The sequence below is a fragment of the Macrotis lagotis genome, chromosome 1 (genome assembly GCF_037893015.1).
Source record: "Macrotis lagotis isolate mMagLag1 chromosome 1, bilby.v1.9.chrom.fasta, whole genome shotgun sequence".
Classification (NCBI taxonomy): domain Eukaryota; kingdom Metazoa; phylum Chordata; class Mammalia; order Peramelemorphia; family Peramelidae; genus Macrotis; species Macrotis lagotis.
The window spans coordinates 39,607,346-39,679,434 of NC_133658.1; the positions used below are offsets into that span (position 1 = coordinate 39,607,346).

A 72,089-nucleotide genomic window follows, 5' to 3' on the forward strand; every position below is an offset into this window, starting at 1 on the left:
CTCATTATATATATGTAGATATATACATAAATTTGTATATATGTATCTATGTATATAAAATATCACCAAAACCTTTTCTAGTGAAATCTAATACTAGGAGTTCCCACATACCAAGAAAAACCATTATGGTTGTTATAGCTGGGTCCAATCTTCTATTCCCAGCACCCAAGAGAAAGCAGGAAAAGAAGCATGTAATCCTGGGAAGGTACAAAGAGCAAGAGTACCTGGGCTTGTCATTTACTGATTCTTACATCCCTGAGCACCTGGACTATGACTCCCTCAGCTCTTGGAGGTTTTGTAGGCTTTTCTGGGGCTCTCTGGCTTTTTATCCAGCTGAATAATTAGGTGGTGTTCGCTTCTCACTCTGATCTCTAGAGGAAGACTCGTTCCTGGTAGTAAAAGAAACTGAGGCATCTCCTGTGTGAAGACTGTTATATTAGCATGATTCATTTCATTCATATGAGGCTTGGGAAATCCACAGGTGACTATGACTGTGAAAAATCTGTTTCCCTAATTTCCCTCAGATGGAGCGATGTATCAAGTTCTTTGGGATACATATGAAGTAGGAACCAGGGCTAGGGGTATAGCTCTCACTCTCACACACCCAAACTTCTAATAGCAACAACCTGTCCTCCCCAGGTAGAGGTTCCTAAATCCTCAAAGGTCATTCCATATCTCAAAAATCCACCAGGTTTCCCTACCCCCAGGGGACCCCTCCCCTTAGGCATTCAAGCCTCCCCATCCACTGCCTTGAACCTTTCTTTTTGGTCTGATTTCACACTATTCTCTCTCCCTCAAATATTCTAATCAAACCAGGCTTCTAGCTGTCCCCTGAACAAGTCCTGTGTTTTCATGACTCAGAGTCCTTGTTCAAGCTTGTTCTTGTCATTCTGCCCTTGTTAATGCCATCTCCTATCCCTTGACCTCCAGCTTTTTGTATTCTATACATCCTTGAAGGTCCACTTCTAGTCTCTTACTGTAAATAGCCTTCTTTAATCACTTCTCCCTTTGGACAGTGCTCTGTCCCTAATTCTCAACAACAAACATTTTAAAAGCCTATTATATGTGCAAAGTAGTGGATAGGGACTTAGGGGTGAATCAGACAAAAGTTGTAGAATAATAATTCCTAGGTTGGAAGTAACTTTAAAGGTTAGAGCAGCCGGAATTTTGAGCCTGAAATCCAGAAGACTCATTTTTCCTGAATTTAATTTTGTTCTAAGACACTCACTAACTAAATCACTTGAATCTATTTACCTCAGATGCCTCATCTGTAAAATGAGATGCAGGAAGAAATGGCAAATCACTCCAGTATCTTTGCCTATTAAATCCAAAGAGGCCATAAAGAGTCAAACACCACTGGCAACAGGGAGAATAACTTTCACCAAAAAAAAAGACTAACTTTCACTCCTCCTGTCCAGTCATTTTCCAAGTCTCATTCTGCATTCCTTCTCTAAAATCTCTCTCTTAGCTGTCCATCTCTCCTTACTTAATAATCCTTCACCACTTCTCATTGGTTCTGTTGCTCTGGGTGCCTACATAGATTCTTTGCCTCCAGTACCATCTTTCTTCATTCTATTTTTGACAAAGAAAGACAAACTGTCCTTCTGAGAGCATATCTGACCTTATTTCCTTACTTCAGAAGATTCTTTAAAATATATTTTTTAAGATTCTTGTGCTTCCAATTTTCTCTAGAATCAAATGTAAACTCTGGTTCAATATTTAAAGTCTTTCACAAATTGTGCCTGAGATGTGGCAGCAACACCAAGCAGAGGAGGCAGTAACCAGAATGGAAAGTGGAACAGGGTGGACACCATGACTTGTATCATCACTACAAAAGCAATGAAGTACAAGATTAGTTTCTGCAGCAGAAGGCATATGATTCCCAGGAGAAGGTCAGTGGCTCTGGTGGGAGTTGGAGAGGAGGAAGAAGCCCCAGCAACAGCCTGAGGCTGAAGTGGCTTCCTTGATTCATTGGATCCAGCTGGTTATGGAGGAACTAGACTGCGCTCAGGAGCACCTGGCATCCATTCTGCAGAAGCTAGAGGAGGGAGAGAAAATAACTGATGAGAGTGAGAGAGGTATGAAGGTCATTGAAAATTGGATCCTGAAGAATAAAAAGAAGCTGCAGCTGCAAGGAATCCCAGTACATTGCAGAGGAAGCAACTGGGAAGTCTGAGGAGGTGGCCCACAAGTTGGTGATCATTGAAGGGGACTTGGAGTACACAGAGGAGCAGACCAAGCTGGATGAATCCTATTATTGTGAGATGGTTGAGTAGATCAGACTAATGGAGCAGAAACTGAAGTATCTGAATTCTACTGAAGAAAAGTATTCTCAGAAAGAAGTCAAATATGATGAGGAGGTAGAGATTCTTAGCGATAAGCTCAAGGAGGCAGAGTCCCATGCTGAGTTTGCTGACAGATGGGCAGCCAAGATGGGAAAGCTAAGTGATGACTTGAACGATAAACTGAATTCCATCAAGGAAGAGCATCTCTGCACACAAAGGGAGCTGGACCAGACTCTCCTTGGCCTGAATGAGATATAGAAAGACCTTTCCCTCCAGCCCTACTAGGTAGGCTGCTCTTTCCACTGAATCTGACTTCTCTGGAGGCCAGTCTGCTTGTAGATGACCTCTCAACTGAGGGTTGATCTTAAACCTGAAGGCTGCTTTCATCTCTCTATCCTTGCTTACCCTCTCTCCATCTCAACTCCTTAAAAAATTTCACCAAACTATCTCTACAGCAAATAGACTAAAGACTCAGCACCTTGGGGAAGAATATTTAAGAGAAAATAAGTTACAAAGCAATAATTTCTTTAAAATTATATTGGATGAATGATGTATACAAGCCATTTGTAAGACAGTCAGATAATGCCCCAATTCTTTCCCTCTTCTGTGGAGAAAGGGAATTGTTTAGGTAAAAAGATTTACCATCTAAAAAGAAGAAAAGTGATTATAATCTGCCTAGGATTGGGGAAAAGACATTCCACATCTCATTCAGATCAAACAGAGTGGTCCAGCCTCCTTTGTGTGCAGAGGTGCTATTTCTTTGCTGTTCTGGCTCCTCCTTCTCTCTCCTCTTATCCTAATCCTATAACTTTTCCCCTTTGTCCTCAAGTTTATTCTCCCACTTTAACTTCTATTTATCCTCAAAATTCTTCCCAAAATATTATTCCAAATATGGTCTTCTCTCTAAGTCTCCCAATTTCTTCACCTCCTTTTGTTTTCTCTTCTCTTTGTTACCCAATTTCATCTTCTTGTGTTCCTATCTCATCTCCCTCTTAGAATCCTGATTATTCATCCATTCAATTGCAGCCAACTCACTCAATTTACCCTCCTAGCTTCTCTTTATTCTATCTGCTCTTCCTATTCTCTAATGTATTCTATTGTCCCTTTCTCATGCACTTCTACTCCAACTCCTTCCTAGGTCTCTGCTACCCTTTCTATTTCTATTTTCCCCTTGAAAGATGCTGTTTCCTAATGAGGTTTCCACAGCTCCAGATAAAAACCCAAAACCAGATCCTATTGGCATCTATCCCTTCGAAGGAGTAAATAGACTATGTTCTCTCAGGTCATTTCATCCTCAGATAGATAACAGTTTACATCAGATTAAACTTTATACTGTCTCACAGTATAAATTTAAGCCATGGGAAAGTGGTGAATTACATAATTTAAAGAAAGACTTCCCTTATCCCTGGCAAGATCCAATAGGCTTTAGTGATCAATTTAAAGTTATTCTGCAATGCTATCACCCAGAGATTGCAGACTTTGCCAGTTAATCATAGCTTTAGTTGGAAAGGGTGAAGCCAAAAATTGGGTCAGAAAAACAAAAATACAAGCAGCTCCTATCCAAAATCTGGCTGTCACTAAGAGGCTGTCTGAAAATCAAGTAACAGGAATTTGTCATTATTGTGAGAAATCAGGCCATTGGAAGAAACAATGCAAACTGTTGGAGAGCAACAAAAAGAAAGGAATTCCCCACAGCCTTTCCAAGCTTTTAGAACTTCTCTTTTTGCTACTCTTGAATAGAACCATTTTCAGCTAAAATCCTGCCTCCCTATTCTGTGTTGCCCAACTCCCCACACCCTAAAATCTCTCATTCTTCCTTCTGCTACAGTATTCACTGTGGCTGATCAGTGCAAAGTCTTATTATTTCATAACTGTTCTTAGAGCAGTTAATATATTTTTCTTTTGACATGGGAAAGATAACAACTTACATTGACAGTCTTGTTTTTAAAACTGGCTTTGAAATATGCTGAGGCTAGCACTTTTTACAACTTAACTGTTTCATTTGAAAATCAAATGTTCTCTGGAGTTTTACCTCTGGCTTGTTAAAGGTTGTCATTTTTGGTGGTGATTGTATTTGTTTTCCAGCCAGGAGATACTGGAGACTTGTTCCTAAAATGTACAGGCTTGTCTGGCACCCCACTATCTGTCTCTGTTGTGTTTTCAGGATCCTCTAGAGTGAAAGCAATGAAGTTTTTCCCTGGAGTTTGGGGACCACTCTGGTTCCAGGTGCTCTGACTCAGTTTATGAGTTTTTATGGGTGTTTGTTTTAAATTGTGTGCTCTATGTGGTATAGGCAGAGTGAAATTCTCAGCTGTCTCTGCCTGGTCCGGCTTTCTGTCATGTCTTTATGTTCTGATTCGTCAACTTTCCTCTTCAATCTCCCTTATTAAATTAGATCTTATCCTTTTCCAAAAATTCATGATTTGGCACTACAGTTTAGATTTTCCTGAAAATCTTGTTATTTTGAGGGAGAAAAGAGTTCTATTATTCTCTTTCTAATCTTTTTTAAAAGTTCTGGTCTAATTGAAAGGGTTTTGTTACTGATTGGCTATTTAAAATTTATATATGAGGTACCTAAAGAAAATTATAATTGACAGCAAAACTATTTTCTAACAGGTCTTAACATGATTTTTAAAAATAACTTTTTAAAACAGAGTTCTGTGTATGTTACTTCTCTTAGAAGCTCTTCTCTACTTTTCATGGCCCAGAGATTTGAAAAGATTTAAGGTTTCTTGAGGTTGAGTGCTATACCAGAGTCCTCAAAATCTCAACTTACAATCTTTATTCTATACAGAATATTCTATATAAATATACATGTGTTTTTTAAAAGGATATAAAAAAGAGCAACCTATGCATCGGGATTTAAAGACCCATAAGTCCAGATTTGATTATTCTGAAATTTAGTTCTGAAGGAAAAAGGAAGAGGACTACCTAAATTAAGAAATATATTAAAGCTATACAATCACCTTTTTAATTAAATAACCATATATGGTTTGATTTTCTGTACATTACTAAAAATGTATATTGTATTAACTTGAAAGGTCTTTAAATTTAGAGATCCAGTAAAGGAAGTTTAGTAAAGGTTGTTTGTCTAACGTGAAAATTGTGAATTTGTTCATTTGAATTATTGGGGCATGTAGTAGATGAAACATTTTGGAGAGGTAGATAGGTTTTATAATTAAATTATTTCTTCTGCACTGACCATGTATCTTACAGTGCTGGAAACAATATAGACCCCCCCCCCACCCTTCTCCCCAGTTTTCAAATTCTTTAGATGAGGTCAATAAAACTTTTAGCAAAGTACCTTGCCCCTCCCTGACCAGGATTTCCCCAGGCATAAGGCAAGCCCTTTTAATAAAACACTGAATCCCTGGGCTACTTTGAAAGGATTTAATCTTTGAAGTATTGCCTCTCATATACTTGAGTTTAATTACCTCACCTCTGAACTGAGTATTTCAGGTTACTTTGAGTGTTTTAAAAGGGGGTGTAATTGTGTAATTATTATTGTCAGGCTTGCTTCATCTAAAGGTTAAAGTATACAAGTCAGGGCAATTTTAAATGAACCATCTCTATATGATGATTTAACATTGTGATAAAATTTGTAAAAGTCTCTCTCTATAAAAAAAAATTTCATCTTTAAGTTAATTCATTGTAATTGATAATATTGATGGTAACAACTGTGCCCAACTTTCATTGATGAAATCATGGACAGGGAGCCTTGTATATTTTCAATGTGTTCCTGTTTTGATCCAAATTTGTTACCATTCTGTGTTCTAAGCACAAATTACATTGATATTTTGAAATTATCATATATAAGATTAAATTCCTGAAGAATCTCTTTTTCTTTTGAGAAGTATGAGTATATATGGGTAGAAGTAAATTTATAAAACTACATGCAAAGACCATAAGGTTGGAATTAAAAAAAAAAACCTCTATGCTGTTTTGACTGTTCTAGGAAATAGAATTTGAATATGAAAACATGTTTAGTGAAATAAAATAATGTTACCCTACTTGGAAATCTTTTTGTTCTTATGACTGTTTTGTTTGGAATTTGGAATTTTATTTGGAATTAGTTTCTAATTTATTTAAAAGGACTCTAAAAGCAATGTTTTGTACTGTCTATTTTTAAATGGCTAATAACTAAATATTCTACTATAAAAACATTTTTAATCTGTTTCAAGAGGCAATTGGGATTATAGATATTTTTTATTTCCACATTTATTTCATTTTTTTTCAACCATAGTCCTTTTGTGCAAGAGTTGAATGGAGTTGTGATGTTCTTCTGTAATAATATATTATTGTTGCCCCTGGAAGATTATAGTCACCATGTGGCATATTTTCGATCCTTTAGACTATAGAGTTAAGTGTCTAATTTAGGAAATTGCTATTAAAAACCTCATGAGACTGAAAATTGGCCTTCTAAATCTGAAACCCAGGTATAAGGAAATTTAGGTTGGACCAATGACTATGAAACCAGTAGGGTTCCTGCATATTTGTGGGTGACAGGCTCATTCAGAGAAGTTGGGGAAGTGATTGTTCAACAGGTTCTGAGATTGGACTTCCCTAATTCTTTTCTCAAATATGACATTTGGAAATGTCTCACCTGCCAGATTTAAAATCTGGCTCAAGGCATTTGGTCATCCACCTAGCCTTACCTGGAAACTAACATCCAAATGAAATGGGATCGTTGTCCTGTCTTATGTCTTTGGTCCCAGTGGTAAATTCCTGTTATCACATCAGGTGATTAGTATTAAGGTGAAAAGAATATATATGTCTGTATGTATATATCCATATATGTATATAGGTTTACACATGTGTGTGTACACACACACACACACACAATTGTCAGCTCATGCTTCTGTGAGAATTACTGTGCTTTAGCTTTTCAAAATGCTAAGGAGATATTTAAGCAAACCAAGTAAAATATACACAAAGAAGTATGACCTGTGGTTTGTTTTAAAACATGTTTTTCTTTCATTTTTGTTCATTTTTTTTTTACTCTCTGATTCTTTCTGATTCATGGGGAAAAAGGTTAAAACTGATTTATAAACCACCTACTGAATCAACACTTCCAAAAATGATTGTTAATGGAACATCTTCCAAAGGGGAGAAAAAGTAACGTCAAATACTTTAGAATGAGTTTTAATACTGAATTGTATATAATTTGGTTTTTAAAGTTTTCTAATTGTAAATCCAGGTCTCTGTGTGACATTTGGTAAATCAAAGAGGTTCTAAAATCATAGATTTTTGACATAAAATTTGTGTTGAGACATTTCTTTTAACAGAAGGGAAAGTACATACAAGTAACCTGAATGTACTTGGGGAAAAAAAATGCTTGGTCATTGGCAGACTCCTGGTTATACAAAAGACATCAGATATATCCAGAAGAAAAAAGTAATGACCCAGAAGTTTTTATTTGTATTTGCTTTCTCCCTCTTGTGTGACTTGATTGTTCAAGATGATTCTATCAAAGGGGACTGCCCAATTTTGATTTTTTGCAATTTTCTCTTGACTCTGTAAATGCATCAGCCCCCCCTCTCATTTTTGACCTTTTGCTTGTTGTCTGACTATTCTTCCAGCATCCCTAGAACTCCTACAGATGATAGTTTCCCCTCCAAGATGCTCTTTATGTTTTGAGTTGCTCTATAGCTGATGTTATGACATCATCTTTGATCAAAATGGAATTGTTAAAAAAAACTATTTCTGGGGGTAACTAAGTGGCATAATGAATAGAGCACTGCCCCTGGATTCAAGAGGACCTGAGTTCAAATTTGAACTCAGACACTTAATAATTACCTAGCTCTGTGACTTTGGGTAAGTCATTTAACCAACCCAAAAAAAGATCATAAAAATATTTCTGATCAGAGGTTGATGTTTCTTAGCTACTGTGATGAATGGGATGAGTCTTCCCTAGTCTTTGAAAAGAAGACTTATCCAGCCTTCTTTAATTCTTTTATAATTTGGAAGGAAATCTTTTCCTGCCCTCCTTAGACCAATAAAGAATTTGGTCTTCCTTTAAATTTCAAAAACAAGTACTCACCCTACCCTCCTGATACTTAAAATAAAAAAAAACGTTACCTTCCTCAAGGAAAATAACATTGTAGAATGACGGTTCTCTGAGAGCAAAGGCAAATTTAACATTTTGTCTCCTCTTGCTATGTATATTCTGTTCCCCTCCTCATGTTACTATACAAACTTTCTAATCTCCCTTGGTTCGAGATCATTCTTAGATAATCTGCATTAATTAATGGTGAAGGGCAATAATTTTCTCTTGACTCTGTAAATGCACAATAAACTTCATGCCTAATTTATATTTCTTTATTGTTATGGTTAACTCTATGTTTTAAGGTTCCTAATTTTAGTACAACTATATGTATATATTATATATATATAATATATGTTTGTGTGTCTGTGTTGTGTGTGTGTGTGTGTGTGTGTGTGTGTATATAAATATATTTATATTTATATTATTTTGGTACTTTATTTCTCTTAGATGATGAGCACTAGGAACACCCTTACCTCATCCCACCTAGACCCCTATCTGACAGTGAGTGCTCTCTGATTCTATTTGGGCTGGCAGTGTATGGATTTTTTTTAATTCCTTTTTTTGATGAAGTATCTGAGGTCTGTAATAGGCCTATATCATGCAGTTTATTGGGTTAAATATGCTCTCCTTTGGTGTGATCTATTTGGGAACCAATCTGAGAAAAAGAAACCAATGGTTCAAGTGTTCTTATACTGAAAATTGGCAAAATGTCTTTTTGAAATAAAGACTAGTCTCTCAAAACGATTCCAATTTATTTTTCTTAATTTATTCCATATTGCTCTGCCTCAGGTATTCTAGATTTGAGCAGAAAATGGTCCCAGCTTGTTCCTTGGACTTGATTTTCCATCTTCCACCTCTGTTCTGTTGACTTAAATATATTTCTTCCTTATTTCTCTATCTTGCAGAATCAATAGCTTCTTTCAAAATGCAGATCAGGTACCACCTTCTATTTGAGCCCTCTCTGCTTTACAGCTTCTCTCCACTCCTAAAATTACTTTGTATGAAGTCTGTATATATTTTATATTCATTTATCAACATGCAAATGTAAGCGTTAGATGAATAAGTAAATAATATTTTACACAGATACACAGATGCTCTCATTTGACAAGGAAAGTCAGAACAGCAATGGGCATACAAAAGATAGTCTACATAAATCAACTGAAGCATGTGATTATGCCTTATAAAGTAGTATAAAGCCATCAAATCAATCAGAATGAAAAATTGGAGCACCCAGAAATTTAAGGTAGAAGCTTTCCAGTTAAGGATCTGAGAAGTAATTCTTTGAGGGAACACTGCAAATATTGACTCATATTTGACCTCCTCCCTCCTCTAAGTTTCTGAGACTCCAAAGGATTTTGAGCTTCCACATATTCCCACTGCCCCAAGAAAAGTTTATGACAGTGTCTTCCTTGGGAAGCAAGGACAACCTGTTTGAGACTAGGAAAAGCACATACAAGGCTCTGCAAAGTACCACACAGAAAAGCCACAGAACAACTAAGGCAAGCATCCCCCAGGATTCCAGGAGTTGTGGGTTACCCTTTGTCACATGTGCTCACCAAAATTGAGATAGATTTCGCTGGCACTCCACTTTTGGGAGAGAGTCCTAGAGACTTTTGGCTAAAATGTTTTTGTACCAACAATACCATCCTAGTAAAAGATCCTTTTCTAAAAGCTAATTATGTCTACCTAATTGACATCAACCCAATAATCAGGGGTGGAAAACACACTGGTGGGGGCTTGTGAATTATAGACTTAGAAAAAGCAATCCCTATTCATCAGATCTAATCCTAGAACTCAAAGGGAAATAGTAACTCCACAGTGAGAGTGGGAGCTTGGATAGAAGCTACAAAGCATTGCTACAAATATAAAGACTTTTGATCTAAAAATTTCCCTTACTTCCTAATGTAAGGACCATTACGGGGTATGGACTAGCAGGAAGAAAGAGAGATAGAGACAGACAGAGAGATAGAGACAGAGACCAAGAGACCAACAGAGAAAGAGAGAAAAAATGACTTGATGCAGCTACTAAAGAGAAGTACCGTAAGGGAGGAACAAGAACAACACCTTTTCTGTCCCTGAGCCCATTTACCCTGTTTTATAATGGGCTAAACAAAACCAAAAGAAGTAAAAGAGTGTTCCCTTTCAATGCCACCAGTGACAAGCTCTCTAAGACTTAAGAAAGCACCAATCTACTTCAGTTCCAGTGTCAGTATTTATACTACTCCTAGGTTGTGCTATGAGGCAGTTAAATAACCCAACAGAAGTGAACCTGTATTCAGGAAGACCTGAGTTCAAATCCAGCCTCAGATACTTATTATTTGTAAAACCATGGAAAAGACACTTAATCTCTGTTTGCCTCAGTTTCCTCTTCTGTAAAATGAGGAGGGGGGGATAGTAACAACTACTTCCCAGAGTAGTTGTGGGGATTGAATGAGATAATTTTTGGAAAGTATTATATAAATGCTAACTAGTCATGAATCTCAGAATCTTGAATTCCTTCTGAGCCTCTGTTTCTTTTTGGTAAGTCAAGCACAAGAGGACATTTATTTGCCTGATCAAAGGGGAGAGACAATGAGAACAATGCAGACTAATACTGTACATCTCATAGTACTCTGAGATCCAGGTCAATTCAATGACTGAGGTATTTCTGGGGAATAGGAGACAAGTGAGTTTATAGTTACTCGAGTGACACTTTCAATGTTTATTATTCATTGTCTTCCATCTATTAATTATCACCATTCCTTACTAATTCTATGCTGACTATTTGCCAATAAAGATCTAAGCACAAGTCCTCTAAGATCTTTATACCAAATCAATATGATCAATCCTCTTTAAAACACAGCCAGTCAAGGTAAATCAAGAGAATGGGGAAGGGATCATAAAAAAGTGGGGAACTCCTAATATTGATGATCCTACAAGGACTATACTCAACATAGCTTTCTCTCTCCTTCCTTCCCCCAAACTACACCTCCTCCAAAATTGCATATTCTTTTAAAAGCATCCCCATCTCCCAAGGCATTTAGGTTCATCTTTGATTCTTCCCTCTCCCTCTCCCCCTCCCCTCAATAGCCAATTGATGATCAAGCCTTATCAATTTTTCTTCTAAATTAGGTCTTAAATCTTTCTCCTTTTTGCTTACAAAGTCATTGTCACCTTTTACCTGGATTATTGACTATAATAGCCCCTAATTGGTTCAAGCCCTCCTGACCTCTTGTCTGATGGGCAACCTCCTAGCTAGAAGGAGATGTTTGGTTTTTTAAAACATGATTAATAACTTAAATGGGTTAGGTTGTGGCAGCAGAGACAGGGTTGCCCCAGACAGGAGGGGCAATAATGATCCAATTTATAGCCAATGTGCTTGAATCTGTAAACAGCAGATAAGAATGCAAAATATCCTGACCCAGAAGGTCACAAGAGCCTTTAGGAACTAAGAGAAAAGAATGATGAAAATTGTTTTCTTCCAGGGTGACAGAAAGGGGAGAAGGTTTAAATGTTCAGAAAGGTTTGTTAGATACCCTTACCACTATCATGCTTTCAGAACTCTGAGGGGGGGGAGAAGATTTTGTCAGAATCCAAGACAGATAGGGTAGCCCCAGTGTCCACCAGAGCAGAGATGGGGTGGCCCTGCACTACCATGGTCACCTCTCCTAATTGAGAGATAGACAAATAGGGACTTGATCCTACAAACCTACCTCAGAGCACTCCTAAGGCTCTGGGGGAGGATTTTAATGTCTTGTTTTTATTGCTTTCTAAATCTTTGAGAAGGGTCTTACATTGTTTTTTCCAATGCCCTGCTTTCTTGCAATAATAACAAACTATTGTTACTTGATTCTCAGCCTCCTAGTGACAGGCAGATTTTGGATAGGAGCTATTAACTACTTAAATAGCATAGTGAATATTTTATATATTTTTGATTACAACTCTCTCTTCTCTTAGATATCTTTATCTGACTGAGTGGCCAATGTTAATACCCACTGAGCCACTAATTCAGCTATGAACTGCAGATATTTATTTTGTCGATCTGATTGGGTAAGTTTATATTTCACGACAAAATTGGAGATTGTTAACAAAATAAGAGAAGTTCTGAATCTGTCCTCCTTCCCTATCATGCTTTAGATCAGAATTTGATTGAAAAACCTTTGCTAAACAAAAAATTGAAATACTGTCCCATCTTACCTTTGAAAAATTTTTGATTTTTGAAAAATCCACTGGTTGGAGAAAAGCAAGTAGAAAAGCATCTCTCTATTAAAGTGTCTCCCAAAGCTTTTGCCTTTGTATAGTAACTTTGCTGATCTAGATAAGTTACCCCATCTGTTTCCTAAAGCTCCTCAAATGTGGTATGTACTTTGTCTTTCTATACCAATTCTTGGATTCCCTCTTTCCAACTAAAGCTGTGGTTAACCGGAAAATGTGTGGAATCCCAAGGGCAATAGACTTGCAGTATAACTTTAAATTGTTCACTAAAGACTATTGGATCTTGTTGGGGAACAGGGAAGTCTTTCTTTAAAGTCTGTAGCTCACCTCTTTCCCCACGGCTTGAATTTTTACTGTAGGGAGAAACTGAAGGGATTTTCATCCATTTATGAATGGTTCAATTTATAGTGTATGATTGTCATGGAATACTATTATGCTATTAGAAATGACAAGAGGGATAAATTCAGAAAAGCCTGGAAAAATTTACATAAAGTCATGCAAAGTAAGGAGAGCAATGGTATGCTGAAAGAGCAGCATTTAAATACAAATGTACATGTACAGCTTGTACCAGACTGTTGCCACCATGGGGAAGGGGAAGGGAAGGGAGGGTGGTAGAACTTATAAATTTGTTACTCATAAATTTGTATATTGATGAATGTTGAAAAACTACCATAGCATCTAATTTGAAAAATAAAATAAAATTTCAGTTAAAAAAATAGCAACATTGTGGGGTGATCAATTGTTCTTAATAGTACAATGATTGGGTGGCTAGGTGGCACAGTGGATAGAGCACCAACCCCAGAGTCAGAAGTACCTGAGTTCAAATCTGGCTTCGGACACTTAATAATTACCTAGCTGTGTGGCCTTGAGCAAGCCACTTTAACCCCATTGCCTTGCAAAAAAAAAATAGTACAATGATCCAAGACAAATCCAAAAGACTCTTGATGAAAAATGCTATGTGCTTTTAGAGAAAGACTTGATGGAATGCAGATTGAAGTCTGCTTTTTCACTTTATTTTTCTTAGTCCATATTTTAAGGCTATATACTGTTTTCCAATATAGCTAATAGGGAAATGTATAATCTCTACCAAAGTGCTTTTCTTCTCCAGGAGGGAAAAAAAGAAAGGAAGGAGGGAATTTGGAACTCAAAAATTGTAAAAAAATTAATGTGAAAAATTGGTTTTGGCAATCTGAAATAATAACATAAACCACTTTGAAAGCAAAAATGAATGAATGACATGACATGTGATGTGTTATTCACAAGGAAACCCAGAACAGGGATAAATAAAGCGTACCAATGGCCACTTGTGGAGTGGGTGGAGGGGTAGGGGTAGAAGGGAGAGAATCTTATATAAACTTGTATCAAGCAGAGAGATGGGCTCTTCAAATCTGACAAACTGTTTAATCTCTTTTGGTCTGAGAAGAAAAGAAAAGAAAAGAAAAGAAAAAAGAAAAGAAAAGAAAAGAAAAGAAAAGAAAAGAAAAGAAAAGAAAAGAAAAGAAAAGAAAAGAAAAGAAAAGAGAAAGTTATTGAACCTATGGGCAATAAGTTATCATATTCTGTTATTGAGTAAAAGAGTCCCATGATCAGACAGACCTGCCCTTTGTGGCAATCCCTTTGACCACCATGAGGAAGATGGGAGAGACTTGAGACAGGAAGACCAGTTAGAAGCCTGTTACTATACAATTTGGTGTGAGGTGATGAGCACCTGAAATAAATCATTGACTGGGAGAGTGGTGGAAAAAAACAAAGAGATGGGATAAATGATGTGGAAACAAACTTTAGGAATTCTGAATGTCCATCCAAGAAATCCAGGCAGACTTATTCTAATATAAAGTTACCTTTTCTGAGCTGATCTCCTCCCAAGTTAGGTTATTTTATATATTATCCCTATTGAAAAGGTGAGGAAAATGTGGTGGAAAGAAAGTATGACTGAACCAAGGGTTGGCCAGTGACTGTGGAGAAGGGGGGAGGTTTGAAAAGGTACTGTGGACATGGAAGATACAGGATAGGAATGACTCAAAGTGAGGCATCAGGGATAATGACCCTATTGCACTTGTGGGTGACTAGAAACATTGGGGAGTCATTTACAGAAAGAGGAAAGTTTGGGGGTGTCTAGGTGGCACAGTGGATAGAGCACCGACCCTGGAGTCAGGAGTACCTGAGTTCAGATCTGGTCTCAGACACTTAATAATGACTTAGCTGTGTGGCCTTGGGCAAGCCACTTAACCCCATTTGCCTTGCAAAAACTAAAAAATAAATAAATAAATAAGTAAAAAAGAGGGAAGTTCACAGGTGGAGTGCCTCTGATGGGGAAGATAATGAGCTCTACTCTGGACCTATGAAGTTTGAGATGCCTACAGAACATCCTGTTTGAAATGTACTTGGTAGTTGATAATATGGGTCCAGAGCTCAAGAGAAGGGATAGATCTGTACAGGTAGATCTGGTTATTATCAGCTGAGAGATGATAATCAAATAATGTAAGCTGATGGAGTTCCTGAGCAAGACTAAAGAAGTAAAGAAGAGAGGAAGAGAGCGAACTGACCTCATTGGAAGCCTTAAGGAAACTGTGAGGGCATGTTATTACTCTGTCGGTCATTCAAGAAATATTTATTAAGTTCTGTCTACAGTGCAGGTGCTGCCAAATACAAAGGGGATACAAAGAAAGGCAAAATTCAATCTCTGCTTTCTAAGGAGCTCCTGGTCTAATAGGAGAAACAATGTGCAAACCTTTGTGTACTAATAAGCTGCAGAGATCAGATAAACTGGCAATCATCAACAGAGGGAAAGCACTACATTTAAGTGGGAGGGAATCAGGAAGGCTGGCTTAAGTAGATTCAGAGATCGCTTTTAATGATGAGACTGGATGGCAGAGGAAACTTTCTACAAAGGCTACATTGCTTTCTTCATCCATGATTCCCTCCCCATAGGTCCCGGGGTCCACAGGGTCAGTACATTGACCTCTCAATGATGGAAGGAGGGAACAGGGTGCAACCAGGCTGAGTCAGAAGACTGGGCAGCTGAGACACCATTTAAACCAACCTCTCTGTTTTATAATGAGTGCTGGAAAAAAACCAACACATAACCCTAAGAGACAAACTAGTTGCAAATTTTCAGTGATGTTATTTTCACTTCATCTCTTTTTTACAAGTAATTGTTCAGTCACTTTTCAGTCTGGCTCCCCATGGTCCCAGTTTCTTGGCAAGGACATTAGAGCGGTTTGCCAATTCCTTCTCCAATATATGGGTAAATGAACAACTCATTTTCTTCATACTCATGCCTAAAATGGCAACACTAGGATGAAACAAAGACTATCCCCACTCACCTATTTTATTCCCAGCAGGTAATTCACAGGAGCCAATTCATTCAGAGTCAATTCATATGAGTCAATTATTAAATTTGTCAATGAGTATTTAAACCTTAAAAATCACAAAAAGAGGCTTGACTTATTATTATATTGATGGCATGACTTATAAAAGTGTTAATAATGTAAATAAAACTCAGAACTATGTCCTGATTACTTTAATTTAGGGAGAGGTTGTTCTTAAATATTGACAGTATACTTCACACCCTTCCTCTATCCAAGCCACCCTTCCTCTAAAATTCCCTATTTCTGTAGGCATCACCATCCTTTCAGTAGGATTTAACCTGACTTTTCTGTCCCTCATGATTTCCAACAAATGGCCAGGTCTTATCAAGTCTATCTGTAGACACTCCCTCAAATCTGACAAAGCCACTGTTCTTGGTCAGACCCTCATCATTTCTAGTCTGGATTATTCCAGGTTCCAGCTCTCATTCATCTCCCTACTTCCAGTCTCTCTTTTCTCTCCAAGCCATCCTCTGCACAAATGGCGTTGTCTTATGACGAAGGCACATCTCCATTTATGATCTAAAACCAACAGGGATCCTCCTACAGGATGAAATATTTACTCCATACCTGCATTTTAAATACCTTCTTAATCTACTTCTAAGATGCTTTTCAAATCTTCTTTTACCTTATTCCTCTTCCTCCACTCAAACTCATGCCATTCCCCAAATTTGATGTCACTCCATGTCTGTGCTCTCTTACAAGATATTCCTTTATACGGGGTACATTGCCTTTGTTAAGAGGAAAATTCTTTGTTTGGGATTTCACCCTGATTGATCAGGACAAAGATAATTAAAAGGAATTCAAATAAAATAAAAGCGAAACAAAAGCTCACAAGACTAGCAGCATGCTGACCACCATATGGCTTCAAGGGCTGGTGAACTTTTATTAGGGACTTTCATAATCAGATTGAGACAACTCAAGTAGGTTCATTCAATAACATTCACAGATAGGAGTATAAACATCACAAATGGAGTGGGTGACAAAGAGCAGGTAAAGTAAAACGATAAAGACTTGGAGTCACCTTCCCCAACACTCATTGACAATCAGACCTCAAGCATCACTGAGTCAACATAACCTTTGATGCTTTCTTCATTACTGCTTTGACCAGAAACTTTGAGGCTCTTCTTCCAGATTGATGTTTTTAGACTAAGTTAAAGAGGCCATTCTTCACTTTATTTCTTTCGTAGTTGGCCTTAATCACTGAATGGGCATGGCAAAATCAAACTGATATCTGTTAAAGTCCTTAGCATAAAAAAGGCGAATGTCTCCCACTACATCCAGGGCCATCCCTGGTAATCCTGAAACATAGTGGTCACAGGACTCAGATGACTTCAGAGGAGAAAGAGAAGTTGGTGATTTTCCATAGCCCTGCCTCACTTAAGTCTAATACAGGTGCATGTTGTGACATCGCCTCCTTGGTGTCATGGTTCAATTTGAGAACAAAAGTTAAATAAAATCAATGTGGAAATTTTTTGCAACATGTAAAACCGCTATAAAATTGTTTACCATCTTAGGGAGAGAAGAGGGAATAACTGAAGGAGGAAGGGAGATAATATATTACTCAAAATTTGCTGAAACAAATGTTTAAAATAATTTTTATCATGTAATTGGGGGAAATATATATTCACACACACACACACACATACACATACACACATATATATTAAAGGAAAAGAAAATGTCTGACTCCATCAAGCCTCCAGGAATACCAGTATAATTTCAATCTCCTTCCCAGGAAGACCCTGTCACTTGGAGAAATGGTTACTTCCTGTAGAAGACTTACACTGAAATAGGTTTTCTAAGAGAGTTTAGGAATAGAGATTCTGAAAGTCCCAGGTACTCATTATCATCATCATTATTACAATGACATATTGTGCTATGTTTGTTAGGTACTAGGGATGTGAATAAAAAAATGGAAGCAGATACAGGATTAAAGAAACTTGCTTTTCTAATTAGAGAAAATACACTTATATAGATAGAGAATATCAAACATACACAGTAAAGTCCCGCATTGGATAATGCACCAAGTATGTAGGCAGGAAGATGAGTCTTCCTGAGTTCAAATTGACTTCAGACATTTGCTAGCTGTGTGACCTTGGGCAAGTCATGTGACCCTGTTTGCCTCAGTTTCCTCATCTGTAAAATGAGATGGAGAAAGAAATGGCAAACCTCTCCAGTATCCTTCCCACTCAAACCCAAAATGGGGTCAGGAAAAAAATAGTCATGAACTAAATAATAACATTGTATTAGTCTTTTATTTATTTTGTTAAACATTTCCCAATTATATTTTCATCTGACTTGGTGGCAGTTGGTAATTTGTTAGACTCTGGACTAAATGACTTCTAAAGACTCTTCCGAATCTAAACCCATAGCTCTATAATCACTGTCAGATTCCTGAATATGAAAATATTTTAAAGCATACAGTGAGACTTGGTGACAATGAGCACTGTCGGTTGATGAGGAGAAACTCCATTGACCCCAGCAACCCCCAAGAAATTCTACTGGCACAGATGCCAAGACAGAGGACAGTGGGAGAAGATGACATTTATAATGGGAAAAATATCCCTAAAACAGCTTCTGCACATTGCAGGGAGAAATAGATATGAATCTTGGAGGGCCCTGGAGTTTTAACTGTGGGAATAGGCTTCATCTTCATGAGAGAACATGAGAGAACAAGAGAACATTCCAAGAAGACCTGGAAGGAACAAAGTATTAAAAGAGATGGGGGAGAGGCTAGGTGGTGCAGTGGATAGAGTGCTGGCCCTGGAGTCAGGAGTACCTGAGTTCAAATCCAGCCTCAGATACTTAATAATTACCTAGCTGTGTGGCCTTAGGCAAGCCACTTAACCCCATTGCCTTGCAAAAAATAAAAAATTTAAAAATTTAAAGAAGTCACCATAGCTCAGGCAACAGTCATGAGAGGAGAAAGATATAGAGGGTTTAAAGACCTATAGTCAGGGGGTGAATTGTCCTGGATCAACTCAGAACTGCTTTTTTCACCAACAAGCATTTAGTGTACACATTCCTTAGACAAATAACATACCTCACTACTCTTGGTTTTTTCATTTGTTGAAGGGAAATAATCATTTCAACCTTGCAAAAATTAACATGTGAAAGGGATTTTGGAAATGAAAAAAATGGACAAAGAGGGTAGACCTTCCCAGCCTTTAGGCTGCTCAACCAGACCAGGTTAATATGAATTCATTATAAAGAATTCTATGTTATTTCCTTCCCCCACATCCTTGGTCATCCTGACAGGCTCTCCTATCTTATTGGAGATGCATATGAACCAGCCAGGACAGGCAGCTGACTCAAGAGTAGAGGTGTTTCCAGTATTCTTGCAGTAGAAGACAAAAGGTTTCTGGGCCTTATGAGAGTGGTACAGGTCAATCATTATGTCCTTTTCCTGAAGGAGAAGAAAATGACTATTAGTGGGAATAACTGAGCATAAGGGAGAAAAGTCAATCAAAGAGAAAGGAGAGGAGACTGTTCATCCATGAAGACTTTGCTTATAGGAAGCCATGGAATAGAGTCCTTCAAATAAGGTAGGTTCAGATAACCTGTGGTCTTCACCTTACTAACAGGGAAGACCTAAGTTCATGAGATCCAAGATACTCATGGGTAACTCTCTTCCAAGGAAATGAATCTCAGCATTGAAAAAGAGAGAGAACAGAGAAGGGCTAATTTGGTAGTAATATCCAATATATGTGAGAGCCTCTGCTATCTAAGAATATTTTCTCTGCTAAAAGTAGAGTAGCTAGTAGTCCTTTAACTTGCCTCATTAGCATTGTCATTCTTCAAAAGTCGGAGGAAACAGTGAGGTGACAATCATTCTACATATAATCCTCATCAGCAAGGAATGAATGACTGTTTATAAAAACAGAATTGATGGCAAACTTATGGATTTCCCCTAAGTTTAGTTTAGTGGTCCATTTTGAAATTCAAGACAGAAAAGCTGGGCAAATATACATCCTTGCTTTGGGGCCAATAGGTTGCAAGAGGTTCAGAGAAATGGATTAAAGTACAATCCAGGAAGAATGGAATACTCCAGAATGGCATCATAATGAAAGAAAGGGAAATAATGAGAGAAATCCAAAGGACAATAAAAATAGAATATAAGTTTTATATTGAAAGTAAGTTCATATACCTCTTCTTTCTTAGCTTCTATGCCACAGGTAAAGGAAGTCTTGAAGAAACCCTGTTCCATGTCCATTTTCATGGCCAGAAATGAATCCTGGGTTTTGAGACTTTTTCTTTGGATGTTCTCTGTTTGATGTTGTCCCCTAACCCCTTGAATTTGATTACTGAATGATATACAGAGCTTTGTAACATACTCATACAAGCCTCTGATAGATGAACAAACCTTTAGTTGGGAAGAGGCCAAATTCAGGAGTTGTTAGCATTTCTGTGAAGTCAGTTGCTATACTCATGGTTAGTCATTAGATACTCTACCTGCATCTATATGCTTTAAGAGGAAACATGGGGGGGTGTAGCTAAGGTGGTGCAGTGGATAGAGCACAAGCCCTGGAGTCAGGAGTACCTGAGTTCAAATCCAGCCTCAGATGCTTAATAATTACCTAGCTATGTGGCCTTGGGCAAGTCACTTAACCCCATTGCCTTGCAAAAAAAAATTTTTAAAAGAGAAATCATAGAGTGATGGACTTGATGTTGAATAAGACATATTTTTGGAGATGTCCAATGTAACTTGTCCACACATGCAAGAAATTTATCCAGCATAATGGTGAGTGAGAGATTTCAGGGAGAAAGCACTCTCAGTGTTGGGGTTTCGGGAGCAAGATTATCTACCCCCAAAATAGGCTTAACTGAAAATGATAATTGATGTCAGATGTAGGAGGTGTCATTGGAAATTAAAAATTGATGGAGAAAAGTTTTCAGAATATATTATTAATAAAAGACTTGAGTAAAGCTTGATCTTTACCAAGGCTCATGAGGGAATTTCACATGAACTGTCTAAGGCAGCAGAAGGAGAATAATTCAAAGTCCCATTAGCAGTTCTTGTAATCAAAAAGCAGCAAGCCTCATCCACCTAAGACAGAGTTAATATTGGAAACATGCTAACTACTGTTTTGCATATACCATTCCCTTCTTTGGGCACTGGAAGCATTTAGTATACACATTTTCATATTGGAAGCCAATCATTATGAAAATATCATCAAACTATAATCATACAAAACAGGAAACAGGAAAAATATTACAATATCACAGAATAGAAAGGAGATATAGGAGGGAGAGAAAACAAATGTTTATTATTTGAAAAAAGTAATAAAAAAGAAACACCTGGTATTCAAGAAGACAAGTTAGAATTTGTCCAAGGTACAACTCCTAGGGTTTGTGAAAGACCATCAAAAGATAAGATTAAATGAAGGAAGAGTAAACTGGACTTTTTTTTCTTTTGAGGCAATCAAGGTTAAATGCCTTGCTCAGCATCACACAGTTAGTAAGTATCAATTGTCTGAAATCGGATTTGGACTCGGGTCTTCCTGAATCTAGCACCCGTGCTCTCTCCACTCTGCCAGCTTGCTGCCCCTAAACTGAACTGCTTTAATGGAGAATAAACTTAACAAGGATGCTGTAACTCTGAGTTTGTGAAGGGTTATCATATATAAAAACACAGTGAGATGTATATTTGTTGCCCAAGGAAAGAACAGAATAAGGATCCCAAAGCTTCCAGGGATCAGATGAACAATAACTTCCAAACAATTCCAAAGGTGTAAATTGTACTGAGTTGCTTCCAAGGATAGTGAGTTATCTATCATTGGAGGTCTTGATGAAAGTGCCCAAGGATGTTGAGGAAGAAATGCTTTCGTAATGCTTCAAATAAGCAATCACCAACATGGCTTCCCATTCCAATGGGAATTCTATGACTCAATGAAACTCACCTCCAGCTTTAATGTGGCAGGTTCTTTATTCTCCTCACAGAACAGACAGAGTTTATGGTCTTTTATTCCTATATAAATAGGGCTCCCTTTGTTTTTTTCAAGGGAGTCTTCATTTCTGCATGATATCATTTCCAGTATTACTAGAAAACAAGGAGACAGGAGGAATTGAAACATCAGATCTAGAAAAAGACCAGAGACTCAGACTCAGGACCTGGGATCCATTTCTAGCAGACGGAGCAGGGCTTTTTCAAGACCCCTTCTACCCAGACCACAGAGACTAAGAAGGATGGTTTGGGCATCTCGCTCTGGGTAGCCTTGACTCCGGAATTCCAGCAGCTCAACCACTAGTAGCCTGATCCCCATGTTTCCTCACTTCCTTCTTCTCCCAGTAGTAAGGGAACTTGAGTCAGAAATACCTTCTTCCACAGGTACCCTTCTTAATTCTCATCTCCACAGCTAATTTAGATGCCTCCAGGACAGAGGAGATATTGGCCTCTTCAGTACTTCCTCTTCCTCCATTTCCAATTCTCTCCACTAAGGACACTATATAAACTTGTCAGGCTTGAATTCACCAAGTTGGTTTACCTGTACCTGATGGAACAGGAAGAGCAGGAAAAGCACCCATTTCTACCACCAAGGTTGCTAAGGAAAACTAGACCCAGAATCTCATAGATTCCAAGAAATCTGCACCTGATGGCTTCACCATGGAGACAGGGAGCACCCAAATTTAACACTGGGCTGACCCTCCTCCAAGACAAGAGAACTGAGCTTCAGTCCCAGCTCAATCACCTTCTCATTTGGTGACCTTACACGTGTCCCTTAGTTCTTATAAGACTCAATTTTCGCCACTGTAAAATGATATAACAATGGTTGCCCTGTCTCCCCTAAAGGAATGTTATAAGAATCATAGGAGAAGATGCCAAAGTGCACTTTGGTGCTTTTCATTGGGATAATGCAATGAGTTCTGAAATGAAAGGGACAGGGGAATGGGGGGAGCTATGACCAAATTGTACAGTGACCCCATATCTACAGAGGGGTTGGGGAAAAGGAGAGTTGCTCCTCAATGCTTTCCTTTCTTCTTCTTCTTTCCCTCCCTTTCACCCTCCTTTTTCACCCTTCCTCCTTTGTCCTCTTCTATGACTCAATGAAACTCACCTCCACCATTAGATGGTCATTCAGTCTGGGCTTTCTCCCATCCCCCTCAAATGTTTCTTTTCCCCCTTTTCTGTTCTCCTCAAAAAAAATATTCTTTGGTTATAGCAAAGACAAACCATCATCTGTCTCTTTCTTTGTCTCTATTTCTATTTCTATCTTTCTGTTTCTATCATTCTACCTTTCTTTGTCTCTTTCTGTCTCTCTCTCTCTCTCTCTCTCTCTCTCTCTCTCTCATTCTTGCTCTCTCTTTCTCTGTGTGTATCTCCGTTTTTCTCTGTCTCTGTCTCTCTGTTTTCTCTCTTTCCCTATTTGTCTCTATCTGTATGTCTCTCTCATATTTACACACACACACACACACACACACACACACACACACACATCATTTATAGATATGGGACCTGAAAACACAATAACGATCCAAGAGATTTCTTGAATAGAAATGTTGTTGGAACCTGTTCTGATGAGCAATAACATGAAAATGAGTCACCTAAGGGGGTGTGTCACTCACCTGGGGTCATACCTTCCTTGTGAGGAGTTGATATGAGGCTCTTCCCCTGAAGAATCCACACCTGCTGATGAATGTCATGAATTTTCTTCACCTCAGCTTGTGCTACAGAGACTAAATAAAAAATAGATAAAATGCAAATGTAGCTAAGTCATGAATCTTAAAACTACCTCTAGTAACTTACTTGGACTATGAAACTAGCATTCAAAAAAACTCTTAATTTCTTTGTTTATTTGGGTTCTCCACTCCCAATGAACCATTTTGCCTATTCTTTCTAATATAAAGATCTTTCTCTTTATAGAGAAAATAAATGGGGTGGCTAGGTGGTGTAGTGGATAAAGCACCGGCCTTGGAGTCAGGAGTACCTGGGTTCAAATCCAGTCTCAGACACTTAATAATTACCTAGCTGTGTGGCCTTGGGCAAGCCACTTAACCCTATTTGCCTTGCAAAAAAAACCTAAAAAATAAAATAAACAAAATAGGAGGTGAGCATCTTTGTCTCTTATGGGTGATCATTCCATCTGCTAGTAGGCCTCTCTTTGTTTTGTCCTGTTCCCCTCAATATAATTTTTGTTTGTTTTGTTTTTTAATTCTTGCTGCTCTCCTAGAATCAGACTGCCCATGAAATCTCATACCTGGAATCCTCCATTCTCACCCCCTACTTTCTATTATCCCTGGTTTCCATCAGAACTCAGCCCCATTCAACCTTCTATGGGAAGCCTTTCCTGAGCTCCATTAGCTTTTGATGCCTTCCCTCCACCCCACTATCACCTTTTATCAAATATATAAGTTTTTGAACTCATACATATTTGTGTATAGATTTGTATGACTATATGGACTACATGCCTACATAAATTATATGTACATAGACCATATAATTATATCACATGTATTTATTATATATGTGATATAATGTTTAATGTGATATATACATATATGTATATATATACAAATATACATATATATATATATAGGTGATTGGATAGCTACATAAATAATAGATAGATGTAGATCTCAGCACCTGACAGAATGTAAGGTCCTTAAGATCAGGAACTAATTCTGTCTTTCTATCCCTAGGACAGTGAAACCCTTTAATGCAATGCCCTTGGTCTTCAATTTATACCATATTTTGTTTATACATGATCATTTGCATATCTCCCCTATTAGACCCCTTGAGGACAGAGATTCTCATTGGCCTTTCTCTGGATCCCCAAGTGTCATCATGGTTCCTGAAATAATCCCTATTCATTGACCTATAAAAGTTATTTAATAAACATTTGTTTGACTGGTTAATTATGCTACTTGTCGCTATGAGGACTAGAGAAGAGAAAGTCAGGGAGCTGGGAAAAGTCCAGACAAAGCAAGGCAAAATAGAATCCATTTGATTCCAGTTTCTTAGTATGGGGGAAGGGGGAAGTTTTGGGGAATTGCAAGTGAGTTCCATGGCAACATGTTTTATTCTAGCTTTGTATCATATATTAGAGTCGAAATGTAGATTCAAATGAAGATGAAAATGCAAGGAGTGTTGAGAAAATGTCCTCCAAAACAAACTAGTCTTCCAAAAATGACTAATAATGTCAAGAAAACAAGCAATAGTGGATGAGTAAATCCTAGGATGTCCTGAGATATCCAAGGTACAGAAGGAGGCCTCCATTAAACTGAGTAGCTGAAGCTCTTGGAAAGAAATCAAGAATCTCATAGTCCATCCAAGTGTGGAGAGGTTCTTGTCTGTACCTCTGGAGGTACCTATTAAGATCATGGATTCATCTAATGAGTGCCCAGTATCCAATACCTCTGTAAGAGGCTGCACTTTAGAAAAACATATTGACCATCCTGCAAAGAATATGAACATATATCTTTGGAAGGAAGAATTGCAAAGTATTTACAACATGGAAGATCATTCCAAATCACTAATTTAAAAAAAAAATAGAAACCAGGACAAATCTGAACTTTCTCTTCACACCCAGGAAATTACTAAAAAATGACAAAAATATATCAACTCTTTTAAAATCCTTGCTTATTCTGATTCATTGACTACCCTTATCATATGCATAATTGTAATCATCTTAATGTAAATGACCTTATGCAGAATTGCTACTATAACCCTTCATTTTCAGCAAATATGCTCATGGTAGTCATGTGTTATTATAGAGTAGTTTGTGTGCATAGTCAGGAGTAAGCTAAGGATAATGAAATGTTTTGAGTCTGTACTTGTAGTTTCATCCATCTCAGGGGTTTCCTGAAGTGGAAATTCATTCCACAGACAGAGAAAAAAGAATCTATAACTCAGTAAGGGCGCTGCTTTTGATTCAGAAGCTATATGACTCCCCCCACAACCCCACAACTAATATGTTGAAACCTGACTCTTTCTTACCTGAACGTTAGCCCTCCATCTACTCTCTTTACTGCCTCCCAAACATTTGGAAGGGATAGAAGAAAAGGAAGGGAAGGGAAGAGAAGGAAAGGAAGAAAGGAAGGAAGGAAGGAAGGAGACAAGGGAATGTGGAAACAGATACTAAATCTAGCCCTAGAATGCAACATTTAGGAACCCACCAGGCAGATTTTTAATCTCATCCCAGAAAAAACATAAATTCTCTTCTAACAAGCAAAGGATTAACTATGCCCTCCCAAGAATGGTCACTTACATGGAAAGTTAAAATGTGGAGGATGGTCCATGGCAGAGTCTCTCAGACCTGTAGAAGCAGGACAGTGGTTAGTGATATGAAGACCTTTCCTCTGAGTTTGACCTAGAAAGAAGCCCATTTAAGCAAATTCCAAACCTTTATCCTCCCACAGCTGGCAGTATTAGACTAACTGGATTTAGAGCAGACCCATCTTACCTACACATACTCAGAAGTGATGGGGATAGAACACCAGGTTTCCAGAATATGCCCATTTCCAGGAAGCTGTACAATGTTCCACACCCCCTACCACAACTATCAATGTCACCAGAGTTTTTTCCTGGGTGATTCTAGTACTAGAATTTCCCACAAAGAACCAACTAATCATTTAAATGACCATATTCTATGGACAAGCAAGACCTCTGCTACCCCATGGGTTCAACTGGATCTCACACCAAGAAACTCCATCCTTCCAACATGGCTGGTGCAGTTGGGTTCCATCCCCTACTTCTAGCACCCAAAAGACAGCAGGGAAAGAAGCATGTAATCACAGGGAGGTACAAAGAACAAGAATACCTGAGCTTGTCAATGACTGATTATTATGGCCCTGAGCACCTGGGCTGTGACTCCCCTAGTTCTTAGAAGTTCTGTAGGCTCTTCTGAGGCTCTGGCTTTTTATCCAGCTGAATAATTGGGTGGTGTTTCTTTCTACTATGATTTTTTAGAGGAAGACTTCTTCCGGGTAAGAGATGAAACTGAGGCGGCTGCTGTATGGGGACTGATGTATCAGCATGATTCATTTCATTCATATGAATCTTGGGAAATCCCCAGGCAATGAATCTGTTTTCCTAATTCTCCTGGGGTGAATGAATGGACAATTTCTCTGGGATATACATGAAGTGGGCATCAGGGCTGGGGGTGAAGCTCTCTAATACATACAACCTCCAATGGCACTAATACACCCCTCCTTTCCACCCAGGGTGGAGATTCCTAAATCCTCAGAGGTCATTCCACATCTCAAAAAATCCAGCAGGTTTCCCTACCCCCAGGGGACCCCCCTTAGGCATTCAAGCATCCCCATCAACTGCTTTGAACCTTTCTTTTTGCTCTGATTTCAACTATTCCCTCTTCCTCAAATACTCTAATCAAACCAGGCTTCTAGCTGTCCCCTAAACATGTCTTGAACTTTCATGACTGAGAGTCCTTGATCATACTTGTTCTTGTCATTCTGTCCTTGTTAAATCCATCTCCTAACCCTTGATCTCCAACTTTTAGTATTCTATACATAATTGAAGGTCCACTTCACACCTCTTGTTCTAAATAGTCTCCTTTTATCTCTGCTCCCTTTGGGCAATGCTTTGCCCCTAACTATCAATAATAAACATTTTAATAGTCTATTATATGTGCAAAGCAGTGGATAAGGACATAGGGTTGAATCAAAGATAAAGATTGTAGGATAATAATTTCTAGATTGAAAGTAACATTAAAGTTTAGAGCAGAATTCAATTCCAGTCTCAAACACTCACAGGCTGTGTGCTCTGGGCAAATCACTTGAACCTGTTTGCCTCAAATTCCCCTTCTGTAAAATGAGCTGGAGGAAGAAATGGCAAACCCCTCCAGTATCTCTGCCAAGTAAACCCCAAAGGAGACACAAACAGTCAGACACTGCTGGCAGCAAGAACATCTTTGACCCCATATGTCCAACCATTTTCCAAGTCTCATTCTGTGTTCAACCTCCAAAACTTCTCTTATCTGTCCTCCTTTCTTCACCCACCAATCCTTTATCATCTCTCATTGTTTCTGCTGTAATGGGTTCCTACATAAATTCTTTGCCTCAAATACCATCTTCCTCTATTCCATTTTTAACACAGAAAGACAAGTTGACATTCTGAAAGCATATTTGACCTTCTTATTTTCTTACTAGAGAAGATTTTTTAAAATAATTTTTTTAAAGATTCTTTTGCTCCCTATTGTCACTAGATTCAACTGTAAACTCTTTGGTGGAATATTTAAGGTCTTTCACAAGTTGGATCTAAGAGAAATGGCAGCAGCACCAAGCAGAGGAGACAATAACCAGAGCAGGAACTGGAACAGGGTGGGCACCATGCCCAGAATCACCATCATTGAAGTAATGAAGCTCAAGATTCAGGTTCCATGGAAGCAGACTGATGACTCCAAGGAGAGGGTCAAGGGTCTCTAGTGGGACATGGAGGGGAAGAAGCAGCAACTTGTTTAGGATGCTAAGTTGGCTTCCTTGATTCATGGGATCCAGAGAGTAAAGAGAAAGAAACTAGATCCTGCTCAGGAGTGCCTGGCTACCATTCTGCAGAGGCCAGAGGAAGCAGAGAAGGCAACTGATGAGAGTGAGAGAAGTATAACAGTCCTTAAAAATTGGTCCCTGAAGGATGAAAAGAAGATGCATCTCCAAGAAATCCAGGTTAAGGAGATCAAATACATCTCAGAGGACACAGATAGAAAGTCCAAGGAGATGGCCCACAAGTTGGTGATCATTGAGAGGGATTGGGAGCACACAGAGGAGTGGGCCAAGCTGACTGAATCCCATGATAAGGAGATGGTTGAGTCGATAAGACTATGGACCAGAACCTGAAATGTCTGCATGCTGTTGAAAAAAAAAATGACCTCTCAACTGAGGGCTGATTGTTAACCTGAAGGATGCTTTCTTCTCTGGATTCTTGCTTATCCTCTCCCCATCTTATCCCTATCCTCAACTCCCTCCTCCAAACTATCTCTGCAGCTCTCCCCTAGAAATCCCAGATGGACTAAGGGCTGAGCACTTTGGGAAATAATATTTAAGGAAACAAGAGCACCATGCAATAACTTCTTTAAAAGCATATTGGGGGGCAGCTAGGTGGCATAGTGGATAAAAGCACCCGCCTTGGAGTCAGGAGTACCTGGGTTCAAATCCGGTCTCAGACACTTAATAATTACCTAGCTGTGTGGCCTTGGGCAAGCCACTTAACCCCATTACCCTATAAAAACCATGAAAAAAAAGAAAAAAGAGTGTTGTTCAGGATTTCAATTTTAAGGTATCTTGGGGTATTTTTTTTTCTATTCCTTGCTTTTTAAAAAATTTGCATCATTAGCAAACAAGCAAATAATATAGATAAGCTCTCTCTGAGACCATATTATCTTCCTTCTCCTCATTCACTCACAGAATGGAACATGTGCCCCACAAGTTGGGGTGTCTACTTATATCCCTATTTCACCTTCTTTGAAAAATAACATTTTTTGCCACAGTTAAATCAAATGAAATGCATTTTATTACCCATATTGAGTCTGAAACCACTTTCTCTTAAAGTGCCATCTCATTGAGCTTGGTATCACTCAGTGCTAGAGAAATCTTGAATAGCTTATGTGCAAAACTTTTTCAAATTTTCATGTGTGTGTGTGTGTGTGTGTCTGTATAATTTTTGGTACTTTATCTCTCTTGAGTGAGGAGCACCTGGGTCACTGGTATCCCATTCCACTTCAACTCTTATCTAACTGTGAGTGCTCTCTATCTGTAGTCCATGGGCTGGCATTGTGGGGATATTTTTTAATTCCTTTTTAGGTGGGGGAGAGGTGAGTCATCTGTGTGGTGTTGTTAGATTTATATCATGCAGCTTATTGGGTTAAATATATTCTACTGTAGTCTATTTGGGAGTCAATCTGGGAAAAAGAAACCAAGTGTTTTATACTGAAATGGATAATATGGCTTTTGAAATAAAGAATCAGCTCCTCAAAAAAAAAAGACAATTTCTTAATTTATCCCACATTACTTCCCCTCAGGTACTCTGTGTTTGAGCAGAGTGTAGTCTCTGCTGATCACTGAATTTGGTTTTCCATCCTCTCCCTCTGTTGCTTTGACTTTAATTCTGTTCCTTCCTTATCTCTCCATTTTGCAGAATCTCTAGTTTCATTTAAATTGCAGTTCAGGTACCACCTTCTATTGGAGACCCTCTCTGCTTTACAGATTCTCCCCACTCCTAAAATTACTTTGAAAGAGTTCTGTATATGTTTTATATGCATTTATCAATATGCAAACGTAAAGCAACTGGACACACACAACAATAAACTTGAATTGGCTGAAGCATGTGATCTTGCCTTGTTAAGTAGTAAGAAGTCATCAAGTCAACTAGAATGAAAAATTGGAGCACCCGGAAGCTTAAGGCAGAAGCTTTCCAGGAAGACTCAGAAATAATCCTTTGAGGGAACACTACAAATAGTGACTCATATTTGACCTCCTCCCTCCTTTAAGTTTCTGAGACTCCAAAGGATTTCAAGCTTCTACATATTCCTACTTTCCTGAGAAAAGATCCAAGTACAACTTGTTTGAGACTAAGAAAAGCAGATACAAGGCTCTACAAAGAGCCAGGCAAAAAAAGTTACAGGACAGATAAGACAGGCATCTTCCAGGATTCCAGGAGTTGTGGGTTACCCTTTGTCACATGTGCTCACCAAAATTGAGATAGATTTCGCTGGCACTCCACTTTTGGGAGAGAGTCCTAGAGACTTTAGACTAAAATGTTTTTGTACCAACAATACCATCCTAGTAAAATATCCTTTTCTAAAAGCTAATTACGTCTACCTAATTGACATCAACCCAATAATCAGGGATGGAAAACACACTGGTGGGGGCTTGTGAATTATAGACTTAGAAAAAGCAATCCCTATTTATTAGATCTAATTCTAGAACTCAAAGGGAAATAGTAACCATGATTTTGGGTCCTGACTCCTCAGTGAGAGTGGAAGTTTGGATAGAAGCTACAAAGCATTGCTACAAATGTAAAGCCTTTCCATCTAAAAATTTCCCTTACTTCTTAATATAAGGCATCATAGGTTTTGGACTAGGAGGCAGAAGGAGAGATAGAGATAGACAGAGAGGTAAAGAGAGAGACCAAGAGACGAAAACCAAAAGAGAAAGCTACAGGGATAGAGGTGGAGAGACAGGCAGAGAAAGAAAGAAGAAATGACAATGCAGCTGCTAAAGAGAAGTGCCATAAGGGAGGAATAAGAACAACAATCTTTTCTGTCCCTGGGCCCATTTACCCTTTTTACAATGGGCTAGCCAAAACCAACAGAAGTTAAAGAGTGTTCCTTTCCATACCCCAGTGAAAAGATCTCTAAGACTTAAGAAAGCACCGATCTATTTTAGTTCCAGTCAGTATTGGAGCCTGAATTCTATTCCAAGGTGTGCTATGAGGCAGCTAAATAGCCCAACGGGTTGGATTCAGAAGAACCCAACCTGGGTTCAAATCCAATCTCAGACTTTTATTAACTGTGTAACCATGGGAAAAAATCACCTAAAATCTCTATTTGCCTCAGTTTCCTCTTCTGTAAAATGGGGAACATAATAGCAGCTACTTCCCAGGTTTGTTGTGGGGATCAAATGAGATAAGTTTTGCAATTATTGTTTTTGTAATTATTGTTTGTAATTTTTGTAATTATTTGTAATAATTATAATTATTTGTAATAATTTTGTAATTTTTGCTTTATAATGATTTGTAATAATTGTAGCTATATAAATACTAACTAGCCATGAATCTCAGAATCTTGAGTTCTTCCTGAACCTCCACTTCTTCATTTCGTAAGTCAAGTATAAAGAGATTTATTTGCCTGATCAAAGGCAAGTGACAGTGAGAGTAAAGCAGACTGAAACTGCACATGTCATAGAACTCTGAGATCCAGGTCAATCCAATGCCTGAGGTATATCTGGGGTAATGAGCTTGTAGCTACTTGAGTAATACTTTCAATATTTATTTTTCATTGTCTATTATTTATCTCTGTTTCTTGCTAATTCTATGTTGAATGAAGATCCAATGAAAATCCAAGTCCTCTAACACCTTTATGCCAAACCAACATAACCAACCCTCATTAAAGCACAGCCAGTCAAAGTAAAACAAGAGAATGGGCAAGAAATCACAAAAAGTGGAGGTTCCAAGGTAATTTTGATGACCCCACAAGGACTGTACTCAACATAGCTTTCCCTCTCCTTCCTCCCCCAAGCTACACTTCCTCCAAAATTCCATATTCAGTTAAAAGCACCCCCCCCATTTCCCAAGGTATCTAGGTTCATCCTTGATTCTTCCCTCTCCCTCTCCCCCAATAGCCAACCAGTGATCAAATCTTTTAATTTTTCTTCCATAGTATCTCTTAAATCTGTCTCCTTTTTGCTTACAAAATCATTGTCACCTTTTACTTGAAATATTGACTATAATAGCTGCTAATTGATTCCTGCCCTCCTGACCTCCTGCCTGAACTTATCATAGAGCTACCTGTTTCCTTCCTCTCCCTTTTTTCCTCCATCCCCTAAATAGCTACAGAAACCATTTGCTTAAGACATGGGTCTAATTATACCACTCTGCTCTAAAACAATCAATGAATCTTCATTGTCCTTAAGATAGAATATGCTCTCTCTCACCTTCCGTGGAAGGACCTTCCTAATCTGTTTTTAAGTCATTTTTTTCCAGTTTCCAGTCAAATGTGGCACTCTGAACAAACTAGTCCCTAAGCAAGCCATTCATCTCTCTTCATCTCTGTCTCTAAATCCTTGACCTCTTTATCAATTCAGCTTAGTTATCACCTCCTTCATGAAATTCCCTGATTTCCTCCCCAGTTGTGAGTGATTGTTGTCATTTTGTCTTGTGTTATACTTACTTCTGCCCATGTTGTATCCTTACCCCATCCCACTCCCACAGAAGGTAAGTTCCTTGGGATAGGAAATATTGAATATTTATTTTATACACACACATACACACACACACACACACACACACACACACACACACACACACACACACACAATACACATACATCTTGCCTTAAATCTTTGCTTTAATTTCATTACTGTAAGGAATTTCCAGTTGGTAAACTCCCTCTAAAAATGCAGGTTGGCACCTTTTCTCCAAAGTTTAGTCTTAGAAACTGGCCTTTCCCCAGGGTGAAACAACTAGAATATGTCAAAGATAGGATTTGTACCCAGGACTTCCTGATTTTGGAAGATTTCCAAATCTTTCTCCCATAGGCACCAGAAAGCACCGGTCTACTTTAGTTCCAGTCAGTATTGGAGCCTGAATTCTATTCCAAGGTGTGCTATGAGGCAGCTGATTTGCATTTAGAGAATACTTTTAAAATGTTTCTTGAAATAAATTGGAATGGGAAATTAAGCATCAAAGCCAAGGGCAGTCATTGGATCTTGCTGCATGAAGTGGGCTGGGAGGAGCTGTAGGGCTGGATAAGTGAAAGCTAAATCTTACCCATGACTGTTTGATCAAGGTTTACATGACCTCAAATGATCTGTAATGCAATGTTTCACAACCTCCTAACTCAGGGTGATAGAGTCATTCATTTCAATGATTGGAAGTCAGAAGACTTGGATTCTAGTATGAGCTGTTATTTAAGTCTGACCAGCCCTCTTCTCTTTCCTGGGCTCATTTGATCGTCCATAGTATGAGGAAGTTGAATGAGAACAGGGATTCTTCACTAGGATCCCTTTGGTAAAATCATTGGACCCTTTCTCAAAAGAGAGAAGGAAATGAAGGAAATACCAAATTTCAGTTACAGATTAACCAAGTTCTTGGACCACCTGAAATCTATTCATGGACTTTGGGTTGCCCTACAATTCACACATGAAGAAATTAAATGTATCTATAGTCATATGAAAAAATGCTCTAAATCATTTTTGAATAGATAAATGCAAAATAAAACATCTCTGAGGTACTGCCTTACACCTACCAGATTGACTAATATGACTAAAAAGGAAAATGATTAATGTTGGAGGAGCTGTGGAAAACCTAGGACACTAATGCACTGTTGGTGGAATTGTAGAATTGTGAACCTGATCCAACCTTTCTGGAAAGCAATTTGAAATTATACCCAAAGGACAATATAACTACATATCTTTTGATCCTACAATACCACTTCTAGATCTGTCTCCCAAAGAGATTCTACAACACCACTACCAGATCTATCTCCCAAAGAGATCACAAAAAGAGTAAAAAATCCATATGTACAAAATTTAGCAGCTCTTTGCATAGTAGCAAAGAATTGGAAATTGAGGGGATGCCCATAAATTCAAAAGTGGAAGAACCAATTGTAATATTAGTCGGTTGGTTTGTCAGTTGGGTTCTTGTCCTTCATTATCAAAGAAGACCAAAATGACATCTCTATGTTGGAGACAAATTACAGTGTCTCAGATTGATCAGATCAATATGAACTCAAAATGCTTTACCATAGGTTGGGTTCAAATAGTTCATGTGAACACCTGGGGTGGATACTCTAAACTAACATATATCACATTTCCTTTGAGCTCCATCAATTCCACCTTCCTCATAGAGTGCAGCATAATCACTAATGAGGGTACACCATGCTGAGTGGTTGTGTGTCAGTGTTTCCCAGGGTGTATAATCAATTCTAAAGTTCTTCAGAGTGTTCTGGTATTGATTCTCTGACCCCCCCCCCCCTTGTGAGTGTTCCCCTGTGTGATTTCTCCATTTCTCCATAAATTGGTCTTTTTGACAAGCAAACTTCTGGCATTCTAATAACATGCCCACCCCATCATAGTTGCACTCTCTGTAGTAATGTTGCAATGCTAAGTAGTTTAACTCCAGAAAGGACCTCAGTGTCTAGTATTTTCTAGGTGATTTTTCAGAATTATCCCAAGATAATTTAAATGGAAGCTATTCAGCTTCCTGGCATGGTGCTGGTAGACCATCTAGGTTTCACAGACATATAGCAATGGGATCAGCACAAAGGTTCTGTAGACATTCAATTTGGTAGTTGGTCTAATATCCCTTCTCTCCCATACTTTCTTTCAGAAACTCCTAAACACCGAGCTAGCTCTGAGCAATGTTTGTGTCTCCCTCATTGTCAATGTGTACCTCCCTGGAAAGGACACTGCCAAAGTAAGTGAACTTGTCCACAGTACTCAAAACATTTCCATTTGCTGTGATCGATGCTGATTCTATTCTAGCTGAGATCTACAAGGTGGGCAGGCCATTGCTCATCCAAAAGCTGACTGAAATTTTCCAAGTTATATGGCATGAAGAGGATAACTCCCCTGTGACAACCATAGGGGTATTTCTCTTTTAGTCATTGCTAGTAAGATTCTTGCCAGAGCCCTTCTCAATAGGCTGATCCTTCACCTGGAAGATGGTCACCTCCCTGAGAGCCAGTTGGCTTCAAAAAGGGTTGAGGAACAGTCAATAGTGTGTTTGCTGCCCAACAACTCAAAGAAAAATGCCAGGAACAGAACAGAGGTCTGTATACAATATTTTGTAGCTATGACTAAGGACATTGATACCATCAGTCATGAGGGTTCATGGAAAATTATGTCAAAATTTGGTTGCCTGGAAAAGTCCATCAATATTGTACATCAATCTCAGGTTGATGGATGCCCAGGTTCTGGATGGTGGATAATTCTCTTGAGTCATCGATAGAGTGAAACAAGAATGTGCCCTTGCTTTTTACCATAATATTTTCAGCCATGTTATCAAATGCTTTCACTGAGAATGAACACAACACCAGAGTCAGATACTACATTGATGATAAATCCTTCAACTTGAAAAGGCTACAAGCCAAGACCAAAGTGGAGGGATGATCTTGAGTTTGCAGATGATTGTACACTCAGTGTGGCCTCTGAAGCTGAGATGAACAAAGTATGAATGGATTCTCTGCTATTTGTGCTAATTATAGTCTAACAATTAATACCAAGAAAACACAGGTGCTCCATCAGCCAACTCCGCACCATTCATATGTGGAACCATTGATCAAAAACTGGTTTTTCAGTCTTTACTTAAGGATTATTAGTCTGAGTGTTCTCTCTCTCTCCTTCATAAATTTAGATGTCGCCTCTGTATATGTCAAATTTGTTTGGTCAGCCTCGTCCTTACCAATAAATTTGGCTTGCAGTTGTCCTGACAATCATAGGAAGCAGATGGTAGAAGGCAGGAAACTTGTCTGGTTATCTCTATATGAGCCACATATGTTTCTACTATTGGGACCTTCTGGCAGGACAGGAGATACTAACTCTGTCTATTTGAATTCAGCCAGGAAAAAAATGATTTTCCTAAAATATAGGGCTCATCATGTCACTTCTCTTCCCTTTCTCCCCACCCCCCACCCCCCCAGAAGGCAGTTTGTTAGTCTTTACATCATTCCCATAGTATGGATTGATCTAAGTTGAATATGATGAAAGAGAAATTATATCCTTAGGGAAGAAACATATAGTATGTGATATAGTAGAGTTACATTATAAGGCAATTTTTTTTAATTAAAGGTATATAGAAAGTCTTTGCTCTTTGCTCAAACTCCACAATTCTTTCTCTGGATACAGATGGCATTCTCCATCACAGATACCCCCCAAATTGTGCCTGTTTGTTGCCCTGTTGGTATGAGCAAGTCCATCAGGGTTGATCATCGCTCCCATGTTGCTGTTAGGGTGTACAGTGTTTTTCTGGTTCTGCTCAGCTTGCTCAGCATCAGTTCATGCAAATCCTTCCAGGCTTCCCTGAATTCCCATCCCTCCTGGTTTCTAATAAAACTTTTTTCATTGCTAATTATGACTTTGATGCCAACCTCTCCATGCAATTCCAATTGAAGGTCCCTCAGGTAGGCTGAGCTTGAGAAAGCTCAGCAACATGTACAGGAAATTGCACAGAGAAAAGGCTTAGCATAGTTCACAGAGATAATAAGAACATGCATAAGAGCTAACACTATTCTTAGCATAAACAGCTAGCTGGTGATAGCATTTATATAGTACTTTACAAATGTCAACTCATTTGATCCTAATATTAACCCTGGGAGGCAAATGCCATTATCATTCCTATTTTACAGGTGAAGAAAATGAGGTTAATAGAGGTAAAGTGATTGCCCAAGTTCACACAGCTAATACATACCTGAAGCAGTATTTGAACTCAGGTCCTCCTACTAACTACCGCAATCAAATCAGAGGGGGGGGCGCAGGAAAGGAGGGGAAAGTTGGGCAGATATGACTGTGTCTAGAACACAGTAGGTCCTTCTGAAATGCTTGCTGATTCATTGACAATAGTGTCACGGATAACTGACAAATAGCCCATTCAATGGTACCCAAAGGTCTAGAGGATGGTATAGAGAGTGGACCTTCATTTGAAAGTTATGAAGAATATTTCTAAAGCACAGATATGACTCTGCTAGACACCCATTCCCATTTAATCAAGTTCAGCGGCTCCTTCTATTTGGCTTTTAAAGCCACCCATAACTTAAGGACCTCATACCTTTCCAGTTTTTCTACACCTTACACCTGTGAAACATAAAAAATTTTGATTAAATTAAAAAAATAGCCACATAGTAAACAGGAAGTTTATTCTCTAAGATTTACAAGATTTATACAAAGAAAATCTCTAAGATTTAAAAAGAGAAAATGCTGTAATCTTTTTGGGGTTTTCTGTTCTGTGGAGGGTGGTCTCCATTCTCTTCATTTTCTAAGCCAGTTGGACTCAAAAGTTACCCCCTTTGGAGCAGGACAGGCTTAGTATATAATATACAGAACACCACCCATGCACAATGAGTGCTATCTTAGTCACTCCCCCTGGGGACTGCCTCCATGGTATATGCATTGGAGAATACCTGGAGCCAGGTGCTAAACCATTCCTCAAGTACCTACTTTTGTTCTGCACCTGGAAAGATATTTGGGGGGACTTTTACCAAGATCTTTGATCTTCCTTTTTTTTTTCTTCTGGCTCCCCCCCCACTAAGGTCAGGGTCTCTCTCTCTCTCTCTCTCTCTCTCTCTCTCTCTCTCACCCCACCTCCACCCCCACCCCCAAAAGGAATATGGTGGCCAAGTTTACACAGGGATTACTAGATGTCAAAAACCTATATGAATAGACTTGAAGATTATATCAGATGTATAGGAATGACATTTAATGATTGAGTTTTGATCATGGGAAATTGGTTCGGGGAAAAGAGGTCTTAAAAACTGGGTTCATTCTAAGTGAAAAACTCACAGACAGACCATCTGACCATGGAGTAAAGATTACTGCTCACATGTTACTACAGAAGTTCAAAAGTTACCATATAAAGTTCACTGCAAATGCTCACAGGTTAAGCTCTTTGGAAAGGTAGCAAGATAAAGGACAGGCTGATTAGTAGAAGTTGAGGTTTAAAAAAGGTCTAGAGTGTTTAAGAGAAAAAGGAAAGAGAGAAATTTAGATCAACATAGATCCAGTCACATGGAGCTGGAGTCATATTGTTAAAGAGAAGAAGCTCAGAAGAGAGAAAAGGGAAAGGGAAGAGAAGTGACATGATGAGCCCCATATTTTAGGAAAATCATTTTTTTTTCTGGCTGAATTCAAATAGACAGTTAGTATCTCCTGTCCTGCCAGAAGGTCCCAATAGTAGAAACATATGTGGCTCATATAGAGATAACCAGACAAGTTTCCTGCCTTCTACCATCTGCTTCCTATGATTGTCGGGACAACTGCAAGCCAAATTTATTGGTAAGGACGAGGCTGACCAAACAAATTTGATATATACAGAGGCAACGTCTAAATTTATGAAGGAGAGAGAACATTCAGACTAATAATCCTTAAGTAAAGACTGAAAAACCAGTTTTTAATCAGAAATATAAGATTTTAGAAACTTCATGTATACACACTCCTCCAAATATTCTTTGATGCAGTGACATCAGTCTCCTTGCTACTCCATGAATAATTCACTCTATCTCTTGACTCTGGTATATTCACTTCAGTTGTCTCCCTTCCCATTTCTGCCTCCAAGCTTTCTGTTTCCTTCAGGTCCCAGATAAAATCCCACCTTCTGAAAGAAGCTTTTCTGATATCCCTTAATGCTAGTACCTTCCCTTTGTGGTTGCTTTCCATTTATTCTGTATATATCTTGTTTGTACAGAGTTGCTTCTATGTTGTCTCTCCCATTTGATTATCAGCTCTAAGAAGGAAAGGACTGTTGGCTTTTCTATGCAACCTCATCTCTGAGTATAAACCTTGGAACATAATAGGTGTTAACCTTAAAAACAAAATCTTAAACATATAGGATTAAAATAAAAAGACAGAAAATATAGGCAAGACTTGAAATTTTATTCTCTGGGATTTCCATTAGTCCATAGGTGGAAGCCATTCTAGTAATGATCACCCCAAGTTGAGGGAGATCAGAAAACTTTTAATACTGCAAGAGAAGGGGAATAGGATATATACATAGCAAGAATAGACAAAACCCTAAACTTTCCTGGAGGCCATTCTATTATTTGATATCAAAGGGAATCCTCTTTCTTTCCTGAGGGAAGTAACATATTTTAAGGGCAGGGCAAGTACTTCTCTCCCTAAAGGAGGACACAATTCTTTCCTGTCCTAAGGAGGGCAGGACAAATCTCCCTTTCAAAATCTAAAGGAGAATGCATTCCATTCCTCACAATAACTAAGAGAATTGGCCTTTGATTAGGAATATAGTTATAAAAATTTATAGTAATTATTATTATTATTATTATTATTATTACCTTTTTGGCAAAGGACTTGAGGAAATGATTGTTGACTAACTGTCCTTATTTGAATATCTCTAGGCAACTTACTTAAAACTCTCTGAGTCTCAATTTCCTTATCAGTAAGCTGAAAATATTAGAATAATGACCTCTATATTTGCTTACCATTCTGTATTTGATGCTATGATACATTGACTTGGCCAATGACTACTTCAAGTGTCCCTTCCAGGTTAGGGTCCCTTTCCCTAGTGACTCCTCCGTTGGGGAGGAGGTAATCATTGCAAAGGAAGAAAGAATGGAGGTGAAGTGTCATGAGTGAGGAACTATAAAAAAAAAATTAGTTTGTACCATAGATTTTGGAAAGGGAGCAGCAGTATTATATTATGACTAGAAAATTGGAATGGGGTCAGGTGGTGAAATACTTAAAATTACCAAAAGAGTAGTGCACATTTTAATTAATCAGTAATCATTTATTAAGTACCTTCAGGACTAAGTCCTGAAGTCACAAAATGATGCAAAAAGCAGAACCTGGTCTCAAGGAATTTACAAGCTAATGAGAGAGAAAATATATAAACAAAAATACACAAGCAAACCATATAAAGCATAATTAAGATACAATTAATAGAGGGAAGGTGCTGGAATTGCAAAGGTTTAGGAGATGTGTGGCATCAGAACTTTGTGTTACAGTGTTGGTTCTCCTTAAACAGAATAATTAGAAGACCCCGGCTGGAAAACAAAAAGGAATTTATTTGCTTTTCTTGAGAAGAGGGCACAACCTCTATAACATGAAGTACAGCTCTAGGAGTAGTACAAAGGATGGAAGCAGTCCCTAACACAGTCCCAACTCTCTGACCCACTACCTACTGTTTAGATAGCTGGGCTCACAATCTTTCTGAGGGGATCTGGCCAATAGGTACAAAGCATTTTCAAGCCATATTTGCATAATTATTCAGATGCAGTTTTACCCTATCAGAGAAAGATCATTTGTTTTACCCTATCAGAGAGATAATTCTGTATAAGGTGGCCAATCAGCACAGTCGATCAATGTTGAGTCCCCCTGTCCACCAGGGAATTAATTCGGCTCAGGAGAGAAAAAAATCATGCATCCACTCTGGTGGGGTCCTATTAGGACAACTAGCAGTGCTGTTCATTGATAATTTCAGACAATTCTTTATAGCAAAAACCACACAAAATTAGCATACAGAATAAAACAATGGTTCTCTAACTTGAGCAGGATATAACCTAGCAGGATAACCCTGGTCAAGAAGTTCAGGTACAGGGCTGTCACCAAGTAAGGTCACGAATGACATAGTTGTGTTATCACAGCAGAGTTCCATGGAAAGCCTTCAGCCAGAGGGTCACCTAAGCATGGGCTGTTAGCCATAACTGACTTTATAACCCAACTCACCTGAGCAGCTCTCAACATTTCCCCCTTTTCTGTTTGCACAACAAAATCACAGTTGCCCAACCTGATGTTCAACCTGGCATACATGATTCTGAATTCTATTGATAGCATACATAGCTGCTTTGGTTACAGAAAAAAACACTTTGATTAAACTTAGAAAACACAAAAGTAGAAACATCAAGAGAATCAATATGAGACACAATTGTATAATACTCTGGGCCCAATGCCAGAAGAGGGTAGGATGTTGAAATCATTTAATTATCTTATCAGCTGTCTTTTCAGGAATTAGGTCTAGCTGGGAGGTTTCGTGGATGTCTTTAGTCAACTTACACAAATCATCAATACCAAAAGATATAGTAGAATTCCCTAACAATCCATTAAGTTGATTCCTACCTAACCTTTCTTTCATTCCCATTGAGTATCATAATACTCCAGGCTAGTCAGATAAATTTGCATATAGCGATAGTCACAACTAAATATTTATCTAAACTCTACTATATCGAATTCATCTCCTATAGAAACTACTGTCTTCTTCAAACCTTCTAACATTAGCAAAAATTGTTTATCAATATCAGCCTGTTTGGGGAAGGCCAAACTTACATTTTTACTAAGTTCCTCTAAATAATGTGCTTGAACTACTTCATCTTGTACATTAGATATAGACAGGGCAAGTGATACAGATGAAGCTATAAGAGATACAAGCATAAAAACTCCAACTACAAAGCAACTAATACATCTCTTAACCCTTCTAGATGGGAGGTTTCACGAAGAACATGATCAGCACTAGATTTGTACCATCCTTTGGTTTTGACTGGCATTAAGGCATAGGTAGGGATGGATGGTAATAATAAACACTATATGACCTGCTGATAAGTGAGAAATTGTGCTATTAGAAGATTGAACATACACTGATTCATTTTTACCAATCATAAAAGCATATGGCTCTTGAGTACAAGAGGTTAAATTTACTTCTTCATGCTACCACCTCTCACCCCTAGGTGCTTCCTACAAAAGACAGGGAAAAAAATCAAAACAATGAAAGAAAAAAGTGTTAGTAAACAAATGAAAGATTCGTGGGTAGGCGATGTTTTTGTTGCCATGATAATGGAAACAAATGCATTCACCTCTAAGTGGGATCACTGCATGTTGTGTTAAGTTAGGTAGCAAAGTTCCAGGAAAATCATAAGCAATGGTGGTGCTAGGGCAAGGCCAGTAAAGTTAAAATGCTTTATCAGAGTCCTTTTTGCAAGCTGCTGAAGATGCAGTACTTGAATTACATCCTTTGAGGCTTTTCCATGCCACTCTACTTCAGGAAATTTTTCTCCCCAAGTGACTACTTGAACCCAAGGAAGGTGCCCCACAAAGGCCCAATGTTGTTTTTCAGTATTTGATGATGGCCCTGCACTTACTTCTAATTGAGCTATTGCAGTGATCATTGCTAGCAACATGCCCCACCCCCACTTCTTTATTTTGTTTACTAACACTCTTTTTCTTTCCCTGTCATTGTTCTAGTTTTTTCCTGTCTTTTTTTTAGAGGCAGTCAATGTCTTCATCTTCCCCCTCAAGTAGTATAATGTTCTTTTCTGGGAGCCAGGCATATTCTCCTTCATCTGTAAAGACCCAAATACATTTCCCTTCAGTTAACATTAAATGAGGTCTTTTGCAGCATCAATCTTTTGCATCCTTCCACATTACTCTATGAATATTCTTAGGGATCTTTATTATGTTATCTATGGTATTTTTGTAACCAAAGTGTTTTTCAGCTAAGGTTTTATTTTTATCAGCCAAAGTCAAATAATTTAAGGAATATAAGGCTTTGCTCAATCTAGTGTATGTTCCCCTAGCTCCCCTTTATCTTGTTTTTGTAAAAACTGTTTCAAGGATCTATTTTTTTCTTTCAACTATGGCTTGGCCAGTGGGATTATAGGGAATACCGGTAATATGTTGTATGTGAGAAGAACAACAAAATATTTTAAATTGTTTAGCATTATATGCTGGTCCATTATCCTTTTTTAGTTTTCAGGGGATACCAATCTAAAGAAACATAGATATAAATGGTCAATAACATGTTTGACAGTCTCACCTGTCCTAACAGAGGCAATGGTAAGGTAAGAATAAATGTCCACTGTCACATGGTCATACTTCAGCCCCCCAAAGGAATTTTCATGTGTCACATTCATTTGCCATAAATCTAAAGGTTGTAATCCCTGTGGATTAATACTAACACTCTCTGGAGGATGGAAAATTACACAATGGGGACCTTGTTTAACAATTTGTCTAGCTTCTTTCTTGGTGATAGAAAATTGTCTCCTCAAAGCCTTTGCTGATTGATGAAATAGTTCATGAGAGGCTTTAGCGATAGAAATATTAGCCATAAGTAGTTGATCAGCAATTTGATTACCTTTGATAATTGCTCCTAGAAAAGAAGTGTGGGAAGGAATATGAATTATGAAGAGGGGGTATTTTCTGTTTCTAATGACATTTTAGAGTCTTATAAATTGAAAATTTCCTCCAGTTTGTCTTTTTAAACATGTTGTTTCAATTCTAACTATTCTCACTGCATACTGTGCATCAGAAATAATGTTAATAGGAATTTTATATTTTTCTATAGCAAGAATGACTGCATAGATTTCATTCTTTTGTGTGGAATCATACTCAGTATTATATAGTGTTGATGGTTGCTCAAGTGAGTTTAGATTAGAAGGTCAGTTATGACTTAAAAAACTTAAGCTCTGATGACCCTTGATCTGAAGGCTTTCCACAGAACTGTGATTTGATAACACAACTGTGTCATTTGTGGCCTCACTTGATAGCCCTGTTCCTGAACTTCTTGACCTGGGTTATATCCTGCCAGGTTACATCCTGGCCAAAATAGAGTTACATCATTGTTTTTATCCTGTATGCTAATTCTGTGGTTTTCTGCTATAAAGAACTGTTTGATACTATCATTAAATGGCTCTGCTAGTTGTCCTGCTAGCATCCCCACCCAAGTGTACGCATGTTTCTTTTCTCTCCTGAGCTGAATGAATCCCCTGGTGGACAGGGGCACTCAACAATATAGGAAAAAGCTCTGTTCATTGAGGCACAGCTACAGAGGCTTTCTTATGTTTGGTAGCATCAGTAAATACATTGATGGCATCTTGTCTAGGTGAATTCTTTATTATATAACTTATGATAAATGTTTGTAATTCTGTATGCCTCATAATTCCTTAGGGTACCTTCCTAATCAAGGGAAGAGTAATTATAGATATAAGTATTTGCCATTCTTGGTTTTCTTGAATCAGATCCTCAACTTATTCTTGGCTATATGGGATCTGTATTTCTTCAGGATAATAATGTTAAGAGTATAGCCCTTTTCCAGGTTTTTCTTACTAATTCAGGGTAAGTTATAACACTCTTTTGGGATTGGTTAGCTAAATATATCCTTTCTATGGGCCTTCCTTGCTGCATTATTACTGCAGTAGGAATAAATTTGGCATATAATCTCCCAATTTGATAAGGGAGATTATAATCTATTCTTTCTACTGTGTGATTATGTATATTTTCTTCAATTTTTTCCAAAGCTGCCCTTGCTGTGTTTGTCAGGTGGTGGGGTGAGGTTTAAGGATGGTTCCCCTTCCAGTTTCTGATACAAAGGTCTTAATTCTGCAACTAAAATACCAATAAATGATCTTACCCAATTTATATCTCCTTTCAATTTTTGGAAATCATTTAGGGCCTGTAACAAATCTCTCCTAATTGTTATTTTTTGATGTTGTATTTCATTATTTATGACTTGATATCCTAAATATTGAAATGGAGGATACCTTTGGACTTTTTCTTCTGCTATACTAAATCAATACTGATTCATAATTTGTCTTACTTCTAGTAATAAGATTTCTAACATATGCACTCTTGGATGGGAACAGAGGATATCATTCATATAATGTATAATATAGGCTTTAGGAAACTTTTGTCTTATATTCTTTAATTCTTTACTAACCTAAGTTTGACACATAGTAAGACTATTTTTCATTCCCTGAGGGCGTACAGTAGAAGCCTATCTTTTGTAAGGCTCTTTAAGATTAACAGATGGAAGAGAAAAGGCAAAATACTTTACATCCTCTGGATGTAATTTTATGCTATAAAAGCAATCTTTTAAATCAATAATCCATAAAGGCCATTCTCTAGGAATTCCTGCAAGAGAAGGAAATCTGAATTGCAATAGGCCCATGTCCTCCACTGCCATGTTGATCTGTCTTAAATACATAAGCATTCTCCATTTCCTGATTTCTTTTTTTATGACAAAAATAAGAGAATTATGGGGACTATTAGTCTCTGTTAAATGTCCCATCTTATAGTGTTCCTCAATAATATCTATTAGGGGGGTGGCTAGGTAGTACAGTGGATAGAGCACCAACCTCAGACACTTAATAATTACCTAGCTGTATGGCCTTGGGCAAGCCACTTAACCCCATTGTCTTTCAAAAAAAAACTAAAATAATGATGATGATGATGATGATGATGATGATGATGATATATCTATCAGGGCAGCAATTTTCTCTTGTGACAAGGGCCATTGCTCAACCCATATAGGACTGTAATTTTTCCATGTTACCTTTTCTGCATAGAAGTCCTGCTGCCCCTCAGCAATGGCCTTTATGAAAAATTTGATTGGATAGTCATCTACATGTCCTGAAGAATATCATGTCCCCACAGAGCCATAGGAGGAGTGTCTAAGCAACAGGGCTGGAAGGTCCCTTCTTAATCCTCCTTTTTCCAAGTAATTTATGCTTACTTCTACAGGGTTGTTTTACCTCTCCAACCCCCTGCATAGTATTATTACTGTCTTCTAATTCCCATTCTTGGGCCCACTGTTGTTTATAATTGACATCAGCTCCTGTGTCTAGAAGTCCTTGAATATAAAATCCTTCTACTTTTATAATTGTAAGAGGTCTTCCATACATATTTCCTGGGCCCAAAAGATGTTTTCCTTATTTTTATCCATTAAATGTATCATCCTAATTACTCTATCCCCAGGCATAATACAGAAAGGTTACAATCCTGTGTTAAAAACCTTCACTTCACTTCCCTTTGTTGTCTCACATATTACGGACTCTATCATAAGTTCTGTAAATTGAGTTCTGTTAGGGTTATTATTTTACTTTTTACTCCTTTGGGTTCTGCCCTTATTATCTTAAAATAAATTTCCTTCCAATCCTCAGGAGGTATAATTTCCTGCTTAACTACCATCTTGGGTATAGTAAGGACATTTTGGCTATTTGAATTTAAAGTTCTTGTAGAGCTCACACCCTTAATGACCTCTCTCCTTATTGGCATTCCCTGCCGAATTGACCTGCCAGAGGGAAATATGAATTCTCCTGAACTTGTATTGCTCCTGTTATTTGTTTCAGCCCAAAGTTTGGCACTACCAGAGTTTCCCTGATTCTGGTTCTGTCTACATTCAAAAGCCCAATGATATCCTTTTTCCACATATTGGGCATTTGGAAGAAGGCCAGTTTTGTTGTTGACCATTCCCTGCCTTATTCTTCCATAACATTTTATTTTTACAGTCTCTTTTGTAATGACCTGGCTTTCCACATTTAAAACAATTACTGATCCTCTGACCCTGCCCCCCCTTTTCTTATTGGCAGTCATCATAGCTGCTTGAAAAGTATAGGAACCTACTTCCATGCTCTTCCTAATGTAATCATCAAGAGTGGGATTTGGGGGGAGTGTAAGAAAAGCATATTTATAGTCAGCCATGCAATTTTCCAAGGCCAGTTGAATAAACAACATGTCAGAGGCTGGGTGGTTCCTATAGATCTTTCTACTGCTTCTTGTAAAGGAGAAACAAAATCTGTAAAGCTTTCTGAGTTAGTTTATATGATTTTCACAAACGATTGCTTTTTATATCTAGGCATGATTAAGTTTTTCCAGGCTGCCACTGAACACTCTCTGATATATTGATAAACCTCTAGAATATAACCTAATTGACATGTGGGGCTATTGTTAATTCCAGCCCCAAGCATCATATCTGATGTGGGGGCTTTTACTCCATATTGATTAAATAACTCTGTGTGTTTCAGGGAGCATTTCTCATGATAATTAGACTGCCATTGTAAAAACTCTGCAGGGTAACAATGACCTAGCTGTGTGGCCTTGGGCAAGCCACTTAACCCCATTTGCCTTGCAAAAAAAATCTAAAAAAAAAGTTTAAAAAAAAAACTGCAGGTTCCAAACATAATCTTGCCGGTTGTCTCCAATCATAAGGACGTAAGACATCAATTCCAATGTGTTCAAATAGGGCAATAACATATGGAGCAGTGGAGCCATTATCCTTAAATGCCTTTTTAAAGTCTTTTACAGTTTTTATGTCACTGTCTTGGAATGTTCTATTCAGTTGCTGGTCAACAATAACAGGATAGAGTAGTGATCTCAACTCAGAGATGTCCTCCCCCTTTTCTTGCACAGCAATCACTATTTTTTGCATAGGAGTCTGGGTATTATTGTGTTCTGATTGTCCATTAGGTGGGGCCATAGGACCACAAAAACTAGGGCAGGAGGGAGAAAGAGGGTAAAGGGGCACCATGCTGGAGGTGAGTGGGGGTGGCTCAGGTTATTGTTCTATTTTTCCCTTTACCATTCTTAGCACTTTTCCCCTCTGTTTGGCTTTCTATTTAAAATTTTCTTATCTCTTTTAAAGCTTCTGGATTAGAAAGATAAATCTTAATAATATTTTATAAAGCAAAGGCTTCGGTAGGAAATTTCTCAGGCCCTACTTCATTACAGTAAGCAATCACTTGTTCTCCAACTATTTTCCAATCTTCTAATCTTAAATCTCCTTTCCTTGGGAACCATGAAGAACATTCATAAACGGTCTGTAGAAACTTATTTATGTGTTTTTTGTCAATTTCTAAGCCTTTCTCTTTAGCCAGTTTCTTTAAAATTTTTACATCCTATTCAGGCTTTTTTAGTTCTTTAGAAAGTTCCTTCCCCATAGCACCCACTATAAATGAAAGTAAAAAGCCGCTGCTGCAGATTGGTTTATCTTCAAGCCTTCCCCTACCTTAATCCTGGGATTATTCACAGCATCAGCAGGGGATTTTCTTCTCCTGAAAGACTATCTCAGCCTCCTGACTATCTCAGCCTCCTGACAGCTTCAAGTCCCAGTACCTGCCAAATATTGAGTTCCCCTGTCTACCAGGGGAATTAATTTAGCTCAGGAGAGAAAAGAATCATGCATACACTCTCGTGAGGTTGCTAGCAAGACAACTAGAATGCTCTTCATTGATAATTTCAAACAGTTCTTTATAGCAAAAAGCCACAAAATTAGTATACAGGATAAAACAATGATGTTTCTCTAATTTGGGCAGGATGTAATCTAGCAGGATATAATCCAGGTCAAGAAGTTCGGGTACAGAGCTATCACCAAGTAAGGTAATGAATGACACAGTTGTGTTATTACAGCAGAGTTCCATGGAAAGTCTTCAGCCTGAGGGTCACCTAAGCCTGGGCTTTTAGTCATAACTGACTTTATAACCCAAACTCACCTGAGCAACTCTCAACACTTACTTTAGGGAAGTGGAAACTTTCCAACTCTTGCTAACATGGCTTTAGAAAAAGGAGGACTCATTGAAACCATGAGGGAGGTTTCACTCAGTTATAGTCCCACTCAGTCCCTCCTCTTATTTCTTATTTTTTGAACCCCCCTCACATTACTAATTACTAATACTAATTAGTAATAGCCCATTCTCTAAATCAGAGATCAGATTCTTCCTTGATAGGAAATACAGACTCATGTGGAATATAACCATGCCACTCAATAATCTTTACCTCCTTTTCTCTCAATAGAGTACATCTTCACCCCACCTCTCCTCCTTTCCATCAAAACCTTCATCCTTTGGCTGGTACACTATTTATAAGGAGAGGGGCATAATTATAGGTGACACACTTACAGAATTAAGGGGAAGTTACAGGTATCTAAAGGGGCAGAGCCCCTGACTAAACAATGTTCAAATGGGTGTGAGATGGTGGAGATGAATTGGTTCAGTCTTTCTCCCTATCTCTTCTCTTCTCCCCTAGAGATAGCCAAGGTTCTTCTGCATTTTCTGAATCTGTTCCAAAAGGTCTTCTCCAGCTCAGGTGACTTGTTGAGACCTTCTCTTCTGGTAAAGGGATTTCTTAACATAACATTTTACTCAGATCAAAACACATGTTTTCATCACAAGACAATAATATTATGGAGCTTATTACAAATTATATCTTGTCTTAGTCACTGTCATGTTGACATACATACTTCACTTTAACACAATAAACTTTCCCAATTGTTTCACTACAAGAGTGAACTCACTGAAAATTATCAAATTAACTTAAGCTTGTAACATATACATTTGACAATCATTTTAGTACTAAGAGTATCCAGTGAGTGATTTGCAAATAAAAAATCTTGGGGAAGCTAGGTGGCACAGTGGATAGAGCACCAGCCCTGGAGTCAGGAGGATCTGAGTTCAAATCCAGCCTCAGACACTTAAAAATTACCTAGCTGTGTGACCTTGGGCAAGTCACTTAACTCCATTGCCTTGCCCCCCGGGAAAAAACAAACAAAAAGTCTTAACTTCTTGCTCTCGTTACAATAATGCCTCAAATATCTTTAGTCAAAAAAGAATTTTTTAAATATTTCCAAATATACCATAGATTCTTTTTTCTTGAATATAAACTGGACCTTGAAACTAATTATAGAGGATTATATTTTTATGTCCTAAAAACTTCCCATTCTTCTTACCTAAATATTTCCTTATCTAAACATAAAGCTGAAAGTAGGTGCCAGAGTCATACACTTAACTAATCCTGCTATTAAATCCAATTGACCTAAAATTTCCTTATTTGGTTTACATAAAGTAGATTACCATAAAGATCCAGGTTATCATAGGAAAATTTCTTTATAGATATAATTTGTGAATGTCAGTGTCCATGCCATGTGGGTAGTCAAATCCCTTAAACCAGATTTAATTCACCAGGTGAGACATATCCAAATGTCACATTTGAGAAATCAAGCCAAAAATGGTCCAACCTCAGGCCACACTGAAAAGTTACCCTTTCAACTACTCACCTCTGTCACCTGAATCAGCCCATTGGCTTTTCTGGCTCCATGAACACATTGACCCAACTAGCATTTTCTTTTTGTTGACCAATCCTGGCATCAGACATAAAAGAGAAAATTGATTAAAAGTCCCATGATCTTGGGGGGGGGGGGAAGCTAGGTGGCGCAGTGGATAAAACACCAGCCCTGGAGTCAGGAGTACCTGGGTTCAAATCCAGTCTCAGACACTTAATAATTACCTAGCTGTGTGGCCTTGGGCAAGCCACTTAACCCCATTTGCCTTGCAAAAACCTAAAAAAAAAAAGTCCCATGATCTAAAATAGTAATTTTACCTAATTAGGACTTCAAGTCCAATCACTAAATTCCAGTATAGTGATGGGGTCCCAATTAATAAATCCTCTTCACAAAGCTTTGAGTATACTTCCTGGGTCCTTGCTAAAACCAGGAATTCTAACTATAGATGACCCTACATACCTCATATCCTTCCTCTTGCTCTAGATATCCAGACCCACATCCCTTTGTCTGAAATCATAACTATTCTATCCCTATATAAACATGGCATTATTAGATGTCTCTTGGTTAGAGACCCCTCCTTATAGCCCATTTAATTTTGCAACAAATAAACACCTCCTTTGGCTAGAAGATTGCCTATCATCTCTTAAATTCTCACATAAAAATTAGCTAAAGATTGTCACAGAAAAATCTCAAATTATCTTTCATGTTTTCATGTTTTATCTTTCTCATATTGCACAGGTGATTTTACTTTGAAGTAAACAACAACAGTTTTGGGATATATAACCACAATAATCCCAATTTGTGTGTGTGTGTGTGTGTGTGTGTGTGTGTGTGTGTGTGTGTATCTTACATTATATATATATATATATGTATATATATAATTTCTATACATTAAACTTGTATATCTATTAGCATGCTTAAAAATACAAATCATTCCTTTCAGAGTTCTTTCAAATCATTAGAGCAAGATGACTTTAAATTTTCTAATATGCATTATTAATTCCAATAACAAAACAGTAGTAAGAACATAGATTTAAACATACACCCACAGGAACATACACACTCACACCATATCAGTTTCCTTCCATATTTCCTTAGCTAGGAACTGCCCTGCTGAAGGCAGACAAAGGGCCACATAGAAACTCTTATCCTCATCCTGAGGGTCCTTTGAATTAACATAAATATTGAATGCATGGCAGACCAAGTCCTTAGAGGACCCATACTTTGGTCAGAAGATGTTTCCTCTGAGATAGGCTCCTTTCTAATGTGTGAGCATGTTTCATTCACATTCACAGTGAAAATGTCACCCCAAATGAGGAGGCATGCTGTTGAGTTTTTGCATTGGAAATAAATATATGTTAACCTTTCCAGAGTTTGTCCTAATCAAGGACAAACATTATCAGAGTTTTGTCAATAAGAAAGAGCAAAACAGTGAGTTGGTTATCAAGCACAATTTATTGATATTTTTCTAAGTCTTGGACTTTTCCTGTGTGTATGAGAGGGGAGGGGTCTATCTAGAGAGCCACATTTCCCAAAATGGAGTCCTATGCTTGGACTTCAATATCTTTGTCTATCAGAAGGTAGGACCAGAAGCATCATCTCAAGAAGAGTATGACACCACAACTAGGAAAAGGTAGGGGGATCTCAGGATGGGGAGAAGGGAACTCAGGAGTTGGGAAAGGAGGAGTTGAACATCCCAAATTCCAGTAAAAGAAATGCTCCATCAATTGTCCTAGAGACTTCAAAGAAATGGAGACAGCTAGAGACTCATGGGGAGACTGAAAAGGTGAACTTTTATTCTGATTACAATTGAGGGAGTTTTTTTTCTAAGTACTCTTTTCGATTGCTACATTGACCTGCAAGGGTTAGTACCATTGTGAAAAGTGACTTTCATCCACCAACTCTGTTATTAAAGATCCAGAAAAATAATTCAAGAAATTATATGTCTATATACATATGTGTGTGCATATAAATACATATATGTGAATGTATGGCAAAATTCATTGTTGAAGAGTTATGATTTCCCTCCATTCTGTTATCTTCTGTTTATCCTTCTCTTTCTCTTTTACCCTGTTCCTCCTTAAAATTCTATTTTGCTTCTGATCACTGTCTTCCTTAATCCACCCTCCCTTTCACCATCCTATACCTTTTCTTTTATGCCTTTGCCTTCCTATTTCCCTAGTCAGTCTTTGAAACAATTCTGATTAGACTAAGGTTTAAATGCTGCCTACCACTACCATCCCCATTTTCCCTTCCAGTGTAAAAGCTCTTCCTTGTGGACCTAATCGGCCTTGGCAACAGATTGAAAGGAGAAAGAGAGTCAGGAATCAAGGATTACTCCTAGTTTGTGAGCTTAAAGGATTGAAAGATGATGTTACCCTCTACACTAATAGGAAAAGCAAAGGTAATAGGGAAGAAGGTTTTAGGGGGAAGGATAAAGTTCTAATTTGGACATGTTTAGTTTAAGATATTTACTGTTTAAGAAGTCTGAAAGGCAATTGGAGATGGTAGACCAGAGGTCAACAGAGACAGATATGGAGAAGTATATTTAAGAATCAACAGCTTAGGAGTGCAGTCTGGAGCCGGCGCGATGGCGGAGAAGGACCCCAAAACTGTACAGGACCTGACTGCTGTAGTTCAGACCCTGCTCCAGCAGATGCATGAAAAGTTTCAGACCATGTCAGATCAGATTATTGGCCGAATTGATGATATGAGCAGTCACATTGATGATCTGGAGAAAAACATCACTGACCTTATGACCCAAGCAAGGGTGGAAGAAATAAAAGGGGAAAACAGAGTACCTGCTACACGCAAAAGTTAAAGGTGTTGTTAATCATTTGGAGTGGATTCTGGAAAATATTTTTTACAAGCCAAGAGGTGAATGAACAGCTTTTCTCAGCTAACTACTGTGCACAAACATTTTTTATTATAAAGCTTGTATTCCTCAAATATGCAGTTTAGGTTTCAAAGTGATTTATTTTTTGATTTCTTGTGCGTGGTAGCTTCATAATATAATACATAAAATGTGTAAACATTAGTTAGTAAACTAAAATTCTGTCTTCTCTTGGCTAAAATTTTTAAAAATTTTAGTGCATTTTTTGTCAGGTCATTGGTTGTTCCTTTTGTAGTAGTTTCAGTTTAATAACAAATTGCCATGAGTTTTTTTTAAGAAATATATTGATTTTTTTCAATTGTTATCAGACTCTCTTTGTGAAGTAAAACACCCAGAGTCTATGGTTTGTAATTCTCAGCACAAAATTACTGTTGTACTAATAATGAATAAATGATGTTGACCATATTTTTAAAGCAGACAAAATAATTTAAGCATTTTGTATTTAAATGTCTGTCATTACTGTTTCCATGATTGAAAACCGTACCTAAAAATCTACCTTAAAAAGAACTAAAAAGGAGTGAAATTGATTGACAGTAACTACTGCCACTTTTTTAATACACTAGAGGATTTGGATAGTGACAGTATCTCAATTTCTCACAAATCTAGGGACAGAAAATAACCTTCTCTGAATTGCATTCACTGGTTAGAATTTTTGTGTGTCATAACACTTCAGTAATTCAGTTATAACATCAAAAGTGCTCACTGTAAGAACTTGAGGGGATTTTAAAACCCATTTAAAATCCATACTTACCTGTGCTACTGATTTTAAAAGCATTTGTCGATTAGAAGAGAAAACAAGTGGCCATTGTGAATCCTTGTTCACTTATTACTTACTAACGGATGAATGCCCTTATTATAAGCTTGGATTTTTTAAAGAAAAAATTGTAGGTTTTGTTGTTTACCTTTTTTCTTACCTAATTCCTTGCACAATAACATTTTGGTAATGGGTTATAGGTGAAATGGAAAATACCAAACATTTTCATCATGACATATTTTCTCTATGTTTTAATAAAGAGGTAAGGGACAAAGATTGGATATCCAGATGACTTATTTCATCAAATTGCTCCTATGTTAAAAAAAAATTAAAGTCAAGATAAAGTTGAAGAATGATATAGAGGTAGAGGGTCATTTTTCCTGAAGAGGAACTTTTAAGTGAATATTTTGTGATTGTAGGAGTAATTTTCTGTACCACCAGATAGTTTATTGTATTGTTATAAATATGAAATAAAGTTATAAAAATGACAAAAAAAAGAATCAACAGCTTAAAGAGGATAATTAAATCTATGGAAGCTGATGAGATCATCAAGAGAAGTAGTAAAGAGAGAGAAGATCTGGATTAGGAACATCATTTTGGCAACTGTGAAGATGTATTGAAGCTGTGAGAGACTTGAGGCAGAGAAACCAATTGGGTTACTGCAAAGGACAAGCTGAGAGATGATGAGGGCCCAGACTAGGCTGTGTGACTGGAAGGAGATAGTTACAAATCCAAAATGCTGTGTAGAGAGATCATGAGATTTGTAAATTGACTGGATATAATGGGTCAGAGTAAGGATGACATTGAGATTGCAAATAAACAGAGAATAATGATGCAGCTCACAGTAACAGGGTAGTTCAGAAGACAGGAGGGTTGAGGAAGAAAGGATATGCATTTAGGATTGCTTTTCAATTTGAATTTTAAATTTCAGTTGCATGTAAGGCATCCAGGTTGAAGGATGATTGGAAGTTAGTAATTTGGGACTAGAGCTCAGGAGAAAGACTACAGTTGGCTATATGCTAACTTTGTATAGATTTGAGAGTCATTTGAATGGAGAGGATAATTAAATCTATGAGATCAAATGAATTCATCAAGTAAGAGTGCAGAGAGTTCAGAAAGCAGTCATGGGAACATGCTCATAATTAGAGGACCTGATTTCAGTGATGGTCTAGCAAAACATACTGAATAGTCAAACAGGTAGGAGAAGAGACAAGAGAGTAGTGTCAGAAAAACCAAGAGAGGGGAGAATTCCTGGGAAGCAAAGATAGATAACATCATGGAAAGCATCTGAGGTCAAGCAATCAAGTTAACAGACATTTATTTATTTATTTATTTAATTATTTAATTATTGAGAGCCCACGCTGTGCTAAGGGTTGAAGATACAAAGAAAGGCAAAACAGATTTCCTGTTCTCAAGGAGTCTAAAGGGGAAGACAACATGCAAAAAAACTATGTATAAACAAACTATAGGCATGATAAATTGGAGTTGAGCTCAGAGGAAAGGGACTAAGACCAAGGAGCATTGGGAGAGACTTCATGTAGAAAGTAAGACATTAGCTAAAATTTGAAGAAAGGCAGGGAAACTGGAAGACACAGAGATAAAGAGGGAGAGAATTCCAGGTATGGGGATAACCAGTAAAATGTCTGGATTCAGGAGATGGAAGGCTTTGTGTGAGGAATAAGCAGGAAGGAAATGTTGCTGGATTACAAAGTATGTAGCAGAGAGTAGAGAATAAAGAGAGAAATGGTCATTATATTTATTTATTTATTATTTTTAGTTTTACAGGGCAATTTACATATGTAAATACATATATATCATTAGATCCTTCCAAAATTCCTGGAATCTATAATACCAAAATATTATTAAAATATTCATTTTTGCAGATTGGTAAACTGAGGTCTAGAGAGGGTCAGAAGTGGGATGAGAACCAGGATTCCCCTGACTACATCCAACATTCTTTTCAATGTGCCACTTAAGCCCATTTTAAGTCAATGCCACCAAATCCTGAGCGCTTTGAGGCTACATCTGGATTCTCTTTCCAGCTCCTCCAATGTGAACAGCAACTCTGAACACATGAGGCATTTATACCTAAAGATTTTTAAACTGAACTTTAATCTGAACATCTTCTATTGGCATGAGCTATGAGACATAAAAATTAAAGTGGTAACATCAAGACAAGCTCCTTACTTAGCTGTTTCACATTTGGTCCCTGCCATTTAATGCATCTGTGCATTTTTTGTTCAGTCATTTCAGTCATGTCTGATTCTCTGTGACCCCATTTGGGGTGTTCCTGGCAAAAATACTAGAGAGGTTTGCCATTTTCTTCTTCAACTCAAATAGGATGAAGTCACACACACAGGGCCAGACAACTAGTAAGTCTCTGGCCAAATTTAAACTCAAAACTTCCTGATTCCAGGCCTGGGGGTCTATCTACTCACCAACCAGGTGCCTTGACCACCTTTGTAACCTTAAACAAATCATGGAACTTCTCTGAGACCTCACTTTTCTCATTTGAAAAAATGAATTCGATCCTAAGGCTTCCTACAAACTTAAATTTATGAACACTGAAATTCATTAAGCATGGAAATCTTTTAAAGATGACAAGGTCAAGATCAGGAAGAGGAAATATTGAGGATAATGATAAGATAAATATCACCAAATATTATGGTATGGGGAGAAACAGACCTGTACATTAGCTGACTCTTGAGTCCCATCTGTTAGAACGGGCCACAGATTTAGTTTCAGGTAAAATGGGGATATTTGAAGCAACTCTGCTCAGCCCAGGGAGGCCATGAGGATAAAAACAGGCTAATAAACTTGAAAGTATTTCATAAAGTAGGAAAAAATACACAGAAGTCAATCTTTTACTAACAGACTGTCCACCCTCGGCAGACAAGTTCAAATAAGAACAAATTTGTTTAAATGAAAGTCTGTGTCATTTAGTTTCCCTGAGTTATTGACCTTGATGTGCTCACCTTTCTATTTCAAAAAAAAATGAAACATGTAGAAGTAGCTGATTTGAAAGCAGAAATGTCCACAAAATTCAAATATTTTCTGTGTCTTCTAAGAATTGTATACCTCTACTATCTTCTTATTCTAACAGGGAGAAAAAAAAATCAAAGGGCATAAACTGCAGGGGAATAAAAGTCAATTCTGTCCCTTGTGCAGAGAGAGGAAGGGAATAAAGAATTCAAATATCACTGAGATTTGATATGATGGATATCACAATAGATCACTGCCTCATCATCATGACTTGTTGCTTGTACTTAGAATATGACTATGCAAGGATATGATTTCTTCAAAGGGAACAGAATAATTACCATGGGTGGTGAAACTGTATTGTCTGTATTTAAAGATATGTTATTGTAAGAAAATTCAGGAACCAAAATGAAAAAGTGAGTGAGGAACAAAAGTGATATTGTCATAGAAGCAAGCTACAGACTACTTGGATAGGAGGAAATGCTTGCAGTATTGTGGAAAATGATCACAAATCATTTTAGTAGTAATGATATGGTTACGAAAAGAAATTTTAGCTCTTTAGACATTTGCTTAAGTGCTATCTCTTCTAATCATTGACTTTCAGATGGTCTTGACTTGGCTTATGGACAATTTTCTTCATCAAGATAGAAGAACCAAATCTGCTGCATCTCTGCAATTTATTTAACCAGTTTCCCCCCTCTGGAATTAATCTAATAAAATCCTAGGATTTGGGGTTGTGAACTAGAAGAGAACTATAGGAAGGATAACATGAGGGCATGGTAGCATCAGGGCAAGGTTATTTAGGGAAAATAATAATAGCAAATACTTGTGTGTATACTTTATAATATGCAGGTATGTATGCTTTAATAGATGTATGAAAATATATGTGTGTATATTTATATAAATATTTAAGGTTAACAAAGTGCTTTACGTATATCATTTCATTTTATCCTCACAATAACCCAAGGAGACAGTTATTATAATTTATTTTCATTCCAAAAAAGGAAATTGAGGCATAGAGAAATTGTGTCTCACCCAGGGTCACACAGCTGGTAAATGTGTAAGGTAAGATTTGAACTGAGGTCATTCTTTTTTATTTTCTTTTGTCTTACCTATTAATACCTGCTTCCTCACTCTCAATTTAGGAAAAAAATAAAACCTTCATTATACATATGCAATATCAAATTTTAAAATTCCCACATTGGCCACGTCCAAAAACGTGTACTTCCTTTGACCCTTGAGTCTTATCTCCCCTCTTTCAAAGTTGGATGGCACAATAATATCACTTTACATTCAAATAGGACAATTTGTTCCACCATTTCTCAAATTTATGAGCCCATCATTGATTTCCAGTTTTCGCCACCATAAATATACCTGTTATAAAGATTTTTGTACTTTAGGGTATTGATCTAGTTCTATGACTTTTTTCAGACCTTGAATGTCCTCTCTCCCTACATCTAACTACTGGTTTCCCGGTCTTCTTTCATATCGTATCTCAGATCCCAGACCATCACTAGGAATCTTGAATTTTGTTCTACCTTTTCACTTCAATGACTGAAGAAGAGAGTGAGGCTGATTACTTTTCACAGCTCTGCCTCTCTTATGTCCAGTTCAATGCACAAGTAAAGATATCATCACATGATGTCATTGTCTTCTTCCAGGACAAAGTATCATCCACGTCATCATCAACAACAATAGATCCCAATCTCTGTAGGAAGTCTTTCCAAGCCTCTTCCACACATACCGGTAGCACCTTCCCTCTGGTATTATTTTACACCTCCTCTCCCAGGTATTCTCCTCCACTTCCCTTAGATATATTAAAAATATTTTTTATTATGAACTTCATAAACACCATGCCAAAATGAACCTTTCTACATTCGTAGAAAACTAGGATTGTACATGAAATTGTATCTTGTATGTCCCTTTCTACATATCATTTGCCCTATTAAAATGAAAATTCCTTGAAGGCAGGAACTGTATTTTGTTCCTTTTTTATCCTTAGCCAGACCTAAGAGTCTGGCACAGAATAAGTACTTATTAATGCTTAGTAGCTGACTGACCTCTGCCTAAAATAACCTCCCTCCATTCATCATTTCTTCTGGCAAAATTGCATTATTTTATATTCATACATCATAATTTAGACAGCTATGATTGTTAGCCCTGCTTTTTAAAAAAAATCATTGAATTATAATAGATTTCACTCTAATCTTATTTTAATTATGTGAATCTTTGGTTTCATGTAAATAATATGGTTTTTTTTTCCATTCTGCTTTCTTTTTGTTTGTTTGTTTTTGCAAGGCAATGGGTTTAAGTGACTTGCCCCAAATTGCACAGATTAAGTATCAGGTGTCTAAGTCACATTTGAACTCAGGGCCTCCTGACTCCAGGGTGGGCGCTCTATCCACTGAGCCACTTAATTGACCCTCCATTCTGCTATCTTCTTTAGTTTTCTGGATGAGTTCATTCTATTCACAATTAAGATGACTCATTTTGTATTTCCCTGCATCTTGTCCACTAGTCATCTTTCCTCTCTTGCTTCCTGTTCCACTCATGAAAAAGAAGGTAAGAAAAGAAAAGTAGTTTGTCTGATCTTTGTGATCTCTAGGTGAAGTAATGTGTTTCTGTTTCCTGGTCCCATTTCCCTTCCCCTTGCCACTCCCTGGGCCCTCCCTATCACATATTTTTACTCTTTTTTTTTCTTTTAATCCTTCTTTAGCAATGGAGTTGGTTTTGCTTGTTTTATCTCACTTATCCTCCCCTCCTTCTTAAACCTCTGACTCTTTCCTGACTCCACCTATTTCCCTATTAATTTTGATGCATTTGTACATCAAAATCTCTCTGTGTGCGTATTAATGAATATGTTCCATCTTTCTTTGCTCAGTTAAGATGAATATGGAGTTCTTAGCCTCCCTACCCCTCCTACTGCTTCTTCTATATTTGTATATTCCTCATCTCATGCATCCCTCTTCTGTAAAATAGTAAGTTCTCTCTTTTCACTACCTCATATATATCCTTTTCTCTCCTATTTTCTTCTTTTTCTAAGACTAGCAAACCATAGCAAAATGACCCATCCCAAAAAACTCTGCCCATGTGATTTAACTTTGTCTATGCCCATCTAAGTCTTGTCATGCTCTTGTAGATTCATATTCCTTGTTTCTTACAATGTAGCAATACTCTATTTCATTGTTGACTGAAATTTCTCCATTTGGTTGAACCTCATTCATTTATGCAACATTTCATAGAGAATTTTAAAAAGTTAAACCTCAGAATTATCTTGGATGTAATCTGATCCAATCCTCTCTTTGGGAGTAAATGATAATGGAAAGGGCATTACAGTCAGAAATCGTGGGTTCAAATTCCAGATCCAGTTCTTACCAGTTAGGTAACTATGGACCAATTTCTGTACCTTTCTGAGTCTCATTTTCTCTTCCTGTAAAATAAGGTTAATAATTATATGTTATAGCTATATTACTGTTTATTGTAAAAGTTTACTGCCAGAAAGTACTCTGAAAGCTGCAAAAAAAATAATAATAATAATAAATACAGGTTAGGATAATGATTAGGAGAACATCATGGATTAGCATGAAACAAGGTCAATTTGCAGAACAGGTTGCCCCATAGGACCCTTAAGAATGCAACAGCAATGGGGCGGCTAGGTGGCACAGTGGATAGAGCACCGGCCCTGGAGTCAGGAGTACCTGAACTGAAATCCGACCTCAGACACTTAATCATTACCTAGCTGTGTGGCCTTGGGCAAGCCACTTCACCCCATTACCTTGCAAAAACTTAAAAAAAAAAAAAAGAATGCAACTTTTCTAGAATTCCATCTCTAAATCCTCTCACCTCCGTGCTTCCTTTGGCACATAGGAAATTTCCTTCAGCATAAAGGTGATTTTCCTGCCATGTTGCTTTAAATCCATCCCTGGCAAGCCACCAAACAATTGAAAAATAAAATCCAAGTCCACAACATCAGTGAAGTTTGAGCCAAAGAAAAACAGCTTCCTGGCTGATTTCAGAAGATGATAGAATATTAGAATTGGGAGGGACCTTAACAGTCATCTTGTCCAACGGACTCCTTTATTCCATGGAGGCAAAAACTAAGGCTCAGAGTAATAATCTGACCATCGACAGAACTATTCCTAGAACCCATGGGGTGGGAAAAAATGTGGAAGGAGAAGGGAAGAAGAATTACAGAAATCTATACATAATATACTTATGAGTATAAATTGCATTTTAACATTTTCTCCATCACTTTCTTAAGTCTACATCTCCAACTCCTCCCCTTACCCATGTACACATACACTTATTTCTGTATAACCCTTGATCTAAGAATGGTCTTTTTATTATACAATGTAAATACCATTCTTAGCTCCACAGCCATACAAAAGCATTTCCCTGGGCTTCCACTTAGCCACCTTTGAAAGGACCAGATGGCTTCCATGACTGTCATCCTTTGACCCCACATAAAATAGGGGCTATAAAAGGATATAGAAGGGAGAGTCAACCCCACTCCTTGAAGGAAGAGGCCTTGAAGAATGGGTAGGATTTGGATTGGGAGAAAAGAAGACGTATTACAGAAATAACAGGGCCCTGCCCCGGAGTGTGACAGGCTCCCACCCTGTCTGACTGGTTAGGGTAGTCTCCTGTTCTCTGAGCAGTGTCTCTCTTAGTCCCGAGTTCTAGGGTTACTCATGATTCATGCCAATTAACAAAGTGCTTAGACTATAATCAAAAGCAAAACAATTTAATTAATAAAGCAAAACAGTAACAACAGTACAATAGTAACTACAACAAAACTAAATCACCACCCTGTCCCGTGAACCCAAGGTAAAATATGAACTGTATTGGAGATTGAGTAGATTAACATAAAACTCTTGTCTGTCCATACTCAGAAGAAGTTGCCGAATGGTGGGTGCAGAACCAGGGGACCTGTAAGAAGAGTAAGTGATTCTCCAATTTACAGCTTCTGGACAAATTTGATATGAAGACCATTTGCCTTCCATTCTAAAGTGACCTTTAGTATGTACTGGTTTATGAAGGTTGTATCCTCCTCCCTCATTTCCCCTCCACTGGACTGTAAACTCCTTGAGGAAGTGAGTGTTTTGGGGGGGTTTTTGGTATCCTACAGTGTCTGGTCCATGGTTTTGCTAGTTAAATGCTAGTTTGTCAAGTGATTGATTGATTGATTGATCTGTTGTCTCTTGCTCTATGATCCTGGACCAGGTGTCATCCATCAGATAAATATTCATTCCCCACTTCATATATACCACCCAATATACCTCAGGAGTGGAGATGAGAGTGACTGCCAAACTCCCTGGCTCAGACAACTGGAGGCTGCTATTCCCTTAACTTTCCTCTGTTTCATCTCTAGAGGATGGAGATTTATCCAATCAGAGTCCATGATTCTAGGCTTTTCCAGTTAGCTCTTGAATACAGATGCAATTATAAAACAAATATATCTATGTCAGCACAAGCAGGGTGCTCCATAGGTCACTCAGAAAATATAATATGTACAACTTTAATTAAGATAATAGAAGAGATTTAATTAATTCCTAAAAGCTTCCCTCTATTATTTCCCATTAATCCTGCATCTATCTTGTTTTTACATAGTGTTTTCTTGTTGTCTCCTCCATAAGATGTGAGTTCCTTGAAGGAAGGGACTTTCTTTTGCCTTTCTTTGTATCCCTGGAGCTTAGCACAGTGACTGATAGATAGTAGGCATTTAATAAATATTTCATGATTGACTAATTGAATTATATAAATAATATCTATAGAATTCCATATAGACATTTCCCACAGCCCACAAAATTGAAACATCAGTCAATACCACAATGCTTTTGTACAGGGCAGGATACTTTTAAAAAATAATAAAATATAAACTTAATTGCACCCTAAATGTCTGTCAGGGCCTGTTCCTGTTCATGGCAGATGAGAATTTTTTTCTCTATAATGCAGAATCTCACATCTCTAGGATGACTAGTCTCTCACAAGTGGGAGCAGTTTGATACTAAACCTGATTTTCCCAGTGATCATCCCTCTTCTCCAAGTCCCTACTCCACTTAGTCCAGGAGAATGTGCAAGAACTCTCTAGTCAGAGGATCCAAATTTGAACACTGAGCCTGAGGACTCTCACTTTTGGTCAGTCTTTTAAACCTTAACGTTTGGAGCAGAGTAGGTGTTTAAGAGATGCTGGTTAATTGATTGGCTATATGATCTTGGGCTAGTCACTGGGACTCAGTTTCCTCATCTGTAAAATGAGGATTAGTTTATGAATACCCTTCCAGCTCTACAATCCTGTGACTTTAATCCTACAATCCTAAAATCTTGCCCAGCTCTCAAAGAACTTCCAGCTTCTAACTCAGTTTCACTTGTCATTTGTCCCTAGAAGACACCGTCTCACTATGAAGACATTTCCAAAGAAAGGAGGCTATACAGAAATGCTGACTAGTTTTGACCTTATTACCATCTTTTTTAAATTATTTGACTTTTTGGTCGCTAGGTGGCATAGTGGGTTTAGTATCAAGGAAGACTCATCTTCATAAGTCCATCCTCAAACACTGACTGTATGATCCTGGGTAAGTCTCTTAACCCTGATTGCCTCAATTTCCTCATTTTTAAAATGAACTGGAAAAGAAAATGTCAGAACCATTCCAGTATCTCTACCATGAAAACCCCAAATGGAGTCATGAAGAGTCAAAAAGAACTGAATCAACTGAGAAACAAAATTTGACTTTTATAAGCCCTTTGTCCTGCTCTGACATCATCCTTTCCTCTCTTGTCCTGTTCCTGCCTTTGGCCAGATCAGGGAGGTTGATCGATGACAGTAATTCAGAAGCTCTGGCATTAAGAACAACAGGAAGACAGTCCCTTAAGAGTCTAATTCCTCTGACCCTCCTCTTTCTGTCCTTCCCTACAGAATCATCACATCCATTTCTCTGAAGCCATGAGGCTAAGGAACCAATTTAGTGCCTCCTCTGACCAGCAGGGGACACAAAAACATAAGGAAAACAGGTCTGCAATGCAAATTAGGGTCACAGATGGAAGCCCAAATTCTGCCAAGGTCCCTCAGAAATCCAGAAAATTCTTCTTACCTGATATAGTGTACCAGCCATGGCTGGAGTCAGGAACCATGAGTTCTTTCACCAATAAGTGCATCCATTCCTTCTTCAAAAACCATTTTTAAGTACCTGTTAGTTGTAAGACACTTTACTAAGCCCCATCTTCTAATCATCTTTAGTTCTTGACTTGACCTACTTAACTGAGACTCAGTTTCCTTATCTATCAAATTCAATCTGTCAACAAATATTTGTAGTCAGTCTACTGGTCTGAGTCAGAGCTAAGTGCTTGGGAACCCAAAGGTCAAACTGAAATTGGTCCTGCCTTCAAGGAGCAGTAGACAAGTAGTCTTGCTTATTTCGATTCCTATCCTACCACCTGACTATAGGAAGTATGTAATATATCTTTTATTCAATCAATAGACATTGAGGAAGCACTACTATGTACTAATCCTAAGTGGTATTTTTTAATGAAAGTTGGAGGAACAATAACAAAATCAAAACATGTTCCAAAAAACAGTGGTAATGACAAAGAGAATTAACAGCTGGGGATGGGGGGATTAAGGAAAGGTTAATATAGTTCAACATTGTTGAAACTAGGAGAAAAAAAATATATATATATATGTTCTGAAAGATGGAGATGCACAGAAAAATGCATTCCTGGTGTGACCGATAGTCCACATTTCATAAATCATAAACAAACAAACAACGAAGGAACAATGAATAAATGAATATGTAACAATCATCAAGATAATTCAGTTGAGTCATAAAGAATAATGTCTATGAAGAGAACTAATACAAAATAAGCCTCAAAAGATAAGTTAGAGTCATATTTTAGCAAAATTGAATGCCTTCTTAGGTTGTGTTTTCTCAAAAAAGTAAGTAGTGAATCAGGGATGGATTTGCTTCAGGGGAGTAACATGATCAGATCGGTGCCTTAGGAAAATTATGTTGACAGCTCATTAAAGGTTGATTTTGGACAGGAAAGAAAATGCAGGTAAAGAAATCAACTGGAAGTTATAATAGTGAAGAGAGTATGGCTTAGGCTGAAGGCTGGATGAGCGGAGATGAGGAAGACATAGCAAGTGATTGAAGATGAGGAGGGGAGAGAGGGAAAGGGAAGGATCAAAAATAATTCTGAAGTTCTAATCCTCAGAAATTGGGAGACTGGTTGGGTCCTCCTCCTCCTCCTTCAGAGGAGGGGCAGATTTAGTCAATGAGTTCAGTTTTTGACATGTTGATTTTGAGGTAGTGGAAAGATATTGGAATAGAGATAGCTGGACATGGAGTTGATAGCTGAACATAGGCTATTACCTCTCTGGATTGTTTTAAAAGTGGGGGAGAAAAGAATGCTAGAGGTATTTTAGAAATATAAAGCATCAATATTTGGCCTGAGCAAAAATTATTCCCTGGTCAGTTCTACCATTTTTGCATCAAAGGGCCCACTGAATGCTTGCCTACATGTTCAGAGTATTTCCTAGCCAGTTGGACTGGTTCTTAGCAAAATTCAAATGAACAGGTAATCCCTCAACCACTAAGGTTGTGTTTCAACAGTTCATTTGTAAAACAATGGTTTGGATCTTGAAGTTCTGTAGAAACAATGCCATAAGCATTGGTCAGGTGCTGTAGTGTAATCCATGGTGTAACCAGAGCTTAGGAAAGTAGTTTGAGAATTAACCTCTGTGGGCCCCATTGTTTTCATGATAAAATGCCTTCCAAGTTTCAACTCATGATTCCAAGGACAAATTTCTCAGTGATAAAAGGAGTGTATCATCAAGGTAGAGACATTCTCATCAAACCTGTAACCTGTACTCACTTACAGTAATGGAAATGGAACTATGAAAGTAGCAGGGAGAATTCTGAATTAATTGTGATTGCCCAGTGCCTTAGTGATGTCCAGGATCCCTCACTGGGAGGCCTGCCCTTCTCCTGCTGTGCCCCAAGCTTTCCTGTCCTCTGGATCCACATAATCAAAATTGAGGTGTTAAATGTTTGCCGATGGATTACATTATTCCCATTCAGATAACATATAACATTTCAACAGGGACCTTTAATGCCTTAGTATAACTTCTTCACAGCTGTCATTCTCCAAGCAATGGTGGAGAGAGAGAGAGTGGGCTATAAGAATTGGATGCTAACAAAAAAAAAGTTTGGCATGAAGATTGATCACCAGCAACTCCAGAATCCTGATTATTTAGAATCTGAGGGTTCTTCTCTCCACATTTGAGTTTTTTTATTCAGTTTAGAATAGTGACTGGCATATGAGTCATTTTTCAGTCATGTCCAACTCTTTATGACCTCATTTGGGGTTTTCTTGTTAAGGATACTAGAGTGCTTTGCCATTTCCTTCTTCAGCTCATTTTATAGAAGAGGAAATTGAGGCAAACAAGATTAAATGACTTACCCAGGATCACACAGATACTAAGTGTCTGAAGCTGGATTTGAACTCACAAAAAGGAATCTTTCTGACCCAAGACCAGGTACTCTTTCCACCACATCACCTACCTGCCTACCTGGTAATGTAATAGTAAGTGGCTAATAAGTAAATATTTGCTAATTTGATTTGGTTTTCTGTTCTCTGGATCCTCTTCACCTGATTTGATCCCCTAGAGTCCATTACAGATCTGTGTTTCCTTGAGACCTGGCTACTGACACCTTTTTTTTTGACTCCTTCAATCACTCAATCAGTAAGCATTTATAAAACCCCTATTATTTTCCAGATATTAAAGTAAGCATTGGGGATACCAATAAAAATAATGAAGATATCCTTACAGGAAATGAGTTTATATTCCAATGAAGAAGACAACATGTAGATATAAAAATATATTCAGCATAATTAGAAAGATGATATCAATATATAGATATTTATACATACACATATGTATGTATACACACAAATATACAAAATAGATGGTAGTTAAAGTCTTATAAACTGCTAAATGAATGATTTTGAGTATATTAAATTAGAAAGTTTTTGCACTAATAAAATCAACACTGTCAACATTAGAAGGAAAGCAGAAGGCTCAGAAACAATCTTCACAGGGAGTTCTGATAAAGATCTCATTTCTAAAATATATAAAGAATTACATCAAATTTCCAAGCTTATAAGTCATTCCCCAATTGATAAATGGTCAAAGGATAGGAACAGACAGTTTTCAAATGAGGAAATTCAAGCTATATCTAATCACATGAAAAACGCTCCAAATCATTATCGATTAGAGAAATGTACATTAAAACAACTCTGAGGTATCACCCCAAATCTATTAGATTGGCTAAGAAGAGAAAAAAGGAAAATGATCAGTGTTGGAGAGTTTGTGGGAGGATTGGGACATTGAGGCCTTGCTGGTGGAGTTGTGAACAGATCCAACCATTCTGGAGACCAATATGAAACTATTCCCAAAGAGAAATAAAACTGTCCATTTTCTTTGATCCAGCAATTCCAGAAGAAATCTTTAAAAATGGGAAAAGTCCCATGTGTTCCAAAATATTCATAGCAGTTCTTTTGGAATTGGAAGATTTGGAATTGAAAATTGAGGGGATGTCCATCAATTGGGGAATGGCTAAACAAGTTACGGTAAATGAATATTATGGAATACTATTGCTTTATGAGAAACCAAAATGATCAGATTCTAGAATGACTTACAGGATCTGATGATGAGTAATGGGAGCAGAACCCAGGGAAGAATGTGTACATTAACAACAACACTGTGAGATGATCAGCCTTCATGGAAGCAGCTCCTCTCAGCAGTTCAGAGAGCTAAGACAATGATATTAGACCAGCTATGGACAATACTATCCCCATCCAGAGGAAGAAAAACAAGCCAAACAAGGAAAAATACACTTCAGAATCTGATAAACACTTTATAAAAATTATCTCTTATGTATCACTTTCCCTTAATCCTAATTCCTCATACCAAAATGACTAATCTGTAAACATGTTTATCAAAAATATGTATGTATGGGGTGGCTAGGTGGTGCAGTGGATAAAGCACGGGCCCTGGAGTCAGGAGTACCTGGGTTCAAATCTGGTTGCAGACACTTGATAATTACCTAGCTGTGTGGCCTTGGGCAAGCCATTTAACCCCATTTGCCTTGCAAAAACCTAAAAATAAATATGTATGTATAATATTAACCTGATTGTCACTGAGGGAAGGGGGATGGGAAGGGAGGGTGGAAGGAAACTTTGTAACTTAAAAATATATATATGTATATGAATGAATGTTGAAAAAACTTTAATAGCATGTATTTGGGAAAAATATCAATTAAAAAATAAAAAAAATTTTAAATTTTTTAAAAAGAAAGTTAAATTCAAAGTTTGTGTGGGAGGGCACTGGTAGTTTGAGAAGATCAGGAAGAGCTTCATGAAAAAAGATGGTGACTGAGATTCATTGAAAGGAAGAAGGGGACTCCATAAGGATGAGTTAAAGAAAAAAACATCCTGGGCACTGAGAATTTAGATTGAGAGGTAAGAGATAGAGTGATATATGTGAGGAACAAAGAAGGCTAGTCTAACTGGATCTCAGTGTGGGAGAGGTGGGTTTAATTAAATGTTCAGTGACAATGGAAAGACTGAGTGAAGCCAAGTTGTGAATAGCTTTAAACAAAGGAATTCATATTGAAGTTGATGGAAGAGGGAAATGACTCAGTTATGTAATGCTTAAGGAAAATTATTTTGATATATGTAGAATGTGTAGGTAATGTATAGAGAGCCTTGAAGTAGGGAAAAGCATTATGATGCTGTTGCAATAATCTAGATAAGAGGTGATGAGGGCCTGAACGGAGGTGGCAGGTATATGAATGAAAAGAAAGACTTGATACAAAAGATATAGTAAAGAGAGAGCAAAATTTTATAACTGATTCACTCTGTGCAGTGAGGCAGAGTATGGAGTTGAATAGAATGTAAAAGAAATGAACCTAAGACATTGAAATGATGATGGTACCTTCAGTAGACTTAGGGAAGGAGAACTTGACCCTTAAATTGAATTCCAGGGATAAAGGGAATAATTTCCTACTTTACTTGATGAGCCAATGCTCTCCAATTTACAATATAAATCAGAGGAGGGATGGTTAGTAAGTGTTTATTAGAATGTAGTGGGAAGGCGGCCAACTAATCTGCATAAAGGTAAGACTTTTCCTACTAGCCAAATAGATGGACATATTGGAACATGTAAAGTTGAAATGCAATCTCCAGAAAGAGAAGAGGGGAATGAAAATGGTGGGAATGCTATGAGGGCTGCAGTTTAGGACTTGGGAATGACTGATTTTTCCCAAGTCTTGGGTCTTAAAAACCTTCACTTGGTTGTCCATTATTCTCAGTAGTCATAATGGCCAAAGGAGTTGAATGTTGTTCTTTTCACTGTCATTGGAGTTGGTGGGAGACCAGTGGGTCTAGGAATCTGAAACTTGTATCCCAGAAAGTTTACATCCTGGGAACTATAAAATGTAAGGTGGGAGCCCCTAGGAGCAATGATTGTTGAACTAGGATGCCTAAGCCAAAAGCATACCCATCTTGCCAGAGTACCTAATCCTGGGTGGCCTCCCTTATAAGCAATGGCCTACAAGAACCTCTTCAAGAAATTGCAGTCCATTTCCATTTCCATTTCCACTATGGTTTTCTGGTTCCTGCAAGATTGAGAGTGTCAGAGCAGGTCCTGGGGCCTTTCTTAGACCTATGTACTTCTCCTAAACTTTACCATGTCTGGTTGAATTCAGTCCCTAAATGAGTAAGGTATCCAGCTGGATTGGGGGATTAGATGGTGGAGCTGAAGTATCAGGACTGATGCAGTTTTCATAGTTCAAGTGCAGGTGCCTTTCATGCTTGAATTCACAAGCAAGGGAAGAAGATTGTGTCCATAGGACCTATGTCCTGGTGAAGGGGGCTTTCAGATCAGGCCTAGTGTAGAAATATTTGGGATGATCTGGAAGTCTCCCAAGGGCTTCACTCTTGAACTCTCTTGGGATCCAATATTCATGGAACTTCATCCCCTTCAGAATGTATAGCCTGGAGAAGACTAGGGTCCAAGGTAACTGTCTTCAAGTATTAAAGGGATTTCATATGGAAGAAGGATTAGTCTCATTCTGCTTGGCCCCAGAAGCAAGGGCACTGAACAGAATGGGGAAAAGGTACAGAGGTCAGAAATCACCTAACAATTAGTACCATCCCAGAGGGAAAGGAGATGCCTTGTGGGTAATGGACTGATCCTCAGTGATATCTTCAAGCAAAGACTTAAAGGGAAGTCAGTCAACCTCTCTAGGCTTTAGTCACATCATCTGTACAATGAAGGAAAGTCAGGGTGTACTTTCCCACTACATACATTTTCCTGGCAGTCAGGAACAAGGGATGTGTGTCTCTCTCTACATTAGTTTCCAAGTATAAATATGAATGATGCATCTTAATTCAGAAAAAGAAAATTATAATTTGCATATGAGTGGTGGGAGGACGCTGGCATTGCTAGCTAGGAGTCCCCCACCATCTGGGTTATGGGAAGTCACACAAATGAAAGATGGAAGGGCAAACCTATATTAAGAAAATTACTCTGACAGTTAAGGAAAGAGGAATTCAAGAGAGTAGGAACTGGAAACAGAAGAATTAGTTAGGCAACTCTGATCCAGGCAAGACCCTAGGTTAAGTAGCCATCATTATCTTCATAGGTAATACTTATATTGAATTTTAAGGTTTGCAAAGCATTTTACATTTATCATCTTCACAGGATCCTCAAAATTACTCTGGGAAATAGATCCTTCTATTATCCCCATTTTACAGTTGAGAAAACTGAGGCAGACAGAGATTAAATATATTGACCAGAGTCATACAACTAGTAAGATATTAAATAGGTTTGAGAGACATAGTTTCTGGGTAACTTAATTAATCATTTTATTAATAAGGCCAGCAGGTTATTAATAATAGAATGGTCATTTGGTCATCTTTCTTAGATAATCATGGCAGCCTACTTACTATCTGTATAAACTTCCAATGAGGGATTGATGTCATCCATCATCATGTCACCTTTGGACAGAGAAAATATCTCTATACCAGACCAGTCTAAGTTTTGGTTTTCTAAATAAAAGGATCTGTGCCCATTCTGGAAAGCTGAATGATGGAGGCAGGAGGAGCTCAGTTCAAATCTGACCTGACACTTGATACTTACTAGCTGTGTGATCTTGGTCAAGTCACAACCCTATTGCCTTGCCAAAAAAAAAAAGGTAGGAGGTAACACTGAAGCTGCTCCATGAAGAAAATTAAGAGTTCCAAAAAGTGAAATTAGAGGGAGAAAATTCCAGGCATGGATGATATGCTGAACAAAGACATGGAATAATTATTAAGTCAATATTACTTGACTGGAGAATATGTGAATAAAAAGAATGTGCCCTTAAGTCTTGAAGCTTGGTTGGAACCCTTGAACCAAATAGAAGACTATTTATTTGTTGCTAGAGGAAACAATAGAGAGTCCATTGAGCTTCTTGAGCAGGGGAGATAGAGTCAGAAGTTTCTTAGGAATATTAATTTGGCATGTGGGTGAAGGATGAAGTGGATAAAAAGACTGGATGCAGAGTCACGGATTATGAGGATATTGATATAGACCAAGTGAAAGGTGAGAAAAGCTTGAATTAGGGTGATGACCCTATGAGTAGAGAGAAGGGGATCAATGAAGATTATGTTCAGCAAGAACCAAGGAGACTTGGAATCTGATTGGATAAGGGATGAGAGAGATCCAAGAATCAAGGATCAATCTTGTTAAGAATTCAAGTGATAGGGGTGGCTAGGTAGCACAATGAATAGAGCCCTGGCCCTGGAGTCAGGAGTACCTGGGTTCAAATCTGGCCTCAGACACTTAATAATTACCTAGCTGTGTGGCCTTGGGCAAGCCACTTAACCCCATTGCCTTGCAAAAACCTAAAAAAAGAGAGAGAGAGAGAGAGAGAGAGAGAGAGAGAGAGAGAGAGAGAGAGAGAATTCAAGTGATAGAGAATAATGGTGACTCAATAGAAATGGGAAGATTAGGAGGAGGACTGGATTTAGGAGAAAAAGTTAATGAGCAGTTTGGGCATGTTGAATTTTAGATGCATCTGCAAAGACATTTAAATGTCAAGCCTTCTGGAGATGTACATAATTCAAGGCTTTCGCCACCTCAGTCCATCTTCCATTTAGTCATCAAAATGATCTTAAAGCATAGATGTGATCAAGTCACATAAAATTCACTGAAAACCTTAAAGTGCAAGGCAAATGTTATCTATCTATTACTATCATTATTATTTTATATTCATTATATGGGTATATGAACTACATATACCCATACCTATACATATACCCATATACATATTACCTCTAGGAACTCAAAACCTTAAAAATGATAATAAA

At 37.9% G+C, this 72,089-nt stretch overlaps 1 protein-coding gene and 2 pseudogenes across 3 annotated transcripts; 2 read left to right on the forward strand and 1 right to left on the reverse strand.

The window, feature by feature from the left end:
* Positions 1 to 2,080: 2,080 nt before the first annotated feature.
* LOC141513155 (tropomyosin-like) lies at positions 2,081 to 2,543 on the forward strand (annotated as a pseudogene).
* Positions 2,544 to 17,759: 15,216 nt separating this feature from the next.
* LOC141496120 (interleukin-36 alpha-like) lies at positions 17,760 to 26,767 on the reverse strand. Of its 3 annotated transcripts, none has more exons than XM_074198309.1 (5): positions 26,654 to 26,767; positions 26,102 to 26,149; positions 23,472 to 23,570; positions 21,797 to 21,936; positions 17,760 to 19,302 (listed from the first exon to the last, which is right to left on the reverse strand). In XM_074198309.1, exons 2-5 carry the CDS (start codon positions 26,130 to 26,132, stop codon positions 19,087 to 19,089), a joined length of 486 nt encoding a protein of 161 aa, XP_074054410.1. In that variant the 5' UTR covers positions 26,133 to 26,149; positions 26,654 to 26,767; the 3' UTR covers positions 17,760 to 19,086. The 3 variants fall into 3 exon arrangements, with proteins under 3 accessions (XP_074054410.1, XP_074054399.1, XP_074054389.1); XM_074198298.1 differs by lacking the exon at positions 26,654 to 26,767 and adding an exon at positions 26,297 to 26,620 and having other exon boundaries at positions 17,766 to 19,302; positions 23,460 to 23,570; XM_074198288.1 differs by having other exon boundaries at positions 17,767 to 19,302; positions 23,460 to 23,570; positions 26,654 to 26,765.
* Positions 26,768 to 52,639: 25,872 nt separating this feature from the next.
* LOC141513160 (heat shock factor-binding protein 1 pseudogene) lies at positions 52,640 to 52,870 on the forward strand (annotated as a pseudogene).
* The last annotated feature ends 19,219 nt before the right edge of the window (positions 52,871 to 72,089 follow it).

Bases quoted from the DNA above. Each gene is read 5' to 3' on its own strand.
- LOC141496120 (XM_074198298.1), bottom strand. From the start codon at position 26,132: ATGGACCATCCTCCACATTTTAACTTTCCAT. The intron at 23,571-26,101 runs GTAAGTGACCAT...TTTTTTATTTAG, and splicing joins TCCACATTTTAACTTTCCAT to TCTCTGTAGCACAAGCTGAG. The intron at 19,303-21,796 runs GTGAGTTTCATT...CTTCTCCTTCAG, and splicing joins CTGCCACATTAAAGCTGGAG to GAAAAGGACATAATGATTGA.